The sequence below is a fragment of the Lolium perenne genome, chromosome 7, assembly GCF_019359855.2.
Source record: "Lolium perenne isolate Kyuss_39 chromosome 7, Kyuss_2.0, whole genome shotgun sequence".
Classification (NCBI taxonomy): Eukaryota; Viridiplantae; Streptophyta; class Magnoliopsida; order Poales; family Poaceae; genus Lolium; species Lolium perenne.
The window spans coordinates 186,417,711-186,488,780 of record NC_067250.2 but is presented as its reverse complement, the minus strand read 5'-3'; the positions used below and the strand labels follow the sequence as shown (position 1 = coordinate 186,488,780).

At 44.5% G+C, this 71,070-nt stretch overlaps 4 protein-coding genes and 1 long non-coding RNA gene across 5 annotated transcripts; 2 read left to right on the top strand and 3 right to left on the bottom strand.

Annotated features, from left to right (window-relative positions):
• The first annotated feature begins 28,923 nt into the window (after positions 1 to 28,923).
• On the top strand, positions 28,924 to 32,510 carry LOC127314692 (cullin-3A). Its single transcript, XM_051345209.2, has 2 exons — positions 28,924 to 29,205; positions 30,289 to 32,510. Exons 1-2 carry the CDS (start codon positions 29,045 to 29,047, stop codon positions 32,327 to 32,329), a joined length of 2,202 nt encoding a protein of 733 aa, XP_051201169.1. The 5' UTR covers positions 28,924 to 29,044; the 3' UTR covers positions 32,330 to 32,510.
• A 610-nt stretch (positions 32,511 to 33,120) lies between these two features.
• LOC127314694 (uncharacterized) lies at positions 33,121 to 35,013 on the bottom strand. The gene is made up of 8 exons (XM_051345211.2): positions 34,701 to 35,013; positions 34,508 to 34,590; positions 34,316 to 34,399; positions 34,137 to 34,212; positions 33,908 to 33,980; positions 33,705 to 33,778; positions 33,427 to 33,520; positions 33,121 to 33,321 (listed from the first exon to the last, which is right to left on the bottom strand). The coding sequence occupies exons 1-8, from the start codon at positions 34,924 to 34,926 to the stop codon at positions 33,258 to 33,260; spliced, it is 774 nt and encodes a 257-aa protein (XP_051201171.1). The 5' UTR covers positions 34,927 to 35,013; the 3' UTR covers positions 33,121 to 33,257.
• Positions 35,014 to 35,052: 39 nt separating this feature from the next.
• Positions 35,053 to 43,658, top strand: LOC127314693 (uncharacterized). Its single transcript, XM_051345210.1, has 5 exons — positions 35,053 to 35,192; positions 35,326 to 38,597; positions 38,948 to 39,183; positions 39,736 to 40,293; positions 41,034 to 43,658. Exons 2-5 carry the CDS (start codon positions 35,364 to 35,366, stop codon positions 43,459 to 43,461), a joined length of 6,456 nt encoding a protein of 2,151 aa, XP_051201170.1. The 5' UTR covers positions 35,053 to 35,192; positions 35,326 to 35,363; the 3' UTR covers positions 43,462 to 43,658.
• A 591-nt stretch (positions 43,659 to 44,249) lies between these two features.
• Positions 44,250 to 47,085, bottom strand: LOC127314695 (uncharacterized). Its single transcript, XM_051345213.2, has 8 exons — positions 46,936 to 47,085; positions 46,289 to 46,489; positions 46,078 to 46,212; positions 45,902 to 45,980; positions 45,096 to 45,164; positions 44,936 to 45,011; positions 44,808 to 44,852; positions 44,250 to 44,651 (listed from the first exon to the last, which is right to left on the bottom strand). The coding sequence occupies exons 2-8, from the start codon at positions 46,454 to 46,456 to the stop codon at positions 44,501 to 44,503; spliced, it is 723 nt and encodes a 240-aa protein (XP_051201173.1). The 5' UTR covers positions 46,457 to 46,489; positions 46,936 to 47,085; the 3' UTR covers positions 44,250 to 44,500.
• A 17,852-nt stretch (positions 47,086 to 64,937) lies between these two features.
• LOC127314696 (uncharacterized) lies at positions 64,938 to 66,583 on the bottom strand. Its single transcript, XR_011749471.1, has 2 exons — positions 66,385 to 66,583; positions 64,938 to 65,151 (listed from the first exon to the last, which is right to left on the bottom strand). It is a non-coding gene; the product is annotated as an uncharacterized lncRNA (long non-coding RNA).
• Positions 66,584 to 71,070: the final 4,487 nt, after the last annotated feature.

Here is a 71,070-nt window from a genome sequence, read left to right as displayed (position 1 = left end):
AAAACTATGCCAATTTACGTGACTGATCCTCAGATATGTACGCAACTTTCATTAAATTTGAGCATTTTCATTTGAGCAAGTCTGGTGCCTCTTAGAAATTCGTCTTTACGAACTGTTCTGTTTTGACAGATTCTGCCTTTTATTTCGCATTGCCTATTTTGCTATGCTTGATGGATTTTTCGATTCCATTAACTTTCAGTAGCTTTGTGCAATGTCCAGAAGTGTTAAGAATGATTATGTCACCTCTGAACATGTGAGTTTTTGATTGTGCACTAACCCTCTAATGAGTTGTTTTGAGTTTGGTGTGGAGGAAGTTTTCAAAGATCAAGAGAGGGAGATGATACAATATGATCAAGGAGAGTGAAAGCTCTAAGCTTGGGGATGCCCCGGTGGTTCACCCCTGCATATTTCAAGAATACTCAAGCGTCTAAGCTTGGGGATGCCCAAGCATCCCCTTCTTCATCGATAACATTATCAGGTTCCTCTAGTGAAACTATATTTTTATTCCATCACATCTTATGTACTTTGCTTGGAGCGTCTGTTTGTTTTTGTTTTTGTTTTGTTTGAATAAAGATGGATCCTAGCATTCATTGTGTGGGAGAGAGACACGCTCCGCTGTTGCATATGGACAAATATGTCCTTAGGCTTTACTCATAGTGTTCATGGCGAAGGTTGAATCTTCTTCGTTAATTTGTTATATGGTTGGAAACGGGAAATGCTACATGTAGTAATTGGTAAAATGTCTTGAATAATTTGATACTTGGAAATTGTTGTGCTGATGTTTAAGCTCTTGCATCATATACTTTGCACCTATTAATGAAGAAATACATAGAGCTTGCTAAAATTTGGTTTGCATAATTGGTCTCTCTAAGGTCTGGATAATTTCTAGTAAGGGTCGAACAACAAGGAAGACGGTATAGAGTCTTATAATGCTTACAATATGTCTTTTATGTGAGTTTTGCTGTACCGGTTCATACTTGTGTTTGTTTCAAATAACCTTGCTAGCCTAAGCCTTGTATCGAGAGGGAATACTTCTCATGCATCCAAAATCCTTGAGCCAAACACTATGCCACTTGTGTCCACCATACCTACCTACTACATGGTATTTCTCCGCCATTCCAAAGTAAATTGCTTGAGTGCTACCTTTAAATTTCTATCCTTTATCTTTGCAATATATAGCTCATGGGACAAATAGCCTAAAAACTATTGTGGTATTGAATATGTACTTATGCATTTTATTTCTTATAAGTTGCTTGTTGTGCGATAACCATGTTCCTAGGGACGCCATCAACTACTCTTTGTTGAATATAATGTGAGTTGCTATGCATGTCCGTCTTGTCTGAAGTAAGGGCGATTTACCATGAGTTGAATGGTTTGAGCATGCATACTGTTAGAGAAGAACATTGGGCCGCTAGCTAAAGCCATGATCCATGGTGGAAGTTTCAGTTTTGGACAAATATCCTCAATCTCATATGAGAAAATTAATTATTGTTGAATGCTTAAGCATTAAAGAGGAGTCCATTATCTGTTGTCTATGTTGTCCCGGTATGGATGTCTAAGTTGAGAATAATCAAAAGCGAGAAATCCAATGCGAGCTTTCTCCTTAGACCTTTGTACAAAGTGCATAGAGGTACCCCTTTGTGACACTTGGTTAAAACATATGTATTGCGGTGATAATCCAGGTAATCCGAGCTAATTAGGACAAGGTGCGGGCACTATTAGTATACTATGCATGAGGCTTGCAACTTGTAGGATATAATTTACATGATGCATATGCTTTATTACTACCGTTGATAAAATTGTTTCTTGTTTTCAAAATCAAAGCTCTAGCACAAATATAGCAATCGATGCTTCCCTCTGCGAAGGGCCTTTCTTCTACTTTTATATTGAGTCAGTTCACCTATTTCTCTCCATCTCAAGAAGCAAACACTTGTGTGAACTGTGCATTGATTCCTACATACTTGCATATTGCACTTGTTATATTACTTTATGTTGACAATATCCATGAGATATACATGCTACAAGTTGAAAGCAACCGCTGAAACTTAATCTTCCTTTGTGTTGCTTCAATATCTTTACTTTGAAATTATTGCTTTATGAGTTAACTCTTATGCAAGACTTATTGATGCTTGTCTTGAAAGTACTATTCATGAAAAGTCTTTGCTATATGATTCAGTTGTTTACTCATTGCATTACCATTGTCTTGGATCACTGCATTCATTACATGTGCTTTACAATAGTATGATCAAGATTATGATGGCATGTCACTCCAGAAATTATCTTTGTTATCGTTTACCTACTCGGGACGAGCAGGAACTAAGCTTGGGGATGCTGATACGTCTCCAACGTATCGATAATTTCTTATGTTCCATGCCACTTTATTGATGATACCTACATGTTTTATGCATACTTTATGTCATATTTATGCATTTTCCGGCACTAACCTATTAACAAGATGCCGAAGAGCCGATTCTTGCTTTTTCTGCTGTTTTTGGTTTCAGAAATCCTAGTAAGGAAATATTCTCGGAATTGGACGAAATCAACGCCCAGGGGCCTATTTTTCCACGAAGCTTCCAGAAGTCCGAAGAGGAGATGAAGTGGGGCCACGGGGCGCCGCCACAGTAGGGCGGCGCGGCCTACAGGGGGCCCACGCGGCCCTGTTGTGTGGGGCCCCCGTGACGCCTCTTGACCTGCCCTTCCGCCTACTTAAAGCCTTCGTCGCGAAACCCCCAGTACCGAGAGCCACGATACGGAAAACCTTCCAGAGACGCCGCCGCCGCCAATCCCATCTCGGGGGATTCAGGAGATCGCCTCCGGCACCCTGCCGGAGAGGGGAATCATCTCCCGGAGGACTCTTCACCGCCATGGTCGCCTCCGGAGTGATGAGTGAGTAGTTCACCCCTGGACTATGGGTCCATAGCAGTAGCTAGATGGTCGTCTTCTCCTAAATTGTGCTTCATTGTTGGATCTTGTGAGCTGCCTAACATGATCAAGATCATAAATCTGTAATGCTATATGTTGTGTTTGTTGGGATCCGATGAATAGAGAATACTATGCTATGTTGATTATCAATCTATTATCTATGTGTTGTTTATGATCTTGCATGCTCTCCGTTACTAGTAGAGGCTCTGGCCAAGTTTTTGCTTGTAACTCCAAGAGGGAGTATTTATACTCGATAGTGGGTTCATGCCTCCATTAAATCTGGGATAGTGACAGAAAGTTCTAAGGTTGTGGATGTGCTGTTGCCACTAGGGATAAAACATCGATGCTATGTCTAAGGATGTAGTTGTTGATTACATTACGCACCATACTTAATGGAATTGTCTGTTGTTTGCAACTTAATACTGGAAGGGGTTCGGATGATAACCTGAAGGTGGACTTTTTAGGCATAGATGCATGCTGGATAGCGGTCTATGTACTTTGTCGTAATGCCCAATTAAATCTCACAATACTCATCATACCATGTATGTGCATGGTCATGCCCTCTTTATTTGTCAATTGCCCAATTGTAATTTGTTCACCCAACATGCTTATTCTTATCAGAGAGACGCCTCTAGTGAACTGTGGACCCCAGTCCATTCTTTTAATCGAATACAATCTACTGCAATACTTGTTCTACTGTTTTCTGCAAACAATCATCATCCACACTATACATCTAATACTTTGTTACAGCAAGCCGGTGAGATTGACAACCTCACTGTCACGTTGGGGCAAAGTAATTTGGTTGTGTTGTGCAGGTTCCACGTTGGCGCCGGAATCCCTGGTGTTGCGCCGCACTACACTCCGCCGCCATCAACCTTCAACATGCTTCTTGGCTCCTACTGGTTCGATAAACCTTGGTTTCTTACTGAGGGAAAACTTGCCGCTGTACGCATCACACCTTCCTCTTGGGGTTCCCAACGAACGCGTGCTGTGCGCGTATCAGATGCAAGCAGAGTACATGGCGTCAAGGTTGACAACTGACTATGATGTGCTGCCAGATGTCGGGAGGCCACTCAAGGAGCCAACCTTTGACACTACCAAAAATTCTAAGGAGATATAGATTCACCCGACAGATCCCAAGAAAACGACATCCATCGCAGCAAACATGGACCTCGCATAGGAAAGCACGCTCGTCGAGTTCCTCCGTGAGCACTGGGAAATCTTTGCATGGTGTCCAGCTGACATGCCAGGAGTACCCAAGGAACTTGCCGAGCACCACCTCAACTTGGATCCAGTGGCAAAACGAATTAAACAACCTTTGCGATGTTTTTCGGAGCCAAATCGCAAAGCTATGCTATCATAAATTAATCGACTCAGAGAGGCTAGCTTCATCAAGGAGTTACATACAGAGGCCACGTGGGTAGCTAATCCAGTGTTGGTCCCGAAGAAAAACACGAAAGTCCTTCGCATGTGCGTTGACTTCACGTGTCTCAATAAACATTGTCCAAAGGATCACTTTCCCCTCCCAAGGATCGATCAGATTATCGACTCCACGGCAGGCTGCGAACGTCTTTCCTTCCTGGACGCATATTCTGGTTATAACCAGATTAGATTAAAAGAAGACGACGAGGTCAAAACAGCTTTCATAACACCTTATGGCATGTTCTGCTATAGAACAATGCCCTTTGGATTGAAAAACGCGGGAGCAACATACCAGCGGATGATGCAGAAGTGTCTCGCCACACAGATTGGTAAGAACGTACAAGTGTACATTGACGATGTCGTCATAACAACAAATAAGAGGTTAACATTGATCGAGGACCTGAAGGAAACTTTCGACAACCTCGACAAGTTCTGCCTCAAGTTGAACCTGACAAAGTGCTCTTTTGGCGTTCCTGTAGGAGAACTTCTCGGGTTCCTAGTTTCAGCAAGAGGAATCGAGGCCAATCCAGAGAAAATACAAGCCATCGTAACGATGCGGAAGCCAACAAAGTTGAAGGAAATACAACAGCTGACTGGGCAAGTCGCAGCTTTAAGCAGATTCGTCGCCATGCTAGGAGAAAAGGCGTTACCGTTCTACGCTTTGATCAAACAAGGGGACAAGTTCCAGTGGAACGAAGAAGCAAACAGAGCTTTCGAGAATCTTAAGCGCACAATCTCGACACCACCAATCCTGGTGGCGCCTAAGGAGAAGGAACCCCTCCTGTTATACATCGCAGCCTCGCCTCAGGTGGTCAGCACAGTCCTTGTGGTCGAAAGAGAAGAAGAAGGAAAACTCCACGGAGTGCAGCGGCCGGTATACTTCGTCAGCGAAGTTTTATCTCCTTCAAAACAGCGGTACCCGCAATATCACAAGTTAGCATATGGCGTGTTTACAACCGCCAGAAAATTGCGGCACTACTTTTCGGCACATCCGATAATAGTGGTCAATGAAGCGCCTCTATCCAACATATTAAACAATGCAGAAGCTACGGGTCGTGTCTCCCTTTGGGGAATAGAACTTTCCCCTCGGGACATCACATACGAGAAAAGAAAAGCAATAAAGTCACAGATCTTACCAGACTTCATCGCAGAGTGGATGGAGCTACAAAATACGGGACCTCCAGATTTGTCGAGGACTTGGACTATGAACTTTGATGGGTCCAAGAGATTAGAAGGAGCTGGAGCAGGCGTGATACTAGTATCACCTCAAGGCAACAAGTTGAAGTACGTGCTACGGATGACGTTTCCAAACGCATCTAATAACGAAGCAGAGTATGAAGCACTTATACACGGGATGAAGATGGCGAAAGCTTGTGGCGCAACTCGATTAAAAATCTTTGGCGACTCACAGTTGGTGGCTCAACAAGTGATGAATCAATGCGACGCGGTCAATGGTAGCATGGTAGCATACAAGGAAGTGTATAATGAGCTTGAGAAGCTATTCGACGGGTGTGAAGTAAACCATATCAGCAGGCTCAGCAATGACGAAGCCGATGTTCTCGCAAACATCGGGTCGCAATGTCTCGCAATTCCACCAGGCGTGTTTTGGGAGGAGATAGATGAAAGATCAACCAAGGCGAAGAAACAACAGAAGGAGAAGGTCGAGAAAGCCTCGGGGGCTAAAACAGCACCATCAGAAAAAGAGGAGGAACCAGACGTGATAATGATGGTACAAATTCCTTGGATGCAGGCATACATAGCATACATCTTACGGAAAGAACTACCCGACGATCCAGTTGAAGCAAGGCGAGTCATCAGACGTTCTAAAGCCTTTACTGTGGTCAAAGAAGAGCTATACAAATGAAGTATTTCGGGAGTACTACAGAGATGCGTCACACCCGAAGAAGGAATACTTATCCTGAAAGATGTACACGAAGGAGTGTGCGGACATCATGCAAGCAGTCGAGCTATAGCAGCCAAGGTTTTCAGAGCAGGGTTTTATTGGCTAACAACAATCGAGGATGCAAAAAACATAGTGCGTATTTGCGATGCGTGCCAAAGGTTTGCCGCCAAGCCTCATTCTCTGGCAGTAGAGTTAATGCCAATGCCGCTGTCATGGCCCTTCGCTCAATGGGGTCTTGATATGGTGGGAAAATTGCATAAGGCTTGGCCAGGAGGATACGAGTATATGCTCGTAGCTGTCGACAAGTTCACAACGTGGATAGAAGCGAAGCCGATAAATTCACCAGATGCAGCATCCGCAATCAAGTTTGTGAAGAGTATCGTTTTTTGATTCAGAGTCCCTCATAGCATCGTCACAGACAACGGCAACAATTTCACATCCAAGGAGTTCAAAGCTTATTGCGCAGAGGTAGGCATCAAACTACACTTCGCATCAGTTGCGCACTCGCAGACCAATGGTCAGGTCGAGAAAGCAAACGGCATCATCTGCAACGGAATCAAGAAACATCTGCTAACACCATTGGAAAAAGCTCGACACACATGGCCAGAGGAGTTGCCCAGTGTGTTATGGAGTATTCGAACAACACCAAATACAGCGACACAGGAAACTCCGTTTTTGCTGGTCCATGGAGCTGAGGCCGTGCTGCCGATAGAAATAGAACACAATTCTCCGAGAGTGGTGGAATTTGACGAAGAAACTTCAAGAAAGGCATTGGAGGACGATGTCGATGCACTCGACGAAGCTCGAGACGAAATACTGTCACGAGTCACCAAGTACCAGCAAGATCTGAAAAACTACCACAGTCGACGTCTGCGACCAAGATCTTTCCAAGTAGGCGACTTAGTTCTTCGGCTAACACAAAATAGCCATGAGAAACTTGAGTCGCCATGGATTGGCCCTTATATCATCACAGAAGTAATAGAAGGAGGAGCATACATAATAAAGGACAAGAAAACAGGAGTCGCCGAGCCAAATCCCTAGAACGTGGCGTAACTTAGGCGTTTTTACGCCTAAAGTCGAAATATAGTCCTCTCTGTAAACATACAATGTACTGAAACGCCCGCGAGTTTTCAGACGCACTCTTTTCCTTTCAGGGCACCGAGTGGGGCTGAAAGGTTTTTAATGAGGCGGGCTCGCGGTGCTGCAATATAATAAAGATATTGGTGGTATACATCTTTTTCGTCAACAGGCTCGGGGGCTCATAACCCGCGACAATAATATATATATAAACTTCCGCAAAATAGTTACTTACCCTGGCGCAAAAATAACTCGTAAACCAACAAAGATATGAACATTGGTCAACAAAAAGCTCGGGGGCTTGATGAAAGAAAAAATATATCAGCTGTTTTACAAATACAGACTGTGCTTACAATATACATATCCTCATTATCAAGGAAAGTTCGACAAGGAAAAAGAAACTTTCAGTTATCACCTAATATATCGTCTATGTCTATTCTTTCATTGTTTGCAGTACTAAGGCTATGTTCAACATAGCTACCCTTCACGAAGAATTCAGCATCCAGTCGAAGTAAATCATCCATCATTTCGCTCTCAGGGCGAGAAGTGCCCTGGTTCTCGTCGGTGACGACGGTTCGTTCTTCAACTTCCCCGCCCTCAGGAAGAGGAGGAAGAGAAGACAAAACTTGATGCTCCTACAAGGAAAAAACATATATCGACAGTAAGTTACACCAGGGAAGCTAGCAAAATAGCAGTCGACAAAATAGCAGTTGGCAAAATAGCAGCAAAGACAATGATAAATTACCTTGGGGAGGGCGTTGGTGCCGCTATACGGCTCCACGCGACAAGAGGATGGAATGGCATCCTTCTTACTCAACGACGAAATCTTGCGAACAAGCTTCTCCAAGTCTTTTACCGACAGATCTTTGGAGAAGCAGTCCAGGTCTTTGGCGCCAGCATACATCCAGAGAGGGTTTTTGCGAGCTTGAAGAGGTTGCACCCTAATTCTAAGGAAGTACGCGCTAATTTGGATACCCGACAGTTCTTTGTCGCGGGTATTCTGGAGTTCATGGATGCGCTTCATTAGAGCATCTGTCACCTTTTTCTCTTCATCAGAGGCTTCAGCGTCCCAAGAATGACGACGACAAATTTTCTCGCCACCATCAAAAGGAGCGACATTGTATTCCAGTGCGTCATTATGTTCTTCATGGATATAAAGCCATCTTTTGCGCCACCCCTGAACAGAGTCAGGGAACTTGACATCGAAGTATTCGACATCTGGGCGGACGCATATAACTACACCACCAACATTATAGGCGGTGGTGTGGGAGCTATTGCGGCGGACAAGGAATATGCGTTTCCACAGGCCCCAGTTGGGAGGGGTCCCGAGAAAGCATTCGCAGAGGGTGATAAAGATCGATATGTGAAGGATGGAATTGGGGGTGAGATGATGGAGTTGCAAGCCATAAACAAAGAGCAACCCACGAAGAAATTCGTGGATTGGAGTAGCTAAGCCGCGGATGAGGTGATCGACAAAGGTTACCCGATATCCAATGCGGCGTGTGGGGTAGCTCTCTTCGCCGGGGAAGATCAGCGTCTTTTCTTGCTTCATGAACCCGAGCTTCTTGAGCAGGTTCACGTCTTGATTGGGGATCCTAGATCTCTCCCACTCGGAAAGTTGCAGGTTTTCCGTCGCCATGGGGGAGTTGTGCTTGGTGAGCTTCGACCGCGGTGGCATCAACAGTGGCGTAGGCGTGAGTGGGAGTGTGATTGAGCTCAGGGGATTTTTGGTTGCAGTGGAGGATTTTTGGAGCGAGAGCAGAGATGCGACGCAGCGAAGGGGAGAACAGAGGAGGAAGACGATCCTTTATAAAAGCTTGCGAATCGACGCACCGTTGGATGCAGCCGTAATGAACTGGATGTTTTACACGTGGCTCACAAGGGTACAAACATATTTTCACTGGGATGGAACTGGACAGGCGCTACAGTGCGCGTGCCAGAAAAAGTGGAGGACGTGTGCCCCCCACTTGCATAACATGTCAAACTGCCGCAGATTTTGGACCCACCAGTCAGTGACAGGACATAACTCGTGTTTTCCCGATGCGGAGGTCGTGGCTAACGTCAGCACTGATGTTACTTTAACAAAGAAAATTCTCGACAGCGGTGATATGAAGAACGGTGACAAAATACAAGTAACGATAAATTCGAGAGCCTTTGGTCAAATACAAGTTTTTGATCAAATGCTCGGGGGATACTTTAGAGTGAAGGAAATCTCGAGTATGGCAAGAAAGAAAAGGTGAGAGCCTATGATCAAATGCAAGCATTTGTCCATAGCCTCGGGGGCTACTCCCATCGGGAGCGCTGGTCGCGCACCCGAGAAAGATAAAAGAACTCAAAAAAGATGACAATATAGCGACGAAAGGTGTGAAAATGTTGAGCCTACAACCAAGTACAAGTCCTTGGTTGTAGCCTCTGGGGCTACTCCCATCGGGAACGTTGTTCGCGTGCCCGATGAAATTATAAAGAGTATGATGAGCATATTTCGAGTTATACAAATAAATCTTCATATACTCCCATCGGGAGGGCAAGTCATCCGTTGACTCGAATAAATGTGCTATTCCAACAGCCGGAAAAGCACTCGACAATATATTCTCAGAGCGCCTCAGTTGCGGATAATCTCTGAATGCCGCAAAACTCTGCGAAGGTAAGTCCCTGGATCCGTTCTGAGCAGCGTGGCACCGTCTCTGACGATAGCTTGCTACTTTTTTCCGTATCAACAGATACGAAGAAAAATCCTAACGGACGCGTTAGGTACCCGATAAAACATGACTGAAACTTGGCATATGGTAAGACCTTAAGCGGCACATGTCGAGTTACGCCAGTATCCCGAGATCATGTCCAGGGATGTGATCTTGAAGTAGGTTTTTGCGGATTGCCACTAGAGCAGTTAACTAGTACCTGATCCGTAAGATGAACTAGCTCCAATTACCATTATCCCTGTACATTATATGACTGTTTTATTAAATATATGTGATAACTCGAAGAAGTTATGTGATGATTTTAAAGCTGGAGATTTTCCCTGATTCTTCGATTCAAGCAAAATCTCGGGGCTACTGACATAGGCATCCCCAATGGGCCTGCCGAAGATGGTACCCGGGGTTTACTGAAGGCCCACAGGTCAAAGATTATGAAGTTCGGAAGCCCAATTAGTTGTTAAGGAAAGATAGCGTTGTATTAGGAAATACAGAGATTTGTAACTTTACGGGTTGAACTCGGAGAGTCTCCCGGAATCTGTAAACTTGTGTGATACGATACCCTCGGCTCCACCTCCTATATAAGGGGGAGTCGAGGGACAAAGAGACAATCGATTTCATTGTCAACATAACCCTAGTTTCTTAATCGTCGAGTACTTTTCGGCTGAAACCCTCGAGATCTACTTGCCCTCTACTTCCAACTAAACCCTAGTCTACAATCTGTAGGCATTGATAAGTTAATCCCTTGTCACCAAGCTATAGACCATATCTATGGGGTGAACGTGGACTGGTTTTAGCTTCTATATTGGAGGCACCTAGCAGCATGTCCCGGCGACTAGCAATCCCCTGCTCAGTCCAAGGATTGGGGTGCTCGACATGTCCATGTAAGCCAGCAAAAACATATCTAGTGACTCTAATTCTACTCGAGCGTGGGTTAGGCATTTGTGTGAGGGTCCCCAAGTGACTGGCCTATCGACTCTATGTGGGAAATCTCGAATCTTTTTGTCATAGGGTTAGTATCGACGGAGAGCATCCTTAGACGCCACTCAACAACATTGTGCCTGCGTGGTTCCATCTACGTAGCTAGGTTCCACGAGGACGTGTGCGGACGTGCAATGATGGATCACATGCGGTGGCAACTCATACGTGTAAAATGTATCCATGAATTTTTGTATTTATTATATGATAATTTTTTATAACTGCACAATATGTGGAGTTCCAAACATGTTTTACATTGATTTTGATGATTTTCCACAAAGTTATCTTTCATTTGTTTCTAATGTTGCACAACAGGAAACCCTATTTTGCATATTTTTAAGTTTAAGGAACCTTTCGGATGTCAAATGGATCTCAATTTTTTGCCAATTTTTTCGGGACACGTGAGAAAAAAGTGGAGCTGGAGCACCATGGGCAAACCAGGAGGGCTCATGGACCACCTTGGGGTCGCGCCCCGTGGCTCCTTTTCCCCCGTTCTTCACGCCAACAAACTCATATTGACCTAAACTCATCTATGCATATATATATATGTCTGATGATATTACAAATTCGCAGGGGCAGCCATGAAACAGATAAACACGGAAACAAAGTCAAACCTTTGAAAATTGGAGAGGGGAACGCAGTTGAAGTCACCCCCGGTTGCTCCTCCGCCTCCATCAACATCATCACTATCACCACCATCATGATTAGGAGCAGTCTAACCATGGGTCATGGGTTTGTGGAAGTAACATGTATCATTTCTCTCTATTTACTTCACTAATTAATTAGATCCACATGAGCTACCTACATGATGGCGGTCATATATGTATTGCATTGATGCTGAATCTTTTGTTATAAGATGAGTTATGAGATGATTGGTATACATGTGCTTGATGTATTAACATATGCATATGTTACACGTTTATGTATGCTATCTCTAATCAAAGTTGTATGCAAGAACCCGTGAGAGGGACGTGTGTGTTAGTCAGAATAATTTGGTAGTAGCATGTGGATTGTGACACAAAATTTACTTACTGACCTTGTTTGCTCAAGGGAATATATTGTTAATCAACATCATGCCAATGTTCTTACTAACAACAGTGCTCTATTAATTCTTAAACTTGGTTGAAAGAGTTTTCTCAACTAAGGGAACATCAATGGGACGTGTGATACGGACTGAGCCCGTGTGGGTTGCCCGATCTCACGAATTGACCCGGGTGACTGTGATTGCGGAGAGAATTCATGGGGAAGTGGATGAACGCGAAGAACTCGATACAAACACACGCACACACACAAATAGGTTATCCTCGTTGGTCCGAACCGCCAACTCGATAGAGGTTGCGAGAAAATACCCTTCGGTAGAAGTCCCGCAAAGAGATCGACGAGTCGAACCCGAGAGATCTAAAAGGTTGAAAAGACTGAGGTTGATAGAAGTGCAAGCAAAAGACCGAACGGTAGAAGTGCAAGCAAAAGACCAACAATCGATAGAAGTCACCAAAGAGATCACAAGGATTCAACAAGGAGGGATACAATAGATGTGTAATCTAAGGTGGGGGTTTCCCAAATCCACAAAGGGATAATAGAGGCATAAGCCAGTTCATCTAAACATCATCTCTCCCTCATGAAGGTGGGGGTAGGTTCCTATTTATAGCTAAGGGGTCGAAGGGGTAAGTTACAAGCCAAAGGGGGCTGAGATCTGGCTGAGGTTCGATGGGGCGGAAGTTCCGGCCCCTGGGGGCGGAAGTTCCGGCCGGGCGGAAGTTCCGACCATCAGGGGCGGAAGTTCCAGCCGCAACTCTTCTGTGTGAGCACCTTTGGTCTTGACAGCATCTGGGCGAAAGTTCCGGCGAGGTTGGGCGGAAGTTCCGGCCTGGAGCGTCCATCGCTTCTTCGTCCTTCTCTTCCATGCTTCTGTGACATCGGCCTTGCGTCCTCGGGTATCCATGGCATCCTCTCTTCCCTCCGTACTTGTCATCGAGTTCCTATCATCAAGGTATGACGAAGTATGAAGTAGTATATCATCCCAAATAGGCGATTCGAGGCACGCGAAAGGAGAAGATTCACCTTGGCGTGCCGTCTTGGCGATGAAGCATATGATGCGGTGAAGACCGAAGGTCGCCCCGTATCATCTCCCCCCACTTGAAAAAGAGTCGTCCTCGACGATAGCTCTTCATGAACTTGTATAGGAGGTAGATGACAACCACGCTTGAATGTCGCTTCACTTGTCAAGAGCCCTATGAATAGCACAAGAAAAGCCAAGCAACACTCAAAGCATAGCCAATGTTCCACGGGTTTAGCAAGATAGCGTAAGTAGAAGGAGGTCACCTTAGCAAGGTCTCGGTGTGCTCTCATTGAGAGATCTTGTGTAGTAGATGTATGGGGTTGAACCCATTTGTTGACGCTCATCCATATGTCACTTGTACCTTCACACAACAAAGACCAAGAAAAGTATATGTGTGCGTGATAGAGGAGCATATCAACAACGACATGTCCATTCATGTTCACAACACCATTATCACAACACAAATTTATTAAAAATAATGCATGTGCAAGGTCAATGTGTAAGAACTCCGTGTGAACATCTTCCAAATGTGGAAACACAAAAACTCCAAATTGTGAGACGACCATGGTGTCCATCTCATGTAGAAACTCATGTGCCTTATTGCACTCAAGGCACCGGAAAGAGAAAATTTTCAACATCCTTGAAGCAATAAGTGGAGAGTTTGGAAAAAACACATACGGAAGAGTGTCCAAAATATCATCCACATGTGTGCACACAAACGATTGGAAAGAAAAATTTATCCTCATATTTGGTGCAACACACAACATATCTTCCAAAAAGTTCACCAAGTAGAAATTTGCACAACCGTGCGTGCCAACAAACCAAAGGAAAGAGAAATTGCTCAACTTGTTTGAGGCAACACCAACGGTAAAAACCAAATCATCATGCTTGCAAAAGAACCACAAGAAAGAGAAATTGTTCGGCATGTTCAATGCAAAGCATGGGAAAGCTATTAGATCCGGGTTCAATCTTGAACTCACTTGTATTATTCTCTCAAGAGCTCTCTTTGTCAACTCGTGCTCAATCGAGGTTGACATTGGCATTCTTGTACCTACACACACAATAGGCAAGGCAAAGAACGTGTGTGCATGGTATATGAACACATCATCCATCATGATGGTCCATTTCTTTTGCACATCACCATTAGCGTTAAGCAAAGAATCATAATAGATATGGTGAATATGCGGGGTAAACACATGAACATGCTCATCATGGATATACGCAAATTCTCCAAAATTTGAGAGAGCTATGGGGGCAATCTCATTTACAAGCATATTAACATCATTGCAAACCAAACATTGGAAAGAGCAAGTATTCAACATTTTGGTTGCATTAATGGGAGAGTATTGCAAGCATATAGCACAAAACATGTTCAACATTTTATCATGGTTGTCGACAAACCTAGGGAAAGAGCAATTGTTCATCAAGGTTGTCACAACACAAGCATTAGCATCATCATATTCATTGCAAGCAATACATGGTAAAGAGAAATTGTTTGACATATTGCAAGCAATAGGAGAGAAAGTGAAACTCTCATAGCATGGCATGGTGATATTATCATAAGCAACTAATTCCACATGATCAACAATAGTGGTATCACAAGTATCACAAGGGAATGTGAAAGAAGCATATGACATAGCAATAGGATCATCCAACGCATGCATGCACTCACAAATCATCATGTCCATTAGTGGGATCATGGCATCATCAACACCCATATAGGTACCTTTGTAGTCCGACTCATTTGAAGTGGGTGTTGTGGAAGAGGTAGGCTCCATGTGGCCTCCATGTTCATCTTTAATCAAGCATGGTGTGATATCATCATCTTCATGCACCATGTACATCTTCTCCATGATCGGAAACTCGTCCTCCATGGAACCTATTGCAACATGAGAAAACACACTAGAGGTAGAGGTTAAGTTGTTAGAATGTGAAATTGCCTCCATAGACCTATCAACTACCTCTCTCAACTCACTCGGTGTATGTCCTCCAAATGGAAGCACTCAAACTCACATATGGGGTGGGAGTCACTCAACTCACTATCACTCTCACTCAAGTGGGCTAAGTGGCTCTCATGCTCACATGGGATTGGTACCATCTCAACATTCAATCATATAGGAGTAGGCTCGATTTTCTCATCTCCATGCGCCTCCATTGGTGAAGGAATCATCCCATGCTCACCATTCGCAACTCCATTCGCTTCCTTGGTTGAAGGGAAAATCTCATGCTCAACCTTCTCAACTTCATCGCCTCCCATGTTGACACCATTTGATGGCGCTATGGTGTTGTTGAGAGCTAGGCTCGAATCAACGTCACTCTTGAATTGGCCTTGTCGTTCTCCATCTTCAAGTGTGGACTTCATAGTCGTCCTCTTGGCCATTTCTTTGCACCATTCTTTGAAGACAATGGTATCTTGAAGTGTCTTGTTGGCGAATTCGGCATCCAATTGGGCAAAGTAGAGCTTGTGGGCTTGTGGTGTGTTGCATTCCCATGTCATGTGCTTGTTGGATGCGCACACATCACAATGGAGATTGGGGCATTCCCAACGATGACCGTCTTGTTTGCAACGAAAGCATTGTGAGCTACTTGGTCTTGGTGGACAGATCATTGTCATGTTGGCATAAATTTGGGTCGACCGTCCTTCATCTTGAAGTGTAGACTCCATGGTCTTCATCTTGGGGCTTGAGATTCTTGTAGGCGCTCTTGTGGTGGTGGCGGTAGGAGAGGGAAGCACCATGAGATGTGGTTCCTCTTTCTTTGCACTTGGCACCATCTTGCTTGTTGGTGTAGCGCCTTGTCTCGCACTATTGGAGATCTTCTCATGTGTAGGCGGTCTTGGAGATGCCATTGTGGTGGTGGCACTAGGCTTTGTAGACACCATATGGTTGGTGTTGTTGATCTTTGTAGCCTTGGCCGCTTCATGTCGATGCTCTCGTCTTCTTGCTTCATCACCATGTCTTGGGGGGTGTCATCGAAGATCCTTGGGAGGTGTTGGTCGATGGTGAACATGAGGTGAATTGTGTCGGCGACGGTCATGTGGTGATGCATGTCGATGGTGGTCATGAGGTGGTGATGGTCGATGAAGATCATGAGGTGACGTGTGTCGATGATGATCCTCGACATGCCTAGATGATGGTTCATGTAGCTTGGCACTTTGGTTGTGGCGCCTTCTTGAGCTCGGAGGAGAGTGTCGATGGTGATCATGGTGGTGGCGCTCTTGGTGTTCCATAGGATGAGCTCGACGTAGATGATCATGTGCATAAGCACTCTCATGGTTGCACCGTCTTGAAGGTCCTCTATCTTCATATGTAGTTCCATTGGCCAAGATGAGGAACTTGTAGGCACCGGTCTTGTTCAAGGTGGGGTCGAAGCTAGGTTCCACCATGGTGTCGATGTCATGCTCGAGGTAGTGCTCGGTGCGGTGCTCCATCATGGTGTCGTAGTCGTAGTCGAGGTAGTGCTCCACCATGTCATCGATGTTGTAGTCGAGCTCGGAGTGGTGGTCCACCATGTTGTCCATGCTTGGCGAGCCATGGTCAGTGTAGAGATGATCGATGTCGGTCATGTCACCAATGCTTGCGGAGCCATAGTCGGTGTCGAGCTCCACATGGTCATCCATATCCGCGGTGCTTGCGGAGCTATCACCCTCATAGTACTCCATGTCGTCCTCCGTAGGCTCATCCTCATTATACATGTTAGTCTCTAGGATTGATGTATATATGGTGGAAAGAGAACTACCAAATGGTCAAAACTAGCAACAAAATCGAGAAAATGGTTCAAGTTAGAGAATAACCGATATGTACTCACACACACACTCAAAGCACACGCAAAAGGCTAAGAACTCTATATGGTGGTAGGTGAGGAAGTGGATAGCAAACGAAAAGAACCAAAGAAAATGTCTATTGTCAAATGCGGGTAAGATCCAAAGTCAAATGTCAAAAGCGGTGATCTATGTCAAGGAAACACGGAAACACACAAGGAAGAACAATGGGGTTAGCGCGACCAAGGAAGTGAGCAAGTAACAAAGATGGTCCTAACGAAAACTATAAGCTCGGTGTCGCGCCAACACAAGAGAGACTGTAGCTCGGTTGCATATGAGAGAAGCAACAAGATTTGCACAAATGCCACTCTTCTCTTTTCTCTCTTAGTGCTTACAAGCTTTGCACTCTTTTGTATCGGTGGACACACACTCTGTTTCTATTTCTATTTCTATTTCTTTTTCTCTTTTCCTTTTCACTTTTTTTTCTTCTATGCTTAGAAGCTTTATTTTTCTCTATGTATATGTCACACTTTTTCTTATTTTGTGTATCTTTCTCACCGAGCTTGCTTCGGAGCTTTGCTCAACACAACGCACACACACCCTCTCACGGTCGTGACACTTGTGCAATGCTTCGCAACACTCGAAAAGCCACTCTCAATGGGATAGGTACACAAAGAAAGAAACGGGGCTATAAGGGGTGGGGCAAGTTATACCTATTGATGTTAGGTGGTGTCAAGCACACAAACTTGCGATGATCGAAGTGATGTCGATGATGGTGTCAAAGTTGCGCTGGAATCCGGGGTGCCAAAGGTGTCGTCGCGGTGTTGGTGTAGGCACGGAAACGGATTAGACAACCAATGCACTCCACAAGGAAATCCGAACACAAAAGTCAATGCCCAAAAAGTTGGGTCAAAATGAGCGATCGAAGTTGTCAAAATTTTGGAGTCAAATGGGCTCGGGAAAAGTGTCAAAATTGGAGTCAATATGGATGGTCAAACTGGTCAAAATTTGAGGTCAAACGGGCTCCGGAAAGTTGTCAAAAGTTGGGTCAAAGTGGGGTGTCAAAAGTTGCTGAAATTGGGGTCAAAAACTGCGCCGGGCGGAAGTTCCGGCCTACTTCCGGCCAACTTCCGGAAATACGAGAAACCTGTCCAGGGGCTACTGCAAAGAAATTGTTGTTTTCGGAAGTTGGGCGGAACAAGGCCCGGAGTTCCGCTCGGCCGGAAGTTCAGCTGACTCTGGCCGGATGTTCCGGTCTGTAGATTTTGTTTGCAACGCCGGTGAATTTTTTCATGTGCCTAGGGAAAATCGGGGATTCAACAGAGGTGGCTTGGCGCAGGTAGGGCGGCGCGTGATCGGCGTGAGCGTGCGTGGCGGCTTGCGTGCGTGTTGGGGAGGCGGCTCGGTGGTGCGGCGTGGGTAGCGTGTGACGTGGGGTAGAGTGGTGGCAGCGGTTGCATGGAGTGCGCGGCGTGCAGTGGTAGCGATCGACGCGGCGCGGGTGGTGGCGTGGGTAGCGATCGGGTGCGCTGCCAGGCGGAGGCTTGCAGCGGTGGGGCCAGGCGGTTTGCAGCGGGCGGGGCTTGGGCATGGGTTCGTGCTGCGCAGAGAAGAAGAAGAAAACCAGGCGCGAGCGGAAGTTCCGGGCAGCAGGGCCGGAAGTTCCGAAAATAGCACTTTTCTGCCAGATCTGGATGTGCGCGAAGAACTGCACGAACTTGGGGCGGAAAGCTGAGCAAAAAATCGTCGATTTCGAGAGGAATAGGTGGAATTGGCCGGTGAAAATTGGAGGGATGATAGATCAACACCAAAGACAACAGATCTGTGGACCTAAACCATAAAAAACGCAACAAATCCTGAGATCCAAATTCAAGCTATTTTTTGGGGGCAAAATTTTTGGGGAAATTTTTGGGCGAAATTGGTGAAATTGGAGGGTCAAATCCGTGGTAACCTTTGCTCTGATACCATATGATACGGACTAAGCCCGTGTGGGTTGCTTGATCTCACGAATTGACCCGGGTGAGTGTGATTGCGGAGAGGAATTCGCGGGGAAGTGGATGAACGCGAAGAACTCGATACAAACACACACACACACACACAAATCGGTTATCCTCGTTGGCCCGAACCACCAACTCGATAGAGGTTGCGAGAAAAGACCCTTCAGTAGAAGTCCCGCAAAGAGATCGACGAGTCGAACCCAAGAGATCTAGAAGGGTGAAAATACCGAGGTTGATAGAAGTGCAAGCAAAAGACCAAATGGTTGAAGTGCAAGCAAAAGACCAACAATCGATAGAAGTCACCAAAGAGATCATAAGGATTCAACAAGGAGGGATACAATAGATGTGTAATCTAAGATGGGGGTTTCCCAAATCCCCAAAGGGATAATAGAGGCATAAGCCAATTCATCTAAACATCATCTCTTCCTCATGAAGGTGGGGGTAGGTTCCTATTTATGGGTAAGGGGTCGAAGGGGTAAGTTACAAGCTAAAGGGGGCTGAGATCTGGCTGAGGTTCGATGGGGCGGAAGTTCCGGCCCCTAGGGGCGGAAGTTCCGGCCATCAGGGGCGGAAGTTCCGGCCGCATCTCTTCTGTGTGAGCACCTTTTGTCTTGACAGCATCTGGGCGGAAGTTCCGGCGAGGTTGGGCGGAAGTTCTGGCCTGGAGCGTCCATCGCTTCTTCCTCCTTCTCTTCCATGCTTTTGTGACAACGGCCTTGCGTCCTCGGGTCTCCATGGAATCCTCTCTTTCCTCCGTACTTGTCGTCGAGTTCCTATCATCAAGGTATGACTGAGTATGAAGTAGTATATCGTCCCAAATAGGCGATTCGAGGCACGCGTAAAGGAGAAGATTCACCTTGGCATGTCTTGGCGATGAAGCACATGATGTGGTGAAGACCGAAGGTCGCCCCGTATCAACGTGTTTGTACCATCTCTATGCTATGACGTGATGCCCATATAAATTTGTACCAATCACTTTATTAAATTTTCTATCACTTGTAAATTGTTACTTGAAGCTATATTCATGCCACCATGTTAATGAGAAATAGGTTAGGTGAAACCATGAATCCTAGTCCATTTTAATTCATAAGAAACACCTTTTGAATTGCTTTGCATGCTATTTTACTTTTAATTCTAGCTACATCAAAAAATACAAAAATGCATTGCATTGCATTGCCATTTTATTGTATTTGCTTTTGTTTTGTATTGCTTACACACTACGTATCTGATAAACAACTTAGCGGAGTTGGAAACACAAAACTATTTTTTTTGCATTTGTAGATTTATTGTAGAGGACAAGAAGATAGAACCACATTTTCTCCTAGTGTTCCATTTAAACCCTCTAGTAACCATTGTGGAAAAAATTAATCTTGCTACATCACTTTGCGATTGGAGTCCGAACGAGTTGGTATTCACGAGTAGATTTGCTGCCATCAACAAACTCACAACGAACTGGGCCACTGGAGATCTTTGAGTGTATGGTATCGAGTTCCCGGGGGAAAATTCTAGGTTTGGTCTTCATTGGTTAACCTGGCAATGGTGGCGTTCATATGGTGTTCCCTTGTTGAAGGCATTATTTAGAATTTGGTCGCACCTCTCTTTGAGTGAAACCCCATGACGTGAGTGCGGTGGTTAGATCCAATGACGATGTTGCGCACGAGTGCATTGTTCCATTCCTACATGCCTTGTTATTGGAGCACATCTCTGGTTACCATAGGGTTGCCATCGTTGGTGGTTGATGCAGTTGTTTCATTGATCTTTTTTTGTAATAATTGGGTTTTATGCATCCTGAGTGTCTTGACTAATTCTTGATACCGTGTTAATTTAGAGGCCAAGTGTAATTACCATTTTCTTGATATTAATATGTTCCTATTATCGAAAAAGGAGTGACAAAAACATAGAGCAAGCCACTTAGCTTGTTCAACAAGTATCTCTTATTTATGAGTGTGGTAAAAAAATTAAAATGTGAAACCATAATTTTTGGAATCAACATGTCTCTCTTCTCAATATGTTAAGGAAACATAATGTAACAAAATGAGGAAGTACCGACCGAACCTTGGCGGTAGCGGCTTGATCAGAATACCTCTACAAATGGACAACACTCGGAGGTACATGGTAGGAGCGCTCGAAGGTTCTCGTTCAAAACAACTATTCATTTTATTGAGAAACTCGAAGGTTCCAAACCTCCAAAAATACGCTTTAAAAAAGAGTTGGAGTAATTGCTAGGTTCATGCTTAGAGGTTCCAAAGCAATTTCACTCGCACGTGACGGAAGTACAAAATAGACTTTCCAATCGAGGAAAACACTAGGTTCAAAGGTTCCAGGCAAGTACTAACTTAGCACCATCAACAAGAACATAAGCTATATGTAAATGGTTTTCCCACGAGTCTCTCAATCTAATTCGCTCAAAGGTACCGAGACCATTTGCACGATGGTCTCGGGAATCAAGTTTTCCGGAAATTGGAGATATTCATTTAGCTCCTTAGGAGGAAACTAGGAAAAATGCACGTGCGTTGCATCGGGACACCCGTTGTTAAAATGGTTCATGCGCTCAATCTTAACTACAATACCATATTTTAAAATATAAAACAGTCCATGTGAACGTGTGTCTCAAAATATAGCAACATCTGCATCACATGCGATCTACAATTTTGTTGCCACAAATATAAACTACTTGCTTCTCCTACATGGAGATCACCGCGGCTCCACCTTCTGCCAAATATGATTGTGAATCAAGTTAGTCATTATTTTGGTTCCCATGTTTCCTAGTTTAAAGTTTAAAAAATCTATTTATATTCTTGTGATGACCATACACGAATTCACTATATTTTTTAAAAGGATTATATACAATTGGGAGCAAAATTGAAGCATGTTGTTCTGCTGAGAGTACCATATTGTACCAAACGGTTTGAGTCAAAAGGTTCAGATCAATAACCCGAAATCTGGTCTGTTTATCTCAATAACCAAAACTTGGAGCTTGCTACTACAGAAAGACCCAGATACATAGGAACATGAGCAATGTGGATTATGTGTGTTTTCATGAAATAGTTTGCATATTTCACGAACCACATTACATGGTGTTCAGCTTATTTTCTGAAAAGAGTATGATTCGGCTTGTTTTGTACATTTATGTACTTAAACCATATGAATGAAAGCCCAACAGATTATGCAAGATGCTAATGATGTTTTTACATCATCAGCTAGTCTGAATGGTGATTAAGTAAATAAAAAAACACAGATCAGTTTTGGCTTTATTGGCGTGCGTTCATCTTGCGCTATCAATCAATCACCTAGATTTACAAAGAAGCTTATAAACCGATCATTCCCGGCGAGGAACTGCAGAAAATTGGTGGTGAAGCAGACTAAGATGAATTATATATTGAGTCAACATGCCAACTTGGTTGTACCTTACCTGTCTCTTCTGATGTTGAAAATGGAATAGGCATCTTTATCAATGTCCTATGATGCGCAAGCACCTCAGATGGCCAGAGGCAGCAGACATGACGGCTAGGCGCGGAAGACCTGGCATGGCGCGATCGGCGAGTATGTGGCGCACCTGCTTGCCGCCCTATTACTTCCTGGACCCATTGTGTCCTGTTGGCGGTGAATAGCTTGCAGGTAGCTGGCAGGTCCGCCGTACGGGGTGTCTAGGTGAACATGAGCTAGCGCAACAAGCTGGGGCAGCAGGTCGTTGGTGCCGACGTGGCTACAGCAGACGATCTTGTTGACTCATGCATGTTACGTACGCATTCTGGGCGGCAGCATCTTCCCGGCACTGTGGGCTGCACGTTGAGTAATTTTGTGCCTTCAGAGTTCAGACGCATAAATCATGGAGATCTTTAAATTAATCACGAGACATGGTCAGGTTTTAGTCGAGATTGATGCTGCGCTGAGGCCTAGGAGGAGCAGCCCCGCGTACAACATGATCTCATCGGTCATACCGTTCTAGGGCGCGTCTGACGTGGGCACTACCCTTCGGGTAACCCACATTACTCTATCCTGTGTTGACTAATTGGAGGCCCATGAAGACACTTGAAGGCGAGATGGGCCACTAGGACGGTGCACCAGAAGGTTCCTTGACGGGCAAGACAAGGAAGCGATCGAACAAGGAAAGATTGGATCTAAAACTACTGTAAACCTAGTCGTACTCGGTGAGACCTCTTGAGACCTGGCCTCCTATATAAAGGCCAGGAGAGGGGCTGCCGAGGGACACGAACAATCTTAGCAATCCTAGCTAGCAAAAGCTTAGAGCTAGGTAACCCTAGCAATAGCAATCTCGCCGAGATCTTAGCCGAACTATTCGGTACCCCATTGTAACCCATTGTCATCATAATCAAGAACAGACAGGCAGGACGTAAGGGTTTTTACCTCATCGAGGGCCCCGAACCTGGGTAAATCGCTCTCCCCGCTTGTCTGTGAACCGATGTCTCGTGTCAGCTTGCAGGATTCCATCAACCCTAAGCCCCTATCGGAGGGCATTGGCGAGGAGTACCCTCGACAATTGGCGCCGTCTGTGGGAACCCTGTCGGCACAAGATCGGACATCGGCTGAACCCGTCATGTCATCGGCAGCTTCATCAACACCGTCATCGCCTCGTCTGGGAAGCCCGATTCGTTTCGGCTCCTACGAATTCACCCCACATAGCGATTCATCTCGCTCGACTTTCTCCGGCCTACAAGGCAACATGGAGATGGCTTTCGGGAGCGTCCACTACAACGTCAACTCAGAAGGAATTCTTCGGCTGCTGGAATCTCCCACCTCCAGATCGACAAGTCCGAGCGCGTCATCGTCACTCGACCTTTCGGCTGGCCTGACAAGCCCGTCGAGTCCGTCTGCGCCTTCGACTCCCTGTTCGGCATCCTCTATGTCGGCCGGATCCGATGATCCCGCGTCCCCGGCAGCTCCTTGGTCATCCCTTCGATGTCACCCTTAAAGCCGTAACCCATCATAAGCTGGAAGGCAAGGACAGCACCATAAGTGCGCGATGTACGCTTGAATACCTCGATAACCTCCTTGGTGTCAACCGCGAAGGTATCGACCAGCTGCCCCAGGGTCTTCTCCTGCTTGATCTTGGGGAAAATCATCGAGTGCATCCGCGCCAGGGCACCCTTCCCCTTTACAAGAAGCTCCCGCATAAGCTAGTGAGAGGCAAGAATCATCGACACAGCGTTTGCTGGAGAGTTGTTTGGAACTCTGTCCAGGGCATCAACAGGGATATTCGCCGCTTCTGCAGGGAAAAGAAAGAAAAAAAAAGTACATTGGCAAAAGGATCGAATCCATAAGCACATCAATCGACAGAGGTGTATAAAAATTACCAAGTAAGGCCAAAGAAGACTGACGAAGGACTTCATCCTTTTCGGCTGCCCGAGCTTCAGCCATCAGCCTGGATGCTTCTTCCTCCTTCAACTTCTCTTTCAGCTTGCCCAGTTCCACCTTCAGAGAGTCAACCTCTTGGCGAGCCTCAGCAGCTATCTTGACTGCGCCATCCAATTTCAAGGAGGAAGATTTGACTTCCTCTTGCAGCCGAGCCTTGTCAGCTTCCAGAGAAGTGAATTGGGAGGCGAAGGCCTCCAAAGAGGAAATAACGCCTCGCAAGTCCTTAAGAAAGAAGGATATTTTACCAGAAATTGTCAAGCAAAGCACGCTCCAAGAGATTTGCATCGCAGTTAGGAAAAAACTTACTGAAGGAGGAGTCGCGGTGGCAGCAGTTGGAGAGACGTCTTTCCCTTTGGAAAGGGAAGAAGCAGTCGATGCTTGAGCCATAGGGGCAGCCTTAGGAGCCGAAGCTTTGGAAGCCACTACGACCGGCGAGGCAGCATCAGATCTGGCCTTTTTAGACGGAGGCTCGATAAAGCCTTCGTCGCTGCGAAGGTGAAAGGTCGACAATGGTTATAAAAAGAGTAAGAAAAATAAAAGGGCGAAGTATAACTACAGAAAAGAAACTACTTACATGTCGAAGAGATCATCTTCATCGGCAAAGCCGCCGGTTGATCTCTTCACAGGTGAAGCCCTGGCCTCCTCCGCAGCTGCATCAACAAAGGTATCATGATCACCGTCGTCATTACGCATTGATCCATCTACGACACCAGCGTCATCGGCTGAGGAGGGAAGGTTGGTGTGGGCAACTTCAAAATCTATCGGACCATTGTATTCATCCTCTAGGCCTGTATGCTCGACAGTGTGAAAATCTACGGGGATTGAGGAGCCTCTCCCTTCAGAAGTATCATCTGGTGAATCATGCATATTTCCAGAAACTATGGGGATCTGTCGAAGAAAATAACAAGTAAGAACAATGGTAATTATGTTGGTTAAGAAAAAACGGCATAGTAGGGACATGAAGAAAGAAAAATACCTTTGATGGTGGATGGTCAGCGTCAAGGGGAGCATAAGAAGAAATCAGCGGAATCGAATCTTCCTGGTTAAAGGAAGTAAGGCGACGAACTTCGTCAAGCAACTCCTTTTCCGACAGATCGGCAGCATTGATCCTGGTTTTATCCTTTGGGCCTGAATACAACCACATCGGGTGAGCTCTGGCCATGACTGGCTGGACCCGACGTTTCAATAATAACGCTGCCACCTCTGTGCCGATCATAGTTTGACCGTCAGCCTCTTTGATTTGAAGGAATTTGGCGAATAGTTCTTCGGCTGTTGCTCTTTCATCGGATGAGAGAATATTCTTCCAGGAATTCTTAGGCTTGGCTTCGGAGACATCAGCAAAGCAAGGAAGCCGGGACTCGGGTGACAAGGAGTCCTTGATATAAAACTATTTCAGCCTCCACCCTTGCACGGACTCTCTCATTGGAAAGTTGAAGTAATTGACCTCCGAACGAGCTACAAACCCCACTCCTCCAGTGACAAAGTATCCATTACTGCTGCTGTATCTCTTCACATAGAAGATCTTTTTCCACAGCCCGAAATGAGGTTCGATACCCAGAAACGCCTCACAAAGGGTGATGAACACAGCAACATGGAGGATTGAGTTGGGGGTAAGTTTCCATAGTTGAATTTTGTACGTTCGCAAGAGATGGAGGAGGAATCTATGAGTAGGAAGTGAAAGGCCTCGGTGAAGGAAAGATAAGAACATCACAGTAAAGCCAGCAGGGGGATCAGGCCGAGAAATCGCACCTGGAAGGATCACGTCTCCCACATCGGAAGATATCAATCCTAGGCTTCGGGATCTCTTCTCATCACGCTTGGTGACGGTTGATGCTACCCAGTCTCCGGGCTTGACCATTGAGCTCGACGGCGCCGGAGCTGGGGGAGGAGCGCTCGGAGCGCTCCCCTTCGGAAGAGAAGAGGAGGACTTGGCGGCGGCACCTCCGCTGGTGGAACTGGCGGCGGCGGCAGGATTCTTCTTCTTCACCATTGTGAGATCTGACGAAGATTGGAAAAGCTGCGGTGGCGGCGCAGCAACGGCAAAGGAAGGAAGAAGGGGGAGAATGAGGAGATGCTGCGGGAACCGTGGAGGAGATTAGGGATTTTTCGCCCTTTGGAGATTTTGAGGAGAAGTTAAGAGCTGAGTAAGCACATGGCGCTTGAAGGAGGGGAGGAACCGGCGGCCCACTATTTCCACGTTGTGCGAAAATTGAGGAGGCACCTCGGTCACCACGCGTGCAATGATCAAGCCCTAAAAACTGCCCGCGCAGAGCTAGGGTGGGCCCGTCAGGTCAAGTCCTGTCAATCAGCCCACAGCAGTTACACGTCAACAGTGACGTCATAAAAAAAACACCTTGAGGCATTCGAAGGAAAAAATGAAAAGTTATCGGATGAAGGACTTGAGTCTACGCCCGGCTGCAGACATCCGTACCTAGACTCGGGGGCTACTCCCATTGGGAGCGCTGACGCGCACCCGATAAAATGAAGACTCGACAGAATGAGCAGCCGAAGGAAGAAGGTTTGAGTCTGCACTCGGTTACAAGCGCTTGCACCAATACACTCGGGGGCTACACTCCCATCGGGAGCGCGTGATGCACACCCGATAGAAGTTTTTTGCACTCCAGGATCATGCCCGGGGACTTGATTATGTGTAGGGTAACGTTGTTTTGCCATCGGCAATTAACCAACAAAAGTTGGGCACGTTACTCATTATCCTTTGCACAAAGGAAATATATCGGATGACCTATGAAGAACCGTGGAAAACATCGGCAGCGGAGAATATTCGAGTGGTACAACTTGAGTCTACGCACGGATTGCAAGCATCCGTACCTAGACTCGGGGGCTACTCCCATCGGGAGCGCTGACGCGCACCCGATAAAATGAAGACGAAGCAGATTCAAGGTGAATAAGGGCAATAAAGGAGAAGAACATCAGGAAAAGACATGTTTTAGTCTCTACCCGAACTATCTTCGGCTAGACACTCGGGGGCTACTGACGTGGGCACTACCCTTCGGGTAACCCACATTACTCTATCCTGTGTTGACTAATTGGAGGCCCATGAAGACACTTGAAGGCGAGATGGGCCACTAGGACGGTGCACCAGAAGGTTCCTTGATGGGCAAGACAAGGAAGCGATCGAACAAGGAAAGATTGGATCTAAAACTACTGTAAACCTAGTCGTACTCGGTGAGACCTCTTGAGACCTGGCCTCCTATATAAAGGCCAGGAGAGGGGCTGCCGAGGGACACGAACAATCTTAGCAATCCTAGCTAGCAAAAGCTTAGAGCTAGGTAACCCTAGCAATAGCAATCTCGCCGAGATCTTAGCCGAACTATTCGGCACCCCATTGTAACCCATTGTCATCATAATCAAGAACAGACAGGCAGGACGTAAGGGTTTTTACCTCATCGAGGGCCCCGAACCTGGGTAAATCGCTCTCCCCGCTTGTCTGTGAACCGATGTCTCGTGTCAGCTTGCAGGATTCCATCAACCCTAAGCCCCTATCGGAGGGCATTGGCGAGGAGTACCCTCGACAGCGTCCTTGTACCAGCTCGCTCACGGAGAGCCAGACCGGCGACTGCCATGTCGAGTGTAGATTTCGTCCTCATGTGCTCCTGTCCGAGGAGCCCGACTATCTTGCCGCACTTGCTCGCCATGGCCAGAAGATCATCCGATTGAGGCCCAACTCAGCAGATCTGAGAGTTATCTATCTTCCAGACCCACCACGGATGCAAGCTTGGCCACTCCACCAGTCGATCCATCAGAGCTGAGCCTTCTTGGCTGCTGGCGGGGTGTCAGCCGGCGTCGCACTATCAACATCGCTGAACTCCGTCAGTAATGGCTCCATGGCGTATACCCACCTGCCGGCCTTCCTCCCCGGCCAGCGCGGCCACGCACGCCTTGAGCAGCGATATGAACACCCGTGAGGCCGTGACGCATCTGCCGAGGTCTCCCTGCCCGAGGATTCGTCGAGGTAGACTTCTTTTTAAAGGACCTTTTGGCTTGGGGAACATCAATAGAGTCCATGTCAGCCACCCATTGCCGCGTGATCGCGCAGAGTTCATGTCGAACAAGAGACTCCGGGCTAGCGGCATTCTCGTGCTGCTCTAGGATCCCTCCAGGGATTTGCGGAGCGAAGGGCCGGAAGCTAAATAACCTGGCACGTATGGATTGCTGGCCAGGAGAAAAAAGTTAACCATGGCATTGTGTGTTATATGTAATTTAGTGGGAGGGTGAACTTGTCCAAAAAAATGTTGGACCAAGGAAACAATCCTCCCTTTATTATTAGGTATAGATATAGATATAGATATAGATATAGATATTCTAGATTTTTTTAATGAGTCCTTTTTCTCGACTTCACCAAGTGCATGGTTGATAGTACTACATGTCTTTTTTTTTTTGACGTGTAGTACTACATGTCTATGTCTCAAGAAAATGTAAAATTACAACTCGTGGTAAAAAGCTTCACATCTTCTCCATTTGATCCACAATGATATACTCCGTATGTTATTTCAAAAAAAAAAATGATATACTCCGTATCAAACTAGCAATATTAACTCACGTGTCACGTTGTTTTTCCCTTTTCCAATAGTCAAGAATCATCTACAAATACGAGTTTTGATAAAACTTGAATCTGAACCGAAACAAGAATCCAAACCAGGAACGCCCAAAATAGGCCGCGGACTCCCTCATCCATCCGGACCGGACCCGCTTCATCTTCATCTTAAGAAGGAAACCAATTTTTTAAAATCTCGAAGCGATCAAAATTAATCCTCCGTCCTCTTTTCCTCCACGCCGCGAAACCCTAGCCCTCGCCGCCTTCCCGCTCGCCGGAGCGCCGCCGCGGCAAGGAGGAGGATGAGTTCCCAGAAGAAGCGCCCGGCGAGGATCGAGCCCTTCCGGCACAAGGTGGAGACCGACCCCAAGTTCTTCGAGAAGTCCTGGAAGAAGCTCCACGACGCCATCCGCGAGATCTACAACCACAACGCCAGCGGCCTCTCCTTCGAGGAGCTCTACAGGTTACATATATCATCCGCCAGCGGCCCCCCTGTTTTTTTTTATTCCCCCGTCGAATTGCTCATCTGAGGTTTCGTCCGTATGGGAAGATGTCTATCGAGGATAGATAGAGCCGCTAGAGATTTCGATTAGCTGGGGGTGTTTCTGACCTAGCGCTCCTCGAATCTGTGACCTGCTCTGCGCTCTAGGACTGCTCGTAGATTCATGATTCGTTGTGAGATTGCGATCATATCATATCACAAACTGCTTGCAATCATTATCATAATGAGATCGGTAGTTTACTGTAAACAGCCATGAACAAGCACCATTGAATACAAATTGTAATTATTGATTCTTATCCTTCTTCTTTATGGCGGTAGTGGGTAACATAAAAAGCGAGCTGTTCCTGTGTAACATAAACATGCGGATTTATTGACCTGCCGTGAACAGGCAGGGTTAAGTACATTATCGTATAGCATCAGACACTTGGGGCATTTAGCTTGGAAGATTTAATATACTTTTTCATTGGTCTCTTGGTTCAGTGCTCCCTATAATCAGCGAGATTTTTCTTTGTGCATCTGATATCACAGTTAATTTTACGAAACATTGTCTTGATTTTTAAGTTGTAAAATGTTTCCATTATCTGGCTCAGGGCAAGTTGGTAGCCAAGTTTGGAATCATAGTATTTACCTTGTGGCAGCCTTAAGATGTTGCAGAATGTGTAGTTCTAATTGCGTTGGTGAGAAAGCAACAAATATGCCATTGATTCTGTACACTAAAGATTCTGTAAATCTTAGTTACGGCAGACCCCTACTCACAAGTAATCATAATCTAAGCATATCTATGATTTTCTTCACCTGTCAACTTAGTGTGCTCTTTGGTATACATCTTCATGTGCATAAAAACAGGGGCGTCTGCCAATTTGTATGCTATGGAACACGTACCAAATAGAGTTTCTCGAAACCAATAACCAATAACCTCATCTGCTATTTGTCCTCAAATTATGCTTTTGTCTCATGAATGGATTTTGTATTTGATAGTCATGTTATTTTTTAGTACTAGCCTTCTGATGTTTCAGAACATGACATTCCCATGCATCCTGGCAGGACTGCCTATAACATGGTACTTTACAAGCATGGCCCAGCGCTCTATGAAAATCTCATACAAACCATGACGGAACACCTTCAAGAAATGCGCAGATCAATAGAGGCTGCTCAAGGTGGTTTGTTCCTGGAAGAGTTGCAGAGGAAGTGGGATGATCATAACAAGGCATTGCAAATGATCAGAGACGTTCTGATGTATATGGACAGAACATACATTCCCAGCAGTAAAAAGACAGCTGTCTTTGATCTTGGATTGGAACTGTGGAGAGATACCATCGTCCGGTCTGCCAAAATCCACGGGAGGTTGCTTGACACCCTTCTCGATCTCATACATAGTGAAAGGATGGGTGACGTGATAAATAGATCCTTGATGAGGAGCACAACTAAGATGTTGATGGATCTAGGATCTTCTGTTTATCAGGATGATTTTGAAAGGCCATTCCTTGAAGTGTCTGCTAGCTTCTACAGTGGTGAGTCACAGCAATTCATTGAGTGCTGTGCCTGTGGCGAGTATCTGAAGAAGGCTCAGAGGCGACTCGATGAAGAAGCAGAGCGTGTTTCACAGTACATGGATGCCAAAACTGACGAGAAAATAACAGCTGTTGTAGTGAAAGAGACACTTACGAATCACATGCAGAGGTTGTTCCTTATGGAGAACTCAGGTCTTGTGAGTATGCTTGTTGAAGACAAGTATGAAGACCTTACCATGATGTACAATTTGTTTCGACGGGTTCCAGATGGGCATTCAACAATCAAATCTATCATGACCTCTCATGTTAAGGAAACTGGGAAGAGTTTGGTAACAGATCCAGAGAGAATGAAGGACCCTGTTGATTTTGTCCAGCGGCTTCTTAATGAGAAGGATAAGTATGATAATATCATTAGCATCTCATTTGCCAATGACAAGGGCTTCCAAAATGCTCTGAATTCCTCTTTTGAGTACTTCATTAACTTGAACAATAGATCCCCTGAGTTCATATCATTGTATGTTGATGACAAACTACGGAAAGGGATGAAAGATGCCAATGAGGAGGATGTTGAGACTGTCTTGGATAAAGTGATGATGCTGTTCAGATACTTGCAAGAAAAAGATCTGTTTGAAAAGTATTACAAGCAACACTTGGCCAAGCGTCTTCTTTCTGGGAGAGCTGCTTCTGATGATTCTGAGAGGAGTATGCTTGTGAAGCTCAAGACTGAATGTGGGTATCAGTTCACTTCCAAGTTGGAAGGCATGTTCACTGATTTGAAGACCTCTCAGGATACCACGCAAGGGTTTTATGCTGCTAACCCTTCTGATACGGGAGATGCCCCCTTGATATCTGTCCAGATTCTCACCACTGGTTCTTGGCCAACGCAACCATGCAGTACCTGCAATCTTCCTCCTGAAGTACTCGCCGTATCCGAGAAGTTTCGGGCTTACTACCTTGGCACACACAATGGTAGGAGGCTGACATGGCAGACAAACATGGGATCTGCGGACATCAAAGTAACGTTTGGAAACGGCAGCAAGCATGAGCTTAATGTCTCAACCTACCAGATGTGTGTTCTGATGCTGTTTAATACGGCGGACTGCTTGACCTACCGTGATATAGAGCAGGCTACAGCCATACCACCTGTAGACCTCAAGCGTTGCCTTCAGTCTCTTGCCCTTGTGAAGGGCAAGAACGTCCTGCGGAAGGAGCCCATGAGCAGGGACATCTCTGCGGACGACAGTTTCTACGTGAACGACAAGTTCACGAGCAAGCTCTTCAAGGTGAAGATTGGCACCGTGGCGGTGCAGAAGGAGTCAGAGCCAGAGAAGATGGAGACCCGGCATAGAGTCGAGGAGGACAGGAAGCCCCAGATTGAGGCGGCCATCGTGCGGATCATGAAGGCGAGGAGGGTGCTGGACCACAACAGCATCGTGACAGAGGTGACGAAGCAGCTCCAGCCCAGGTTCCTGCCGAACCCTGTGGTGATCAAGAAGAGGATCGAGTCCCTCATTGAGCGTGAGTTCCTGGAGAGGGACAAGGTGGACAGGAAGATGTACCGATATCTTGCGTAGAAGTGTTTTTTTTCTTCTGTTTTTTTGATTTTTGATTTTGGGTTCTTCACCCTGTTCATACACATAAGCACATCGCGAATCATCGATCCTTGTACTTATGCAAGAAAGTATCTGCTGCCCTGTGACTTTCAGGTTAAGTTATATTTTGGCGCAGCTTCCAGTTAGCCTGCTCAAGTGAAAATCTCTTGTCCGTTTACATATGTACTCCCTCTGGTCTATTTTAATTGACTTGAATTTAGTACAACTTTGTATACTAAATTTAAGTCAACTAAAAATGACCGGAGGGAGATAGTTAATAATGAAATGTGGACTATGATTTCGTTATCTGTTTGTCTGATGATTGTTGCGGTCCTTAATGTGCTGATGCTCAACAAAATTTATACCCTGTTTTGGATCTTCCCAGATCCTGATCCGCCCAGAACTCTTCTCGTTCAAAAGAGAGCAGACTCTGGCGGGGCAGGGCAGGTTGTCAAACAGCGGTAGCTGTAGCGTCAGCATGAGGAGAAGGTTTTCCCTGGGCAGCCCTACGGCAAGTGCCAAGAGGCATCATCTTTTTACCCAGCTTCTCAAGTTACTGTACCATCTATGCATCTATATACATGTGATGGGTGTCGAAGTCCGGTCAGGAAAGCTATGTGCATATTCCATTCCGCTTCAAATTTGGCACACAATTTTTGCAGTCTATGCAGCCTTCACGTGATATCTACATGTATTTTTTTTTTTTTAAAAATTTGAACCTTGTCTCATGAGCTGATTGCATGACAAGTATTAGTAGAACGCAACAGTAACCATAGGAAAAAAAAACTGTTGCTGACAAGTACGTGTGGTACATTAGGCTCTTATTATTGTATGGAATTCCACAATCCATGTGGGGAAACCAGATATACAGCAAATTACAACTGTTCATGAAAAGGGAGCTTAGGGGTCCTCAGTCTCTCGCTAGAATTCGATCCTGTATCTCAGAAAATTTCTTCACATCTTCTCCCCACAGCCTAAACACGTGACATCAGTAACAATCAGTCAGTCAAGCCAGCCACATACTGAAACATGATGTCCGCACAGGGAAGGAACCAAAATGGACAAAACAAATTGCATACCAGCACTCAAGTCCTATGGCATTAGCACCCGCCTTGTCTGCAGTCTCATCATCCCCTACGTGTACTGCCTTGCTGGCTTCCACACCAATTTGATCTGCCAAACATGAACATAAAAATCACATAACTTGATTCGAAGCAGAACATGTGCTGAAGCTTCTCGTTTGTGCCTCTGACTGAAAGTATTTGCTTTGGCATTACAGGTGTATCCAGCAATCGGACGTATATATATAATACTTCAAATGTAAACTTAGCTTGAACAGGTTTAAACTGTACAATACCTAATGCTATTTTGAATATCTCAGGAGCAGGTTTCTCGTATCCGACCTCTGATGATACCACAATGGCATCGAACCTGGACAGCTCAAGATCTGTTAGCGCATATCCATTACTAACAGAATAATACAAAAAAACATATATACTGAAAATCAATCACATTGAAGCAATATGAGGCATTTGGATGACACATTTAGTAAGCACTTACACATCTGAGATATTAAGGTCCTTGAGCAATTTCCTTAGCCGTGTGTCAAAGTTTGATACGACAGCTAGCTTGACTGAAATTTACACATTATTAACATGGGACATGCGTACAGATAAATAGGCCACGCAATAGACTGAATGGGGAAAATTCAAAATCAAATTGAAGTATACAATACTGGAAAAATGAAAATCATAAACTGAAAAAAAAAAGGAGGATGAGAATGTACGACCTCCGGCATCTTTCAAATCATGCAGCGTTTTGTAAGCTCCGTCAGGCAGACACCATGCGTCTCCATGTGCATAGTGCTATCAGGCAAGAACAACTCATCCGTTAGCCACAGCACGCAAGCGCAAAAGGAAACGAAACGATGTCAGCCTGGAGATCGCGAGTCCAAGAACACGGCGGTACCTGATACACTTCTTCGAAGTAATCGTTGTCTGTGCAGTCGGTTGCTTCCGCCACGACAATCCTCCAGAATGGCCGCCCATCGCCCTGAAACCACAAATTCACAAACCAGTCCAGCTATATCATTCCCTCCATGACAATCACAACATTGCTATTTTCTGATGCAGTTCTTGTCTGTCTGTCCATGGCTGTTACCTGGTACCTGAGCGTCTTCGGCCATGGCGCCGAGAAGGCCCGCTTGAACCCCTCCTTGATGTATTTCACCGGCATCGTCACACCTGGACGACGGACGGCGGCGAATAGCGTAAGCCATGTGTTCGACGAAACGGCCTAGCGCGAGAGAGACATGTGAAAAAGAAAGCTGGTTGTGTTGGGAAGATGTCCGAACCGTATGGGCGGCCGAGGGCGGCGTAGGTCTTGGCGACCGGACGCGCCAGCTGCAGCAGCGTGCCACCGGCGTCGAGCAGCAGCCCGCCGTAGGCCGGTGAGCGCCCCTCGCTCCCGCCCCCGCCCCCCGCGGCTGCGCAGACACGCCGCGTACTGGAGGAGGTGAAGGACCGTCGGAGGGGATGCCGCCCGAGGAGGAGGGGGCAGCGCGCCGCCGCGGCGGGCATCTCGAGAAGCGGTCGCCGGCGGCGAGACAGAGACGGTTGAGGAGAGAGGGCCGTCGGCCGAAATGCGCGTCGCGAATCTCAAAGCACGGATCTTGTCGAACAAAGGTTGTGATCCAGATCCAGGGGTACTTTGGTCAGACCGAAAGATCGGAGCAGAGGTGAGGTGGGAGGGGAAAGAGACGGAGCAAAGAAACCAAACCCTAAACCCCTCCTCCTCGCCGCCGTTTCGCTCCGTGGAGGCGAGCTGCCGCGGCCGCTGCGTCAAGGTGAGTTCTTTGATCTCCGCCGCCTGGATTCCTATAAGTTTTCCGATTATTATCCTTTCTTGCTGCTGACCAGAGCGCAATGGATTTTCTGTGTGCTGGAACTGACGAAATATACATTCTTTTTCTCTGCCAGATTGATTGAAGCGGACGAGCTTCTACTATCGGCGCACAATGTCGTCGAACTGGCGGTCGCTGCAGCACCGGCACCGGTACACCTACACCTCCGTGGTGGTGCCCAAGCACTACCTGGAGGCGCTCGCCCTCGTGCCGGCCTCGGTCTCCTCCTCCAGCTTCTTCGCCCAGCTCACCAACCTGATATCCCTGACCTCCACCTACGCGCAAGTCGCCGCTGTCAAGGACCTCGCCGCGGCGTTCGTGCACTTCCTCTCCAGTCCAGCGGACGATGCTGCCGTGCTCGTTGCCGCCAAGCTTTACCTGGAGATCCTCTTCTTCGAGAACTCCCTGCCGCTCCACCGCACGCTGATATCCGTCCTCGCAAAGTGCAAGAAGTTCTCCGCGGCGATCAGCGGGTGCTTCGCTTTGCTCTGCGAGGAGTATGGCGGCGCCGGTGCCAAGGCGAAGAAGAGGTTCTTGGTGTCGCGAGCGGGGTTGTCGCTGATCGGGTACCCGAAGTTGGGGTTCCTGGATGAGGCCGTCGGGAAGGGCGTGGAGGTCATGGCGTCGGACGTGGTTGCCGGGCTGGAAGGGGTGATCAGAGACATAGGTGACGGGTCCCGGCCCTCTCCGGTTGTCATGGAGCAGTGCCAGGAGGCCATGTCCTGCATGTACTACTTGCTGCAGCGGTACCCTTCCAAGTTCACCGGGCTCCACGAGGCGTCGAGTGTCTTCAGGACCGCTGTCAGGACGATATTGACTGTTCTGAAGTCGTCTGCCTTTTCCAGGGACTGTCTGGTGGCCTCTGGAGTGGGCTTCTGTGCTGCGGTTCAGGTTTTCATGAGCCCCGAGGAGATTTCTCGGTTTATTTCTCAAGGCCTCTTTGGTATCTTTCCACCTGGTCATCATGAAGATACGAAAGATCTAGCTGCGGCGCATGACGCGCTTTCTGGTTTTGATCTGAATCGAGAAATCGGAGATCTCTCGGTTCTAAGTAGACTATGCTTGCTGAGGGGGATTTTGACGGCTATTCCAAGGAAAGCGCTCACCGTGCGCCAGCTTCGTCCGAATGGATCCTTATGGACTGTGTTGTATGATGGGATTTTACCTGAGCTTTGCGAGCACTGTGAGAACCCAGTTGACAGGCACTTCAATTTCCATGCTCTTACAGTGACTCAAATATGTCTGCAGCAGATAAAAACTGCTGTCACGGCTGATTTCGCTGACTTCTCTGGTGACTATAAGCCTTTCTCAAGGGATATTATCAACCGCATATTAAAAATCGTGTGGAGCAACCTGGAGGATCCTTTGAGTCAGACAGTAAAGCAGGTGCATCTCATATTTGATCTCCTGTTAGATATTGAATCATGTCTTTCATCAGAAGACCAAAACAATAGACTGGTTCTGTGCAACATTGCAAATGATTTACTCCGCCTAGGTCCGCGATGCAAAGGGAGATATATACCTTTAGCTTCTTTGACGAGGCGATTGGGTGCCAAATCTATTCTGAGCTTCAAGTCAAACCTTCTTTTGGAAACAGCTTATGCTTACATAGATGATGATGTTTGTTGTGCTACAACATCATTTTTAAAATGCTTCCTTGAGAATTTACGTGATGAATGCTGGAACAGTGACGGCGTTGAGCAAGGATATGATGCCTTTAGAGCTTTGTGCTTGCCTCCTCTGATGCGGGGATTAGTATCTGGAAGTTCAAAGCTACGATCTAATTTAAATACTTACGCTATACCTGTTGTCATCGAAGTTGATCCAGACAGTATATTCGCAATGCTTGGATTCATTTCTCTTGGCCCAAGCGCAAAGGCAACTAAACTGGATATTCCTTTGAAGAGTGACCAGTGTATAGCTGCACTGGTTTCGCTGCTGAAGGTCTCTCGAAATCTCGCACTTGTGGAAGGGGATATTCAGTTGGATTCTGGTGAATTGCCTCAGCAGGGGGATATTAAGGGGGCTGCAGTCATATCCGTTAAAGGGATTACCGTTACAGTGCCTGTCAATTGGTTTATTTTGGCACTGACACACGGTGACGAAACTCTCCGTATCGATGCTGCTGAATCTCTCTTCCTGAATCCTAAGACATCAAGTCTTCCATCCTCCTTGGAACTGAGCTTGCTGAAAGAGGCAGTCCCATTGAATATGCGTTGCAGCTCAACAGCATTTCAAATGAAATGGACAGGTTTATTTAGAAAGTTTTTTGCTCGGGTGCGGACAGCACTGGACAGACAGCTAAAGCAGGGGTCATGGCGTCCATCTCCAACCTCTATTGTAAAAGAAGCTAATCCTGTTGATACCGCTGTGGACGCTTGTGTACAGAGGGCAGAAGATCTCTTCCAATTCATGAAGTGGCTGGGCTCCTTTCTCTTTAATTCTTGCTACCCCTCTGGCCCTTATGAAAGGAAAACTATTGCAATGGAGCTTATTCTTATACTGTTGGATGTATGGCCTATTTGTCGCTCTGAAGGGAAGACAGATCTTTATCCTTATAATGATAGCATAACAATGCCAGATTCAACAATTTCATTTGTAGGGTCTATAATTGATAGCTGGGACAGGCTAAGGGAAAATTCTTTTCGCATTCTGTTGCAGTTTCCAACACCGCTTCCTGGAATTTCCCTGAGTACATCCATAAATGATATCATCAGATGGGCAAAAGAACTCGTGCTAAGCCCACGTGTCCGGGAAAGTGATGCTGGCGCATTAGCCTTCCGACTTATATTTCGGAAGTATGTTTTGGAGCTTGGATGTGTTCTTGTGTTTTCTGAAGAACATGATTGCCTTCAGTGTTACACGAAATCTACAGATGGAGCTGCACAAGTAATTACTAGTCAAAACCCAGTTGCGCAGTATCTTTCAGCACTCATTCAGTGGCTGTGTACTGTTGTAGAAGAGGGTGAGAAGGATCTCTCTGAAGCATGCAAGAAGAGCTTTGTTCATGGAGTTCTTCTTACCTTGCGCTACACATTCGATGAGCTGCATTGGAACTCTGAAGTAATCCAATCGCGTGTTTCTGAAATGAGGTGTTTGATAGGAAAGCTTCTTGAACTCATAATGCGTATAACATCGCTAGCCCTGTGGGTGGTTTCGTCTGATGCATGGTATATGCCATATGATATGGATGACATGATTGATGATGTTTCTTTCCTCTCGGATGTAATTGATGAGCACCAACCTGATACCGCTTCAGCAACGGCAGAGAAAAATGCCAAATCAGGGAATAATGGCAAACCGGCCGATAGTGTTATTATGGTTGGTTGCTGGCTTGCTATGAAGGAGGTAATGGATTAGTTCCTTATCAGATTCACCTTACTTTCAAAAGTTTGTTTTCCTGCTAAGCAATTGCCCAAAATGTATTGATCATATTGCACGAAATAACTTCCTGGTCAGTAGTTTTTTTCTTGAAAGTATGTGTTTGTGTGCTGAAGTGTTATGTTTATGTAAGGTTTATCTTCATGTTTAGAGCATAAATGTTGATAACTTTACTAGATTGAGAAAAATTTATTGTTTTGGGGAAACTGCATATTTTGTATCTCAGAGACTTACTCGTATCATCGTTCCAGAGTGATTATCTGTATATTATTTTTAAATGTTATTTTTGTGATTTAATCTTTCCATTTATATTTCAGGTTAGCCTTCTTTTTGGAACTATCGTCAGGAAAATTCCATTGCCCGTATGTTCTCATTCAAATTCGTCACAGACTGAGGATATCTCTGGGGAGATTCTTGATGTGGAACAGTTAGAGATGATGGGTGACCATTTTTTGCAAGTTCTTCTCAAAATGAAGCATAATGGTGCAATTGATAAGACAAGGGCTGGACTTACTGCTCTCTGCAACCGTCTTCTTTGCTCAAATGATCCAAGGTATGTTTCATTACTTACTCGTTTAGGTTACTGAACCTCTTCGAAACCAAGGGAAACATTTTTTATGCGCATACAACTTGTGTTTTAGTTGAAAATATGTATGAGTAATTGAGCAACGGGTGAAAATGTGAAATTTGGCTCCTTGAGTTTGTCAAATATCAGATCACACAACACCATCCTCCGACTTGTTAGTCAGTTTCATCCTTTTGGTACTACAAACATATCTCACAGGAATAAATCGAGTCGTACAGTGATCACATACATACTGTAACTGTGGACACCAGTAAATTTGTGACATTCTGAAGGGTGAAATTCAGAAGTGTGCAAGTTGTCCGTGTTAATAGATATATCTGTCTTGCCATCAAGGTCTGAACAGCATAACTAGTTTGTTGTGATTTTTTATGTTGAAACCTGATTCTGTATTTACTTGTATGTAGGGTTGAAACTTTCAGTTAAACCAGATTCTAATATCTACAGCTGTGTATCATGTGCAGTAGGAACTTTTGATATATCCTAGTTTTGATCATATTTAATTTGTTTCATGACTCATAGGCTATGCAAAATGACGGATTCGTGGATGGTGTTACTGATGGATAGGGCACTAGCTGAAGGGCAAACTGTGGATGATTTGCTTAGAAGGAGTGCAGGAATCCCTGCTTCTTTTATGGCCCTGTTCCTGGCAGAACCAGATGGAACACCAAAGAAGCTACTTCCAAGGGCATTAAAATGGCTGATTGAATTTGCTAAAACATCTTTAGCTAATTTTCAGAAAGATTGCAACCAGAAGTCTGAAGCAATGAAAGATGATACAAGTGTTCATTCAAATGGAAATTTGTCTAAAAGCCGAGATGAGGGTGTTGTTCCCACAGTGCATGTATTCAATGTGCTTAGAGCTGCCTTTAATGATGCGAATTTAGCTGCTGACACTTCTGGTTTCTGTGCTGAGGCAACAATAGTGGCAATACATGCATTTTCATCTCCTTACTGGGAAGTGCGTAATGCAGCTTGTCTCGCATATACTGCGCTAGTTCGCCGCATGGTTGGGTTTCTGAATGTGCAGAAACGTGAATCAGCACGTCGGTCGATAACTGGCCTTGAATTTTTCCACAGGCAAGTTCATCACATTTATTTATGAACATAGTTTGCATTCTGGCAATATTGGTCTTGTGATCTGGTATTGCCTTAGTGTTCTTACACATTAATATCATGAGGAAAATATCAGTTACTTTGTTCAGATATTCAAATCGACACCCAAGAGCATATGCTCCCGGGGTGAAACAAGTTCTTAATATCAAGATTATGTGAAAAAAATTGCGCATGTCCATGTTCTAGTGTAGATGTAAATATTAATGGAGAAAAGACTTTTTTGTAGCCTATACGAAAAATATAAATTTTTGTTTCCAAAATTTAAGTTCCAGAGCACTGATCTTTGTTTTTTCGCCGAGGGCACAATATATGTCCATGAAACTTTCCATGCAGATGAAAGACATGGACATATTTATTGTAAACAAGGTCTGATTATTTTGATTTTTTTAAAATATCTTAAACGATCTCACTGTTCATACAGGAGCTTGTGCTCCCGGATGTTGCCAGTGTAAAAATTAATAATATTTTTTTCTTTTCTCTTTCAGTTCAGCACTTCGGTGCTTTTTATATGATAATGGTCTGAACTGCTTTCGAAAATATTGTTTATTTATTGCATTTCTAAATTATGATTGTTATTACTTCTATGAACCTCTTATTTTCTGTTTGTTATGGTGAAACATTATATCTTTTTTTTACCAGACTGATTTTTAGTTGGTGGAATCAACTGTCTTACTGACTGAGTCATGCCTTGTTATATTATGTAGGTACCCAGCACTTCATCCTTTCCTTTGTAGTGAACTGAAAGTTGCAACGGAACTGCTAGCTGATGGGGTTTCCCGCAATTTAGAGTCACATATTGCAAAAGCCATACACCCCAGCTTGTGCCCTATTCTTATTGTTTTATCAAGGCTTAAGCCGTCACCTATAAGCTGTGGAACTGAGGATCCTTTAGATCCTTTTTTGCTTTTACCCTTTATCCAGAAATGTGCTACCCAGAGTAACTACCGGGTTCGTGTCCTTGCATCAAGGGCCTTGATTGGTTTGGTATCTAATGAGAGACTGCAGTATGTTGTTATTGATATATTGGATCATTTACCTTGCGGAAGTCATGAAATGGCAGCTCACAGTTCTCAGTGTTCTGATCCTCCTGTATCAGCTAATATGGGAAATGGAAATTTACCTTGGCCTGCGAAGTCTTCTTCATTCAATTCAATTCATGGCCTTCTGCTGCAGCTTTGTTCTCTTCTCGATAACAACTTTAGAGGTCTGACGGACAGTAATAAGAAGGATCAGATTCTTGGCCATCTAATTGAGGTTCTCTCAAAGTGCTCTTGGCTTGGTTGCCGTAAATTATGCAGATGCCCTGTTGTAAGTACATCATACTTGTTGGTTTTGGATCAGATGCTTGATGTTGCGAGAACAGGGGAAAGCAGGCATACAGATGTGATCCGGTCACTGCTGTTACAGTTGAGTTCCCAGTGCCTGAACAATGCAACATCAACCCACTATTCATTCCATGATCCTACCCAGATTGAACTTCAACAGCAAGCAGCTGCATCATATTTCAGCTGTGTTGGCATTCCCAAAGGGCATGATGAAACTGCTGAGGAAGATATTCGATCGCAAATACTTGATAAATCGACTTCAAGCATGTCAGAGACGCCCTGTGAGGTCTCCCTCCCTGAGCTGCACAAGGAGATTATGTCTTGCCTTGCTGATCCTATTTATGATGTCAGAATTACAGTGCTGAAGAGGATTCTTCAGCTTGTGAAGTCAATCAGATGTGGTGATAGTAAGAACATTTTGCACCAATGGGCAAGGGCTAATCTGCACCCCGTGATAATGGAACGGTTATTTTTGGAAGAACACCCCAAATGCCTTTATTATAGTCTAAAGATCATATTTTCATGGAACATGGAATGCCAGTTTAACAATGGAGAAGATTCGAATACATTTTTATCCATCTGGGAAAGATTAGTTCATTTGAACAGCACTGTGTCACATGCAAAAACCAGAGAAATAATTCTATGTTGCATGGGTATGTGCATGAAGCAGTTCGCTAAATTACTCAGGAATGGTGTGTTACAGGAAGGTCTTAAAACGAGTGAGCTCTCTACTTCCTCTGTCAGTATCAATGAAGGGAATAGATTACCCGCAGCCCTTATCAGCATAAACTATTTTGTCAGTCTTGTAAAGAACCAAAGTGATCCCTCTGAAACTGTGAATTCTCGAAGGGCTGCCGCTGAAGCAATAATTTCTTCGGGTCTTCTTGAGGAGGCAAATTTTGTCAAAGCATGTGTGTCCAACACATACCTTCCTTCAGAACACGATGAATGCCATCTAGAGGAGAAATGCTTGAAAGCTAGTGTGGGTGAATTCACGAGTCTTTATGCATGCAAGATACTGGACTTATGGTTCATATGCATCCAGTTACTGGAGGATGAGGATGTCCATCTTAGGCAGAAACTTGCCAAGAATGTTCAAAGGATAATCGCAAATGGATCGGCTAATAACTTATGTGATGATTCTGTGCCACTGCAAGTGGATAGAGTGATTGAGCTGAGCTTTGAATTTGTAACCAATTTGTTTGGCCATTGGCTGAAATACATTGAGTACTTATTAAGGATGGTTTTGGACACCGCTAACACTTTGGATTCAGATGGAGACTTGGTCCGTCAGATATTCGATAAAGAAATCGATAACCACCACGAGGAGAAGCTGCTGATATGTCAAATTTCCTGCTTAAAAATTCAGAAGCTTCTGCGATCTGAGTATGAGCTAGCAACAGAAGGGAGAACTGAACTGTTCCTGCAGAACTGGAGGGAGAGCTTCTTGCACCAGCTCACGTCATTGACCAGTGGCTATCTGGAAAAAGAAGGGAAAACCGATTGGATTGGTGGCATTGGCAACCACAAGGATGTGTTCACATCAGTATACGCAAATCTGCTCGGTCTGTATGCACTCACTCAATCAAGGTCACTAGAACAACTGGAGGACAGGCATAAACTGTATTTGCAAGAATTCTCAGATCTGGAGGGGTTCATCACACCGTTCCTGAAGAATCCCTTGATCTCTAACCTGTATTTGCTGGTGAAGCGATCGCATGGGGTGCTTGGATCCCCACTTAAGCCAGAGGACCAAGTGGGAGGTTCTGCCTCAGAAAATTTTGATTTGTATTTTCTCCTCAGATAATTTTTGTCATGTACAAGTAATTCTATACAAATAGCTATTACTCTGTTGTAGACCTAATTACCGATTGTTTTGGTACATCTGATTAGCATTTGTGGGCTGTATTTCTACAGCAAAGTTTTGTAGCCGCTGTTGTTTTACAAATGAATGGATCAGTTGTAGAGTTTTGTGGTTTTGAATGATATTATTAGACTCAACAATCCTACGCTATGTGTGCATCGAGGACGATGAGTTATGTGTTGAGATCCAACTTTTTTTTCTGCGCTCGTGATCAGTTCATGTCATACTATTTTGAGGATATGTTCCGCTTTGACAATTCTAAGTGCGCACTTGGTCTGGGTGGATCACTGCATATTTAGAGGAACTTGGATAATCCAGTGCTGACCTGTCAAGTTCAACCAATTCGACAAAGAGATAGGCTATTACCATCTAATCTTAATTTTTCTGTTTTCCCTTCCTGGTTACATTTTTCTACAATTGATAAGTATGTAAGGCGTAATTGTACTGTCCAAATCGATGCTTTGACCAATAAGTAGTTCAATATAGCTCCTAGTTTATGTTACACAAAATATACACCATTAGATCCATATTCCATAGCACTTTAGTATGATTGTGATTTTGTAACCACTGAATAAGAATTGACTTTCGGCAAAAACTTTTTAGACGTACTTCCGGCAAAACCTTGATTTAGATAGTCAAAATATGCTTTAGGACCACCAGGAGTAGCCTTCAGCTCGTTATAAGTGCCATTGTTGCAGTTGTCATCATAATCACATTTTCTGAGGCTCATATATTTCAATAAAACAATTGAATCATATTTAAAAAAATGTTTATTACAGATATTCGTTTATGATACACTCAGGTGCTCCCCTAGGATACAACTGCTCAGCTGGGGCAAGTGCACACAGGACACTTTCCTATGGCACATGAAATGGCAAGCAGCACCAACTTGCCCACAGGTAACATAATCTTCGCTCCATCATGGCTTCGCTCCATCGTGGAGCGCTTAGGGTTGAAAAGATGATGCCATGACAGCCCCCTTCTAGAATTTGGGCCTGGTGTTTTGCTTTTGCACCGGCCTGTTCAAACCACCAGTTGGTTTGGTGATGGTTATCGTTGAATTGGGTCGATGGATTGTCGTCGACCTCAATGGCTGTCCATTAGGAGAGGTCATCCTTGTTGGCTGGGATGACCTGTGAATGCAGAGATAAGGTTACTAATATAACATGAGAGGTGAAACTGCAAGGCATTCAAGGAACAAAATAAGTCTAGACAGGGTCAAAAAAAAAAAAGATTGGAATTTTCTGGCACAATTGTGTAACATGACAGCAAACTGCAGTGGAACAAACCTTGCAAAAGTATTCCTTTGGATAGTAGCTTGCATTTTCGCCCGACTGCACACAGGATCAGTGTATTAAGAAATAATATGAGAAGTAGAAATGTCATTTACAATCATCATTCCAGGAGTTGTACTTACCTGTCAACCTCCATCCTTGCCTTTTTCAAGATAGGGCTCTTGTAGCTGGAGTTAGATAGGCTGCTGGATCCACTTCCTGTCAAGATTTGGGTCTTATAAATACTGCGAATCATAACATACTGCTGGACAGAACAAACGAGAAACAGAGATGGGAAATCACCTCCAAACCAGCTTCTTTTGCTGCTCGGTGGCACCTTTGTACAAATTTTAATCTGTTTGCTTTCTCTCTCTGGATATGAAGGAGGAGAAAATTATATTAGCAGCGAGTCACATTTTCGCAGAAGAATTAGGTGTTACAATTTTCTCTTAATAATAAGCTAATCTAATCTCACATTTATTAGGAGTCGGAAGCACAGAAGTGTATAAGATGCATCTCAGGGTTAGTGTTCAAAAGGGTAAGAAATCAGCATTTTTCTCAAGTTTGAGCCTTGGTAAAGAAGTTGGCAACTTGAAATTCGGATGGTGGACTGCTCTACCATGAGATCCACATAAAGTATGTTTCGTTAACTCATAGTCCATGCCAATCACGTGCAATTTGAAAGGCACCAATGTGGTCATAAAGAAGAGGTGCAAGAGCATCACATAGGATTGCCCATATCAGCTAACAACTAACAAAATCAGCTAATTCTGAGGTACTGGTAGCAATCAGCAAGAGCTTGAAGGCCAGCCTTAGCACTAGAAATACTTGTAATCACAAAAATCCAGGAGATACACATGGTCAAGGAAACATGTCCGCAGAACTAGCTTACGTAAAATGCAGTTACAGAATTGGCAAGTTATTGGTGTGGCACTCAACCAGGAAATGCTTGGTAGCATTCGAGGAGTGTTAAATTTATACAGTTTGCAGGTAATACATCTATTAAGCCTAAAGGTCCTATGGTGTACTGACTGTTAAAATTTAAAAGGTTAGGTTGTCCCAAGCTTTGAAAACAAGCAATTTCGACTTGGAATGTTAAATCTACTTACCAGCCTTTTGTGCCTGATATTTCTTTCTGAGTCTTTCACCCATAACCTCTTCAACTTCTTTCTGCTTTTCTGTTTTTGCCTGCAAAAGTATAAGAACCAATCGTTCAAGAATGAAGGGTGATATGATTTAAATGAAATAGATCACAATAACAAGACAAGGTAGAGAATCAATTTACCTTGAAGAGATCCTTCCATTTGTAACGTGCTCCGCTCTGCTTCATTTTCTTGACGACGAGGTTCATATTATCCTCGCCAAATTGCTGCTGGTAGAACCTCTTCCACAGCACATCGGTAACAGGGCTAATGTCCATCTGCCAGGTCAAACAATAAGCATCACAACCACAACTAGGCGTCCGAGAGAAAACTGAGTTGCTCCGCCAAGGGTACCTCTGTACGGCTCTCGATGCGTGTCAGCTGCTCCAAGGTGCAGTGGGGCATGATCCTCTTGAGCAGCTGCATCTCCACGCCATCCATGTTGTCGACGTACCGGAGGTTGTCGATGACGTTCCGGACGCATAGCTCCAGCAGACTCGGAGGCTTCCTCTCAAACTCCATGTTTCTTCTAGCAGAAAGAACAACCGCTTCTCTCTATATAAAAAGGGCAGCTGCTTATTATATCACGTATAAAAGATAAAACGCACGGCGGCTTCACCAAATATACTCCAACAGGTTGCACATCAGAATCCCCTTTTGACAGGATAACAATTTATGTTTATGTCTCTAGAAGCCGTACTTGATACGAGCTTTCCAGCGAAACTCCTCCCGTTAATCCTTGAATTTCGATGAGGGGACACCTAGTCACTCTCCACTAAATTACAGATTTACGAATCGCTCAAGCAGATGGCGAATTTGTCCTAGGACTGGAAGATAGGATCACCAACACCTACGGCTGGAAGGGAGAACGAAACAGGAAACTCGTTCTGACGCCGAAGGAGGGAAATCTAAAGAAAGATTCGCCACATCAGGGGGCGACTACAACTTTCTGTTGGAAGAATTGCCCATGTGCACTATTCAGTGAGGGAAGATTAGCTCACCAGGGGAAGAAGGGCTCCGGCCGCCGGCGAATTGGGGGTGCCCCCGCCCGGTCGCCCCTGTTCAGGCGCCGCTGCTCGCGCTGGTGGCTTGGATGGAGGCAATAGGGGAAAGAATACCGGATCCAACTTTTGGGGGAAGAAATAAATAAGGAAACAAAAGAGCGTCCGTTGTGGAGTTGGAGACAGACAGGGTTTGCCGCCGGATATAGGATCTGAAACCGTTGGTCGGAAGCCACGTGTCCTGCCTCGCCACCGTCCGTTCTGCCAGCTCGTGCTGGCGTGCCCAAAGGAGCTAAGCTCGTGGCAAAACAGTTTTTACAAACCTAGTTAGACGTCGTGAACTATCTTGGCCATCCATTTTGCATCCAACGATGGATGGAAAATATCATCATCCAATTTCCCCCTCATAGATGGTGTTAGCTTTTCAATCTGTTCCTTTGTTCATACTAACTCCGTTTCAAGGAATAAGGTGCACGCGTATTTTAAGACGAACTTTGACCATAAAAATTGAGCAACAAAATCTTGATTATATTATATGTAATTAGTATCGTTAGATTCGTATTGAAAAGAACTTTTCAATGATACTAATTTCATACAAATAATGTTTATCTATTTGAAGTAATTCTTGGTCAAACAAAAAATACGTAAAACGAGGACGCCTTATTCCTTGAAACGGAGGTAGTACATGGTACTGTTGAATGTAGATGGGCTGCAACCCAGTTAGGCAGCCCATGTAGTCTATAATTCCTGAAATCTCAAGGACCATCACGTTGGCAGCTTGGGACAGCCTTGGGGGACAAAATTTAGTCTCACATTGCTAGTCGAGAGAGAGTTGGAGTGGTATATAAGGGATGTTGTTCTACTCCTTTCAAGTGAGTGAGAATAGAAGGATCCCTCGCGCACTCCTCCTCCTCCGCCTGCCCCGGCTCGGCACGTCACGCACGTCGCGTTTCGTGACTCGAGTTCGAGTTCGAGACACACTCAAGGAAGCCTAAATTTTTGCTTGGTGCACCAACTGAGTTGGGTACGTGTCGACCTGCATGTGCATGCTCACCACGTGTCCCTGCCTTCCTATGCGTGGCAACGCGATCGCGTCGGCTCTCCTCCTAGGCTATACAAGGAGACATATCAGATCTAGAGAATACAGCTCTCAGAACTCTCTAGTCTGTCTCTCTCACGAAGTTTATTTTGCTGCGCTACTCTCTAGTCTTCCCCATCCCGGCGACTGCGTGCACAGCCGTCCCGGAGAGCAGGCCTCCGAAACCCCGTCCGTTGAGATCCTGCACCGGGAGACGCGCGATAAGGTTTTTGGGGAGCGTCTCGGCGCGACTGCTCGCTGCTGTTCGTGCTCTTCTTCGCCCGTTCGACTGCTTCATCGACAGATCCGACTACACCATGGGCAACATCAACAGTACCCATCACTACAAGAAAAGTTGCCATGGCCGACGAAGTTGAAGTCGCGCCGTGGTTGCTGGTGTACCATGGCCGACGATTTTTGGTCTCTCCGTTGTGCATGTCAAAACGTTTTTTTCTCGTTTTTGAGGCCACCTAGCCCGACGAAAACGGCCAAAACGTGGCGTATGGTGTCCCGGGACGTGGTGCATCTCGAATTCTCGGGTTCGCCGGCCGAGTCAACGCAAATCCGCACCGCCGAGGGATGTAGGGCCCAGATGGCAGCCTCTCTGGCATTGTTTTTTTCTCGATCGCGCCATCTCGTTCAACGCTCTCCGATCGAGCCGTTTACGATGCAGGATCATGGGTCCCGCATGTCATCCTCTATGAACCAAAATTCTTTCTATTCTTGGATTTTTTGACCCCACGATTTACGGCTACTTCCTTTTTCTTTTGATCCCTTGCCGCCTTGGAAACGTTGAGACCGCTTTGCTAACAGGGACCCGCATGTCATCCTCTATGTGCAATCAACTTTCTTTTCTTGGAGTTTTTTTTGGCACCTCATATTTGGTCACTTGCCTTTTTCTTTCGATCCCGTCCCGCCTCTCAAACGGTGATACCGCTGCTGCTAAATGGGACCCGCATGTCATCCTCTATGTACTATAAAACTTTCTATTCTTGGATTTTTTTTGACCCCCTGATTTCTGGCTACTTCCTTTTTCTTTTGATCCCTTGCCGCCTTGGAAACGTTGAGACCGCTGCTGCTAAATGGGACCCGCATGTCATCCTCTATGTACTATAAAACTTTCTTTTCTTGAATTATTTTTGGCTCCTCATATTTGGTCACTTGCCTTTTTCTTTCGATCCCCTGCCGCCTCTCAAACGGTGATACCGCTGCTGCTAAATGGGACCCGCATGTCATCCTCTATGTACAATCAAGTTTCTTTTCTTGAATAATTTTTGGCTCCTGATATTTGCTCACTTGCCTTTTTCTTTCGATCTCATGCCACGTTTGAAACGTTGAGGAACCTGTAGGGTCATGGGACCCGCATGTCATCCTCTATGTACTGGTTTTTTTTCACCCTCTGATTTTTGGCTATTTCTTTTTTCTTTTGATCCCCTGCCGCCTTTGAAACGTTGAGGACTCTGCTGGCTCATAGGTCCCACATGTCAGCCTCTATGTACAATCAAGTTTCTTTTCTTGAATTATTTTTGGATCCTGATATTTGGTCACTTGCCTTTTTCTTTCGATCTCATGCCACGTTTGAAACGTTGAGGAACCTGCTGGCTCATGGGACCTGCATGTCATCCTCTATGTACAATAAAACTTTCTTTTCTTGGATTTTTTTGGCACCTGATATTTGGTCACTTCCTTTTTCTTTCGATCTCATGCCGCCTTTGAAATGTTGACTAAGCTGCTGGCTCATGGGCCCCGCATGTCATCCTCTACGACAATAAAAGTTTTCTTTCTTGGAGTTATTTTTGACCCCTAATTTCTGGCTATTTGCCTTTTTCTTTTGATCTCCTGCCCCCTCTGAAACGATGAGGACGCTGTTGGCAGGTCGGTCCCACATGTCATCCTCTATGAACAATAAAAGTTTCCTTTGATGGATTTATTTTGAACCCCTAATCAATTTCTGGATTTTTCTTTTTTTCTTTTGATCCCCTGCCGCCTTGAAATCGCTGAGGATGCTGCTGCCTCATGGGTCCCGCATGTCATCCTCTCAGAACGGTAAATGTTTCTTTTCTTGGATTTTGTTGACCAAACGATTTTTGGCTTATATTTTATTTCGATCTCCTGCCGCCTTTAAAACGTTGAGGACGCTGCTGGCTCACGGGTCCCACATGTCAGCCTCTATGAACAATAAACGCTGAGGATGCTGTTGCCTCATGGGTCCCGCATGTCATCCTCTTAGAACGAAATGTTTCTTTTCTTGGATTTTTTACCAACATATTTTTGGTTTATTTTTTCTTTCCATCCCCTGCCGCCTTTAAAACGTTGACGACGCTGCTGGCTCATGGGTCCCCGATGTCAGCCTCCCCGTACAAGAAACATGTGATATCTTGATTATTTTGCAGACAATAAACAGTGTATTGCGCTCTGAGCTATTTCAAACGGATAAATTAAATCTTTATTTTTACATAAACAAACTTATATGTTGAATCTCCTTGTTTTTTTTGTTTTTGCGAAGCATAGGACTTTCCTGTTTTTTTAGAAAATTCCGAACTTTCCTGTTTTGGAGTCGGCTGAAATTGTACGAGTCAAAAGGCCAAGCAGGATAGTTCGAAGGCCCAGATGTCCAGATGCAGCCCAATTGAAATCTTTCTTCTTTGATTTTTTTTCACCCCCTGATTTCTGGCTACTTCATTTTCCTTTTTCTTTTGGTCCTGTGCCGCCTTGGAAACGTTGAGACCGCTGCTGCAAAATGGGACCCGCATGTCATCCTCTATGTACAATAAAATTTCTTTTCTTGGATTATTTTTGGCTCCTGATATTTGGTCACTTGCCTTTTTCTTTCGATCCCGTGCAGCCTCTCAAACGGTGATACCGCTGCTGCTAAATGGGACCCGCATGTCATCCTCTATGTACAATCAAGTTTCTTTTCTTGAAATATTTTTGGATCCTGATATTTGGTCACTTGCCTTTTTCTTTCGATCTCATGCCACGTTTGAAACGTTGAGGAACCTGCTGGCTCACGGGACCCGCATGTTATCCTCTATGTACTATAAAAGTTCATTTTCTTGGTTTTTTTTCACCCTCCGATTTTTGGTTATTTCCTTTTTCTTTTGATCCCCTGCCGCCTTTGAAACGTTGAGGACTCTGCTGGCTCATAGGTTCCACATGTCAGCCTGTATGAACGATAAAGCTTTCCTTTCTTGGAGTTTTTTTACCCCTAATTTCTAGCTACTTTCTTTTTCTTTTGAGAGCTGCTGCAAAATGGGACCCGCATGTCATCCTCTATGTACAATAAATCTTGGATTGTTTTTGGCACCTCATATTTGGTCACTTGCCTTTTTCTTTCGATCTCATGCCGCCTTTGAAACGTTGAGTAAGCTGCTGGCTCATGGGTCCCGCATGTCATCCTCTACGAACAATAAAAGTTTCCTTTCTTGGAGTTATTTTTTACCCCTAATTTCTGGCTACTTCCTTTTTCTTTTGATCCCCTGCCGCCTTTGAAACGTTGAGGATTCTGCTCGCTCATGGGTCCCACATGTCAGCCTATATGAACAATTAACCTTTCCTTTCTTGGAGTTTTTTACCCCCTAATTTCTAGCTACTTTCTTTTTTCTTTTGATCTCAAGCCGCATTTGAAACATTGGGACCGCTACTGCAAAATGGGACCCGCATGTCATCCTCTATGTACAATAAAGTTTCTTTTCTTGGATTATTTTTGGCTCCTGATATTTGGTCACTTGCCTTTTTCTTTCGATCTCATGCCACGTTTGAAACGTTGAGGAACCTGCTGGCTCATAGGACCCGCATGTCATCCTCTATGTACTATAAAAGTTTCTTTTCTTGGATTTTTTTCACCCTCTGATTTTTGGCTATTTCCTTTTTCTTTTAATCCCCTGCCGCCTTGGAAACGTCGAGACCGCTGCTGCTAAATGGGACCCACATGTCATCCTCTATGTACAATAAAGTTTCTTTTTTCTTGGATTATCTTTGGCTCCTGAAATTTTGTCACTTGCCTTTTTCTTTCGATCTTATGCCGCCTTTGAAACGTTGAGTAAGCTGCTGGCTCATGGGTCCCGCATGTCATCCTCTACGAACAATAAAAGTTTCCTTTCTTGGAGTTATTTTTACCCCTAATTTCTGGCTACTTCCTTTTTCTTTTGATCCCCTGCCGCCTTTGAAATGTTGAGGATTCTGCTGGCTCATGGGTCCCACATGTCAGCCTATATGAACAATAAACCTTTCCTTTCTTGGAGTTATTTTGACCTCTAATTTCTGGCTATTTTGCCTTTTTTAAAATCCTGTGTCGCCTTGGAAACGTTGAGGATGCTGCTGCCTCATGGGTCCCGCATGTCATCCTCTCAGAACGAATTTTTTTTATTTTTTTGGATTTTTTACCAACTGATTTTTGGTTTATTTTTTCTTTCGATCCTCTGCCGTCTTTAAAACGTTGACGACCCTGCTGGCTCATGGGTCCCCGATGTCAGCCTACCCGTACAAGAAACATGTGATATCTTGATTATTTTGCCGACAATAAAAGTGTATTTCGCTCTGAGCTGTTGCAAACGGAAAAAATAAATCTTTATTATTAAATAAACAAACTTATATGTTGAATCTCCTTGTTTTTGTTTTTGCGAAGCATAGGACTTTCCTATTTTGGAGTGGGCTGAAATTGTACGAGTCCAAAGGCGTCCAGCAAGATAGTTCGAAGGCCCAGACGGCCAGATGCAGCCCAATTGAAATCTTTCTTTTCTTGAATTTTATTGACCCCCCTGATTTCTGGCTACTTCCTCTTTTTTTGTTGGTCCTGTGCTGCAGCATATGCATGCTGGGGCTATCGCGGCACACAACGGTGCGTCTCCGGGGATGCAAACACCCGTTCCATAGGAAGTGCATCTTCTCCTGGTTTGTAACGAACGCCAGCTGCCCTATCTGTCGCGATAAAGTGCTGACCCATCTTATTTTCGATTTGTAGCATAGTATGAATAAAAACCCTGTATGATAGGGATGCCATGCCAACTTGAATCCTATGTCAAGAGAAATTCTATTTTATTGTGGTTATAAGATATTTTGCATTAGTTTGATCTATTATCATTCTATTTTCCTATGGGATATGACCCTATGAATCAAACAGCCTGGGATTACTTCCACACAATTAAGTTTGACCAACTTTTAGTAGGACAACAAACATAAATAATTAGTCATCATGGGATTACAATCCAACAGATAATTGTCTTCAGGACTCATACATTTTCCAAATAGAAAAATCAAAACAAATCATTGTTCTTCATCTCACAGCATGATACAGAGACAAGAGTCTAATCATCATCATCATCATCATCATCACCTCCGTCTTCATTCTGATATTCGTGCATGGTCTCATCCTGCTCGTCGTGTCCATTCTCCTCCTGAGATTCACCAGGTAGCTTCAGTTTATCCATCTCTTTGTCGACTATACTAACCTCAACAGTGAAATCTACTTCTCCATCATGTGCAGGGATACCTGTATCCAACGAGGTTTCATCAATGTCAGCAACTTTAGTTTGCCTAGAACCAGCGAAATCATCTTGCTGGGCACCAATTATTGGATCCACATTCTCATCCAAATCATATATGTTCCTTGCCACAAACTTTTGCACATAGTGCCATCCTTTTCTAGATCTGTCTTCCAAGAAAAGTACCTTGGCCGCTTGAGGTACCAAAATATAAGGATCATCCTTGTACCACTGAGTAGTAGTATTGACTGATATGAAATACCCATCATTTCTGGCACCTTTGCCCTTGTTTGGATCTTGGTTGTACCAGTAACACTTAAATAGAACCACAGATCAGACAGTAATCTTATCACTATATAACAACTGAATAACCTCTTCTATGTGACCATAATGGTCAAATGACTCTGATCTCTTCTTTCTGGTTGTCAAGTGATCTCCACTGGTTGTGATGCCACTATTTCGTGTCTTCAAATGTTGTTCACGCTCATAGGAGCTGTAATGGACACCATTGGCATTGCAAGCTGCAGCTACAAACACCCTCTTATCTGGACCACGTGATAGGACAAGGAGATCAGCACTAACATCGCCTGGATTCTCCGCATGGAGTTTCGAGATCTACGATTACAAAATAGACAAGAGGTCATCTCATGTGAAAACACATAGAAAAGTCAGAGTGCAATTGAACATCTTACATGTTCTCAAACCAGTCCTGAAACCCACTCCCACGTGCCGATAGCTTTCCATTCGTTTCCATGTACAACCTGCAAAACATAGCCAAGTCAGCTGAATATATTTCATTTTGATACAAGTTCATAGTATATGCGAGGAACTAAGGATTTCGTGTGCATAGTACTCACTTAACATATTCATCAGCCTCTGCAGCATTATTCAGCACATACCAAGACAGTTGTTCAAATTCAGACTGCTCTAATGTTTTTTCGGTCCTCTTTCCTATTAGCTCAACACCATGATTAAAAACAGATCCTCCAACTTCCAAAATTCTGCGACCCCGGTTGAATCTGGTCTCAATATCAGGAATATATCTTGATGCAAATGTATATGCTTCAGCAGCAATATACGCCACTGCAATGCAAGCCTCCGGTCTAGCTTTGTTCCTAACTGTATTCTTGAAAGTGCACAGTCGACGTTCTATAGGGTACATCCATCCATACTGTACCGGACCTCTTAAAAGTGCCTCATCAGGTAGATGAACAGCCAAATGCACAATCACATGAAAGAACGCTGGAGGATATACCAGCTCCAGCTTGCACAGGATTACTGCTATGTCCACCTTAAGACGTTTTACAACAGCTCTGCTTAGAGTTTTACTACATATTTCCCTAAAGAACCTTCCCAACTCTGCAATCACGTTGTACATATTTGGCTTTACTAAATCTTTAATGCCAATAGCTAAAAGCCTTTGCAGCAGGATGTGACAATCGTGAGTTTTCAACCCTTGGAGCTTGTTTCCTTTAGCATTGAGACAATTTGCAATGTTGGAAGCAAATCCGAACGGGAACATCACACCTCGGAGGTACTCACAAAATAATCTCCTTTTAGGCATTGGCAATGTGAATTCCGCGCCTCGAAATTTATAATGTTTTCCTTGCCTTTGTTCACTTTGTCATTACGATCCAGTTGCAAGTGCCTGTTAACATTCAATGTTGCACAATCAATCCTAGCATTTGAGCTATCTTTTGTCTTGGATGGAATGTTGAGTAATGTGCCGACAATGCTGTCACATATATTTTTCTCCATGTGCATGATATCAATATTATGCCGAAGCTTCTTACCAGCCCAATACGGCAAGTCCCAAAGAGTGGCCATGCGCTTATAAAATATTCTCGGTCTATCATTTTCCATTTCCTTCCTCTTGGTACATGCTGCTATTTCACCTCCCATCTTCCTTTCGGTAGCTGCTAGACTCAGCTCATCTCCTCTCTTCTTCCTTTTTCTACCTGCTACTACTGCTGCTGCATCTTTTGTATTCTTCTCTGCTGTACCTGCTGTGGCGGCTGGTGGTTTTCCTGGTTTAACATTTCTGACCGCTTCTAGGTGAGCCTCCAACTCGTGACTCGTAAAGTGCTGCGGTTCAGTCTTTGCACAGGTCTGATCACCAATAAATTGCAATTTTTTATTATTTTTTCAGAAACTGTGACCTATTGGAAGGAAACGGCGATGGCCCATATAGCATATCTTGTTTATTATCCTCACTTGCCCGGCTGATACGTATCCACGGTGAACACATGCATTATAACCTGATGTTACTCGCCCGACATAGTGCCCAAAGCTGGATAATCATGGGTGCAATACAAGACAAGAAAGACGTAATAGAAAATTTTGTTCTTTAGGTTGACACACATCCCGTGTAGGGACACCCTTCCATAATGTTTGCAAGTCTCTAATAAGAGGCTGCATGAACACATCAAAATCCTTCCCGGGAGATTTGGGACTGGGATGAGTAAGGCCATCATACGATTCGACTGATCGGTGCATGTCCAGGGAGCCTGGTCGTATGGTGTAACTAGTACCGGCCACATGCTATACGAGTTGCTCATGTTGCCAAATGGGTTGAATCCATACGTAGCAAGGCCAAGTCTCGGGTTCCTTGGATCTACGACAAAATCTGGATGATCCGGGTCGAATTGCTTCCATTCATCGCCATCGCCAGGATGCCTCGAAGAAATCAGGGTCGGGCGTGAGAATCTCTTTGTGCCATCTTGTTTCCCGAGATGTTTGTTCTGAAGCAAACAACCTCTGCAATCTTTGTACAAGTGGAAAGTATCTCAGAACCTTCCAAGGAATCTTTTTCTTACCACCAGCTCCATCATGTTTCCATCTTGATTCCTTACATCTTTGGACATTCATCGAGGTCATTATACTCCATCCAAAAAAGGTGCACGATTATTTTTGCAAAAATCAATCTTCTCATATCCAAGTCCCAGTACCTTGATGTACTGCTTCACCTCATAAAAGGATTTTGGCAGTCCAGCCCCAGGGAGTGCATCGCTGTATGTCTTCGCAAATGCATTGAAGGCTTTATTGGTTATCCCCTGGTATGACTTATCATGAAGTAATTTCACAATTAATTCGAATCTTGACACAACAGAACCAGGGGCCACTAAGCGCTTAGCATCTTCTATCAGGTCATGGAAAAGAGGCTTTTTGTGATAACCATGGGGCTGTTGGCTTGCATATGGATACAGATCCCGTAACAAATTAGCAGTAGCCTCATCCTGGACGAGATCTTCAGGCTGATAACCATCAGAATAAAGAGGATCAATAATCTCAGGCTGATCATAGTGTTCACCATGGTTAATCCACCTAATATATGTCTGGTCCATCCCATAAACGAATAAATGATCTGAGACTACATGCTGAGGCTTGGACCCAATATTCAAACATACGCGGCATGGACAAATCACTTCCTTTGTTGTGTCGCCGTCAGTAAAATCACTAACTTGCTTCATGAAGTCTTCAATACCACTCAAATATGTTGGTGTGTTTAATGAGTGAAATAATATCCAAGTTCTGTCCATCTGTTGAGGGAATAGATGGTCAAAGAAGCGATAAGCTATTTCAACAAACATGTCACCTACGAATGTAAGCAAACATACCTGAGCAAACAGGTCGAATATAAAACTATAAATGCTACATTATTTCAGCCGATTTCAGCAAACGAACTGAGTGCAAAACTACGGCTACCTAGCAAACAGATTTTTGTTAGGCTGACCACTGGGTTTCCCCACTTTGTATTTTTTTCTTTTTATTAATAAAAAGAGGGAAATATGTACAAAAGTTGCTGCTAGGATCATAGATCCCAAACAGCAAAATATATATAAAATGTTCTACCCATGATATGATTTCCTCTTTGCCTTATGAACAAGGAGAGCAATTTCATCCTTGAATCTCTTGTGCCATCTGTAAATGCTTGGGGGGGGGGGCGAACAGATATATCGAAAGCAATACAATACCAACACATTCTTTCTTCTTTTTTGCCGTAATTCCGCCGATCTATTAGCAGTGCAAAGAAGTCAAAAGTAATAAGATTACTAACAGGTCCATAGACCACCAGGGCCGTACCTGAGAATACGGAGGGCCTGAGCAAAACAAGAAATAGAGGACCTCAACATGATCATTGGCAACTAAAATGATTTTATATATACTACTCACTCCATTTCAATAAACAATGCACCCTTGTTTTTCGTTTTTTATCTTCGAAAAAATATTAATCTATATCTCTCTATTTAAAAATGATGTTTCAATTTTATGTAGATATACATGTATTTAGATGAGTTTAGTTTGCAGATACATGCAAGTTTTGATGAAGTTGAAACATATTTTTCAGGATGAAGTATATAAAAAAAATTGATATAAAACTGGTATCATTAGAAAGTATTTTCCATCACGGTTCTAACAATGCTGCTTATGTATTATATGATCGTGATATTGTTGTCCTATTTATTTGGTCAAGGTTCACATTGAAATGTGGTAAAATAAATTAAAAGAAGTGCATCGTGTGAAAAAGCAATCTAAGAATTCAAAAGTGCTAATTGTTAGTCGAAACATGACATCTTTCAAAAATGAATCTTCAATTAGTACTTCATAAAAATCACTGAGACAAAATATTAATATTCATTGGAAGACTAACTGAATTAGCTGCACTCGCGATGAAAGAGAAAGAGAAGATACGGGTAAGAGCAAGTACAATAAGGTACAGTCTTTTGTTTGTTTGTTTGGGTTGCTCATCAAGCTTATCGCTCGATACAATAAGTTACAGTCAGCGGGAGTGGTGTTTTGGAACATGGGTGCATAGTGGGTGGTATCATGGAGTACTATCATAGGTATGCTATATCTATACTTACTCCTATATAGTGTAGCAATTTTGATAGTTTGAATCCAAGCATCATAATGCAATCTCTACTGTTGATTGTGCACCATCGGACGGTCTAAAACATTGGGATTCACAGCTACAGTAGCACCCATCATTCTCTACGTCATTCTAGAAACATCTATATATTTGTTCTAACCAATTCACGCTCCCTCCATACGCGACGCTGCTGGTCACGGCCCGACAACAAAACTCACGGACGCCTATGCTCTCCATAGATCAGTCAGAGTTGAATGCGATGCATGCGAATGGTAGTCACGCTCAAACTTCAGTCAGAACCGAAAGTGTGGCGAGTAGGTCGATAGCACTGCACGGACATGCAGTTGCATAAGTGCTGGTACGTTCCCTATAGGTGGCACTGGGCATGGATGGGAGGATAAATTATTGAAGATCTGAGTTTTGGCAGCTAAAAAGAAATAAGTACAAAACCTAAGACGTGCAAAATTCAATAGTATATTCAAGAGCACATACATGGCAGAAAATTGCAATTCTGTATGAGAAATACAATTCAATGTTAGTAATACATAGTTTTCCCACATTTTACGCTATGCAAGCTATTTTGAGTTGAAATTGTAACGACTGATTTTTAACGTGCAAAGCACATGAAGCTGACTAGTTTATTATAGTGGAGTATTGAAAATGGCATAGAAGGGGATATTGCGAATTGAGAGTGGCATAAACACAACTTGTGAATTGAGGAGTGGCATAGAACCAATTAACCGTTGTTTCAATAACAACCATCAAAAGCCGATCGAACGCACGAGGATGGATCCAAAATTTACCCATTTTTAGTTTCACGAGAAAATTTTAAACTTAAAATTCGTACTGCCTAGAAGTATTTGAAACAAAAATCCAGTAAATTTTATATGTTGGGTTATGCATTCTGGGGGAGTTTCATCAGATTCAGCCATATTGTTTATCAATAAACCTCATTTTATGTTTTACAACCAACTTTAAACTTAAAATTCAAACTGGCCAGAAAAAAGAACAACATTCCAGTAAATCTTATACTATATTTCATCTGCATTCTGGGAAAGATTGGTCGGATTCAAAAAAATAGTTTGGGAATAAACATTGTTTTAGTCTGGACACAACTTATTGTAGAGTGATTTTTGGTTGGATACATTCATGTGCGTTCGATTGACTTTGGATGGTTATAATTGAACCAAAGTCAACGCTGGACTTCTGACCTGAACGTCACTGGAGCTGCGTCAAAAGTCCAGCCATGACTTTGTCTCAATAACAACCATCAAAAGCCGATCGAACGCACAGGAATGGATCCAACCAAAAATCACTCAACCGCTGGAATTTTGATCTGAAAGTCACTGAAGCTGTGTCCATACTTGCCCAACAGGTTGCGTATGAATGTAAACCAACATATCTGAGCAAACAGGTCGAATATAAAACTATATAACTAAATGCCACGTTATTTGAGCCGATTTCAGCAAACCAACTGAGGTCTATTTTTTTAGGCTGGACAGTGGTTTCCTCGCTGTGTATTTTTCACTGTAATAAAAAAGAGGGAAAAGGTTACTGGAGAGCAGCAACTATAGATGGGACTTGGTTCCCGTTTAACCAATGGTTAGGTTAACCTAACCTAAAATAGAGCCCAATGGGCCAAACGGTTAACTCCCAAACCCATTTAGGTCCTTTAGGTTCATTCCAAATAATCCAAAGGTTACCCTCACCTCCACACATACACCTCCCGACGCCAAGCGCCGCTGCCTCCCGAGCGCCGCCTTCGCTAGTCGCCACCGACGAGCTGCCCGCCCTCGTGCCTCCTGGGCGCTGCCGTCACCATCCGCCCTCCCTTACATATCCTCTACATCTCCCGAGCCCCAGGCGGAGGCCACCATGCCTGGAACCTGTGCCGCCGGTAGGTGAAGCAGCAGCTCATCCTTGTTCGCCTATGAGACCACGTTGTTGGCTGGGATTAAGTAGGGTAACCTCCCCTCCATCGAATCGGGCCATCATCAACGCCTCCACGGCTCCAGCTTGCAAGATCTGATTTGCATCCAGCTGCGGCTCCACTCTTAAGATTCATCTCTGCGATGCAGCAAACAACGAGCTGTACTAGATAGCTGAACGACTTCTGAATGAATACTGAATTACTGGGCAGCTTCAGTTCCGAAGGTCAATTGTGGTTTCTAACGAAATTTAGAAATCGCAGATCCCGTCATGTGCATGTACGATTGTTGACGTGGAATCTGTTATTCTGAAAATACTTGAAACTTGTCTGTCATTTTGAATATGCTTGTGAATTGTTAGTTTTTTTTAGCAATGGTCATGTTGATTTCCGAGCTGACAAATCAAGCTTTGCAAAAGCTTAGCAAATTGCCATCGTTACATAAAATAAAAATGGTTAAAACCTAAATAACCAATGGTTAACCATTTAAACCATATTAACCTAATGGTTAACCTTATTAACCTTTTAAACAAAATGGTCAAATAGGTTCGAATCCGAAAAATAAATGGTTAACCAAGTCCCATCTTGAGCAGCAACTAAAAGGATCATAGATCCCAAACAGAAAAATCTAGCTAAAAAAGTTCTACTCATGATGATAAGCCATGATATGATTTCCTCTTTGCCTTACAAACAAGGAGAGCCATTTCATCCTTGAATCTCTTGCGTCTTCTGTAAATGCTTGGGGGCGAACAAATCAATCCAAAGCAATATAATACCAACAATTTTTTTCTTCTTTTTGGCCGTAAATCCACCGATGTATTAGCAGTGCAAAGAACCCATAAGTAATAAGATTACAAATAGGTCCATAGAGGACTGGCACCAAGCGACGACTACAGACATTGGGCAATGGTGAGAAGTACAAGGTACGCATTTAATGAATTCGAGCAAATAGGTAAAGCGGAAAACAATGTCAAACAAACACATCGAGAGGAAAACAATATCAACCGATCGATTCGAACGAACTAACGAACTTATAAGGGCTGGGCGACAGCGACTGACTTCGATTGAGCTATAATGAATCGTACTTGCCCAGGCCTGAAGATAGCATGCATACCGTGAGGATCTACCAGCTGACCGCGCCTGCCGGTGCGGCTGGAGAAGAACGGTGCCACCAGCAGTCGCCGGCTGACGCGGCTGATAGACAGTGTGGGGAAGTTTTGGTGCGCGGCCTGGTTCACCGAGGGTGTGTCTAGAGAAGAACAGGGCGCCGAAGGAGGTGTCTAGAGAAGAACAAGGTGGACTGGGTGCTGGGTTAAAGGCGAGCGTTCGAAATATTGGGCGCGCGTTCGAAAGTTTAGGTGCGCGAGGGAGGTGTCTGCTGGTGAAAATTTCCCCGCCCTCTACTTCTTTTTTTTTTCTTTTGAGAATACAGTACAACGCAGATGCTCACAAACACGCACGTACAAACACCCCTATGAACGCACGCACGCACACCCTACCCCTATGAGCACCTCCGAGGGACTGAGCCGGCATATCTTGAGGTTGACGAAGTCACCACTGGCGCCTCCTCTTCTTTTTTGGGCTAATCTATTTATCTATAATATCTATCTATACCTCTATCTATCTTTGGGTGTAATTGGTATCGTTTTGATATTAATATATTCCCTTTATCGAAAAAAACTCTATCTATCTACATGTTTTTTAATTTTTTCTATTCTATACATGAGTTTTTGAATTTGAATTTTTTCACTCTGTCAGCCTTCCCGGACAATGCTCATTTGAAGTAATTGAAGCCGTTGATTTGTAGCTTAAAGGTGCTATCTACCGCTCATCATACAAGGACTCTTCAGATCTAACGACTGTGAATGCACAGATTCGTCACCCATGCTTCCCCTTGGACTGGCGATGCTGAAAGAAAGCCTGAAACACTGGAACCCTCTAGATACTTCGGGGTACCTCACTGCTCCACATTATTAAACAGGCCTTTTCCGACATGGGAAGTGAAAAGTTGGGGGCTCCATCCAGTACATATGAATGCTCGCTAGCTGCATGGTCTAGAAGCAGACTAGAGTAAATCATCAATTCATCAAATCAATTGGTGTATAATTTTTTTAGGAGCTAAGACGCCGGCATGAACCATTTTCAAGCGTTTAAATTACTCCTACCTGAAATGATTCTTTAGATTGACATCAACAAGAGAACTCTTTTAGAAAGAGTGAGAGAAAGGGAGATATGATTGCATACACTATTCTTAGAAGGGAAATCATGTACTATATTGACTATCTACACTACAATTTTGAAATAAAAGAAACAAAATTGCAAATGTCTATTCTAACTAGATATGTTGATATTTCTAAATAGTACCAAAGCAATACTTATTCTAAGCTGGGCACTCAACTTCTGAAATGCGCGAGTATTCGTAGGTCGATTTTCTTACGCTATTATTATTATTACTAGGCAGCACATGTGTTTGCCCGTCCAGTGAAACTCTTTCATTTAATTTTTCTTTTCCGCAAGGTCGGGAGTCGGAGGAAGAGGGATCACACGGGAGGAGACGAAGGGAGAGCAGTCACGGGGCCCCACTTATTTATGGTGTCTATCCTTTTTCTGGTGATGTTGACTGTTGTGCAGGGTTGTCAGTGCGCAGGGGGGTGCGAGCGAGCGAGAAAGGCCGAGAATGACATAGATTTTTTTTAGAGGGACAACCGAACGATCCTGAAGGACCCAGATTTCCAATACGCATCAGAGCACAGTTTACAGCAGGACACAAAATAAACAGGAAATTACGTCTAAATCCCTAAGATTTACATGGTAGACCCCAGGCTGAAAGCAAGAAATGCGATCGGGTCCTTAACAGCCACCGTCCGGATTGATCCTTGTCGCAGCCGGGGACGAACCACTTGGCACGACCAAATCGCCATGGCTACAGAGCCTGCACACCATGGCCTACGAGCTGAGCTAGAAACGACCTGCCAAAACCGGCAGCCAACAGAGGTGGATAATTGGAGAGATGGAGAGAGAGAGAGAGAGTCTTGATGCCTCTCTCTTGACAAAGAAGATGGCTGGGAGTTTGCCTACCTAGCGTATGTGACTTGTGCTCACTGAAGTGTGGGACCTCACGCATGGGAACCACACGTAAGTGACAGACTTGTTGCTCTAATAACTCGGGTGATTATTATACTGTATTAGTACATAGTTTCCTATGGATCCTTCTTAGTCACTCCTAAATGAAGCTCTTGAGAGGGTTTTTGAAATTTCCATGTTTGAAACCAAAAACCACTTCTCTTCATGCTTGACTTCATAAGACAGAGTTTAGGGTTATGGGGTAGATACATGATTTTTCTGGTTTGAGTATGTCGAGATCGACCTTGTTTATCAACTTGAATGCTTACTAGGAGTATATGACATACGCAGACTATGTGCTTTGGTTTTTCATTTTTTGATTTTTTTTGATTTTTTTTTGATTTTTTATACCCATTTGAATCTTGGTCAAATCATAGGTTTGACCAAGATTTAAACAATTTAAAAACATGAGTATGTAAAACTAAGCCTCTATCCATTTTAGTCACTCCAAAATGAAGCTCTTGGGAGGGTTTTTGAAATTTCCATGTTTGAAACCAAAAACCACTTCTCTTCATGCTTGACTTCATAAGACAGAGTTTAGGGTTAGGGGGTAGATACATGATTTTTCTGGTTTGAATATGTCTAGACCTTTTTTATCAACTTAATTGAATGCTTACTATATGACATAATTAAGAAGACTATGTGCCTTGGTTTTTCATGTATTTTGATTTATTTTGAATTTTTATGCCCATTTGAATCTTGGTTAAATCCTAGGTTCGACCATGATTTAAACAAGTTTAAAACATGAATGTGAAAAATTAAGCATCTATACTTCTTAGTCACTCCAAAATGTAGCTCTTGGGAGGGTTTTTGAAATTTTCATGCTTGAAAACCAAAAACCACTTCTCTTCATGCTTAACTTTATAAGACAAAGTTTAGGGTTAGGGGTAGATACATGATTTTTCTGGTTTGAGTATGTCTAGACCTTGTTTATCTACTTAATTGAATGCTTACTGTATGACATGAGAAGACTATGTGCATTGGTTTTTCATTTTACTGTTTTTTTTTTGAATTTTATGCCCATTTGAATCTTGGTCAAATCCTAGGTTTGACCATGATTTAAACAAGTTTAAAACATGAATATGAAAAATTAAGCATATATCCTTCTTAGTCACTCCAAAATGAAGCTCTTGGGAGGGTTTTTGAAATTTCCATGTTTGAAACCAAAAACCACTTCTCTTCATGCATATGCTTGACTTCATAAGACATAGTTTAGGGTTAGGAGTAGATATATACATGATTTTCTAGTTTGAATATGTCTAGACCTTGTTTATCAACTTGAATGCTCTTACTATATATATGACATAAGAATACTATGTCCTTTGTTTTTTCATTCTTTTATTTTTTTCTGAAATTTTATGCTGTGACGCCCCGGAACCGGTACCATGAGGATCCCAACGAACCCGCCGAAATCCGCATGATATCGATTCAGAGACGCCCTCCGACACGACGTGCGCGACGAGTCACACACGTGATGCCAGAGGAATTAACACGAGCGGTAACATTACAACGGGATTACAATAGAGCCCACAAGAAACATATATTACAACAACGACTCCAACGAGTCAAGATACAAATATACAATACAAAGATCCAAATCATACAGAAGATCGAATACGTCCGAGTACGGACAAGATACAAATTGGACTAAGAGTCCTGAAGATAACCAGTGGCATCCATAACCCTGCCCAGGCCAAGCCGGAAGGGTAACCTTGCTAACGTCGTCATCTCGTACCTGTCAAAGTCGGGCCATCGGTTGCCGACAAAAGGGGGAGGAGACAAAAAAGAAAGGAAGGCGAGGGTAAGTACCATTGGCACATACTTGCGAGACAAGACCAGCTATGCTCGCTGGTGGGCGGTATAAACTTCACCCGGCTATATGTGGAGTTTAGCGGCAGCAAAGCTACTATCCAATAGAGACACGCTACAACATCCGTCTACTCAGAGAAGATATGAGAGCGCACAAGGTAACAGATAAATACTACACAAACATAACCCAGCCAATGCGATCCCCCTTCGCCAAGAGGTATTGCAAAGGCACATACACTTTTGAAAGAGTTTTATTAGCAAATTATTAACAACAGGAAATAAGGTGTAAGTTGTTCTATGATCGAGCTATACAATTCCAAGTCGTCCATAACCGCGGACACGGCTTATCGATAAGATGTACACCCTGTAGGGGTTGCCCAAATGTAACCATATGCATGCTCGACCCACTTACGACAGGTGGATGTCTCACAACAAGACCGTTCCCAGTTCAACAAGAAAGTCTAGGGGGGCCACCGGACTAAGCTACCCGTAACGAATTCTGGCCGTACTCCGAAGTGGACTCAGGGTTTGCGTTAACGGCTAGGCGTGCAAACCACACGCTTCGCTAAACGTTTCGCGGGGTACAGTACAGAATATAAACGCCCGAAGGCAACAGGAAGTAAACACCCGAAGGCAACAGTAAGTAAAGCATGGCATACATGGCATAGGTAAATAAAACCAAGGTTGTGGCCCCCTTTTCAACTGACTTGAGAAAAGGTAATGGGTGAGGGGGGTCCTGATAATCGTCCCCACGCATGGGTAGAGCGCTCAATCTCGGAACAGATAACAAGAACTCGGGTCCTAGGGGACATTAGCGAGTCAAAGTTCCGATGCTTTCGCAAAGGGGCTCACAGATGCCTCTACTTACAATTTTAGTTGTTAACAATTAAGTAAAGCATGTGTATCTCCAACAATTGATATAGCATGTGAAAACCTCCCAACAAGATATCTCGAACATTTTGAGATATCAACAAAACCCTAAACTCACCTACGACTCGCAAAGCTGGCAAACAACAAACAATAGGTAGGGCGAGGAGGTGTATCTCGGACATATAGGTAACAGGTGGATAGGACACGTGACACAACAGAATTAAAACATAAGGATAGCAATAGATCAAAAAAGCATGTAAAAGTAAAATAGGTGAAGGGGTGGGCTCGCCTGTGAAAAGCTGCAGAAGAACTTGTCGGAGAACTCGACGTATCTCACATCACCACTTCGTGATCCTATCCGGGAAGAAGCAAATGCTGGAACACACAACGCATGCAAGTCTTACTACTACGGATAAAGAAGATCCAGCATGATCAAGATGATATGCATGACATGGCAATTATGATGCGATGCAACTTATCCAATTTAAGCGGAGTCGGAACCCGGACAAACAAATTATTAGGTTCGAGTTGCATTTCCTACCGACAAAGTTAAGGGTGGATTAGCATAGTAAACATGGCAGGGGTGAGCTACATCAAAGTTAAATGAAACCGGGACAACATTTATATAATATCCCACATATTCCATATGTTCCATATTAGGAGATAATGCAAACTATCACGAATTTTTATGATGCATGGTGCAACAGCAAGCATGGATGGCATATTCATGTTCCTTATATTTTTTTGATCAATTTTCATATAGAAAACATTTTCATTTGAGTTACCGATTAAAAGTTATTAGCAGATTAGTTTTTATTGTATAAAATAGATAAACAGATTTTGTTTTTAAATAGAAAAGGAATTGAACGAAAATACAGACAGGTATAAGGACTGCGGGTTAGTTCCCAGGAGATCTAGGGGGTTTTGTTGAAAACTATCACACGCAAGGACTGCGGGTTGATAGAAAAAGAAGTGCAGGGGCCTATCTGAAAAACGGATAGATCTGGATCTGGCGGGGGGGGGGGTTTCTCACCGGGATGGATCTGAGCCAGAGAGGCTGACGAGCGGGACCCGCGCGTTGATATGGCTGCCAGCATGGCGCTGAGCTGGCGAACCGTCCGTGCGCGCCCACAGGGTGTTCGATGCGGGGACGATGCCGCGCGCGTTCCCATCGGCGTGGTCACCGCGGCTGGCGAGGAAGAGAGCGGGCGACGCGGGGCTTCCCTGGATGCGTGCGTTAGCGCGTTCGACGCGCCTCGTCGGCGCGTACGAAGAGAAGGCGGCGCCGGTAGCGGGGGACCACCGGAGCATGGCCGGCAGCGGAGATCTGCGGTGGAGACGGGCGGTCAACAACGACAACAAGAGCGAGGACGAGAACGAGACGAGGAGGAGGTTCAGGAGGTGCGCCTGCTTACCAGGAACACGCACGCAGGCTCGGTTTGGACGGAGGAGGTCGAGGTCGGCCGGAATCGACGATTTGGCCGCCGGTGCTGAGGAAGAACGGCGATGATGGCGGCGGTTTGAGGCGTCCCCGGCTCGAATTGAGGACACCAGGAGAACCAGGACGCCGAGGCGCATCCGGAGCTGGTCACAGAACAGACCGGGGTGGTCGGAGGAGGCCGGACGGCAGCGAGGTGGCGCGGGAGAGCTCGATGGTTTTGCAGGGAAGAAAAGGGGAGGCTTGGCTGCGCGAGGGAGGGAGAAGAGGAGGCGAGCTAGGGTTTGGAGGAGGGCAGGAGAGGGGTTAAAAGGGAGAGGGAGCAGGTGGCGCGGTGGTGGGGAGGACCACGACAACCTCCTCACGCATCTGCGTGACTGCTTTTGGAGAAGACGACAACGAGAAGGACGGTGGCGTACCGGTTCGGTGGGGATGGGTTGGGCTCAGCGGGCTGGGCTGACTTGGGCCGCCGGGGAGAAGGGAAAAGGCCAGGAGGAGAGAGGGGAAGGAAGTGGCCCAGAGAGGGAGAAAGAGGACGGGCCAGAAAGAAAAGAGAGGCCTAGGGAGGTTAGGGGTTTTCCTTTTTCTGTTTTTGTTTAAAATCATTTTGATTTCAAATTCTTTTTCTGTTTTGAATTTGAAACAAAGTGGAGAAGGAGATTTTAAAAATAGTTAGAGAATAGTTATTTTATTGTAACCAAAACAAAGCACATTATCTTCAAAAACTTCTTTGTTGGAAAATATTAATTATAAAATAAGTAATAAGACAAAGAGAGAGATTAGAGTTTTATTTGAAAGAAGAGGCAAGGGGGTTTATAAAAATAGTTTTATTTAATAAAATCATGAATGATATGATGCATATGTTATGATGAACTTGGAACGACACGGAAAAACAAGCAGCGAAGAAAAATCTATTATTGGGTTTTTCCGGGTCGTTACAAACGACACCACTAACAAGGAATCTCGCCCCGAGATTCCACGCCATGGTACGGGGGAAGAGAGATGAACTATCGGATCTTCGGGCGTCGTGTCGATCTCCTCGACACCACTAACAAGAGTTCTTGCTCCATGTTGATCGGCGACACCACTAACAAGAAGTCGTTGTTCTGCTGTTGATGACGCGCTTTCTTCGGGACCTCCGAAGATCGGACCTATTAGGATAAGGGCACAGATCGTCCAACCCGCGTAGAGACCTAAGACTCGGAAAAACGCAGATAAGAGAGAAGGCTCAAAACTCGCAAAGATAAGAGGAGAAAGAATATAGGTAAGGAGAAAAATCAGAGCTAATCAGATCTATCCAACGAATTTTAAGAAAATAGTTTTGACACTAGACACAACAACGTCCGATGGCAAGGTTATCCTACAGGCTGGACTAGTGGGGTACCGTCAACCTGAGCTCTGATACCAACTTGTGACGCCCCGGAACCGGTACCATGAGGATCCCAGCGAACCCACCGAAATCCGCATGATATCGATTCAGAGACGCCCTCCGACACGACGTGCGCGACGAGTCACGCACGTGATGCCAGAGGAATTAACACGAGCGGTAACATTACAACGGGATGACAATAGAGCCCACAAGAAACATATATTACAACAACGACTCCAACGAGTCAAGATACAAATATACAATACAAAGATCCAAATCATACAGAAGATCGAATACGTCCGAGTACGGACAAGATACAAATTGGACTAAGAGTCCTGAAGATAAACAGTGGCATCCATAACCCTGCCCAGGCCAAGCCGGAAGGGTAACCTTGCTAACGTCGCCATCTCGTACCTGTCAAAGTCGGGCCATCGGTTGCTGACAAAAGGGGGAGGAGACAAAAAAGAAAGGAAGGCGAGGGTAAGTACCATTAGCACGTACTTGCGAGACAAGACCAGCTATGCTCGCTGGTGGGCGGTATAAACTTCACCCGGCTATATGTGGAGTTTAGCGGCAGCAAAGCTACTATCCAATAGAGACACGCTACAACATCCGTCTACTCAGAGAAGATATGAGAGCGCACAAGGTAACAGATAAATACTACACAAACATAACCCAGCCAATGCGATCCCCCTTCGCCAAGAGGTATTGCAAAGGCACACACACTTTTGAAAGAGTTTTATTAGCAAATTATTAACAACAGGAAATAAGGTGTAAGTTGTTCTATGATCGAGCTATACAATTCCAAGTCATCCATAACCGCGGACACGGCTTATCGATAAGATGTACACCCTGCAGGGGTTGCCCAAATGTAACCATACGCATGCTCGACCCACTTACGACAGGTGGATGTCTCACAACAAGACCGTTCCCAGTTCAACAAGAAAGTCTAGGGGGGCCACCCGACTAAGCTACCCGTAACGAAGTCCGGCCGTACTCCGAAGCGGACTCAGGGTTTGCGTTAACGGCTAGGCGTGCAAACCACACGCTTCGCTAAATGTTCCGCGGGGTACAGTACAGAATATAAACACCCGAAGGCAACAGGAAGTAAACACCCGAAGGCAACAGTAAGTAAAGCATGGCATACATGGCATAGGCAAATAAAACCAAGGTTGTGGCCCCCTTTTCAACTGACTTGAGAAAAGGTAATGGGTGAGGGGGGGTCCCGATAATCGTCCCCACGCATGGGTAGAGCGCTCAATCTCGGAACAGATAACAAGAACTCGGGTCCTAGGGGACATTAGCGAGTCAAAGTTCCGATGCTTTCGCAAAGGGGCTCACAGATGCCTCTGCTTACAATTTTAGTTGTTAACAATTAAGTAAAGCATGTGTATCTCCAACAATTGATATAGCATGTGAAAACCTCCCAACAAGATATCCTGAACATTTCGAGATATCAACAAAACCCTAAACTCGCCTACGACTCGCAAAGCTGGCAAACAACAAACAATAGGTAGGGCGAGGAGGTGTATCTCGGACATATAGGTAACAGGTGGATAGGACACGTGACACAACAGAATCGCAACATAAGGATAGCAATAGATCAAAAGAGCATGTAAAAGTAAAATAGGTGAAGGGGTGGGCTCGCCTGTGAAAAGCTGCAGAAGAACTTGTCGGAGAACTCGACGTATCTCACATCACCACTTCGTGATCCTATCCGGGAAGAAGCAAATGCTGGAACACACAACGCATGCAAGTCTTACTACTACGGATAAAGAAGATCCAGCATGATCAAGATGATATGCATGACATGGCAATTATGATGCGATGCAACTTATCCAATTTAAGCGGAGTCGGAACCCGGACAAACAAATTATTAGGTTCGAGTTGCATTTCCTACCGACAAAGTTAAGGGTGGATTAGCATAGTAAACATGGCAGGGGTGAGCTACATCAAAGTTAAATGAAACCGGGACAACATTTATATAATATCCCACATATTCCATATGTTCCATATTAGGAGATAATGCAAACTATCACGAATTTTTATGATGCATGGTGCAACAACAAGCATGGATGGCATATTCATGTTCCTCATATTTTTCTGATCAATTTTCATATAGAAAACATTTTCATTTGAGTTACCGATTAAAAGTTATTAGCAGATTA

What these genes read in the sequence shown, in the direction of transcription:
- LOC127314695 (XM_051345213.2), bottom strand. Translation starts at nt 46,456, where the DNA reads ATGGAGTTTGAGAGGAAGCCTCCGAGTCTGCTGGAGCTATGCGTCCGG. An exon ending in ATATCAGGCACAAAAGGCTG is followed by an intron (nt 45,165 to 45,901) that starts GTAAGTAGATTT and finishes CTTCATATCCAG; the next exon opens with AGAGAGAAAGCAAACAGATT. An exon ending in GCAAGGATGGAGGTTGACAG is followed by an intron (nt 44,853 to 44,935) that starts GTAAGTACAACT and finishes TCCTGTGTGCAG; the next exon opens with TCGGGCGAAAATGCAAGCTA.
- LOC127314692 (XM_051345209.2), top strand. Translation starts at nt 29,045, where the DNA reads ATGAGTTCCCAGAAGAAGCGCCCGGCGAGGATCGAGCCCTTCCGGCAC. An exon ending in TCCTTCGAGGAGCTCTACAG is followed by an intron (nt 29,206 to 30,288) that starts GTTACATATATC and finishes GCATCCTGGCAG; the next exon opens with GACTGCCTATAACATGGTAC.
- LOC127314693 (XM_051345210.1), top strand. Translation starts at nt 35,364, where the DNA reads ATGTCGTCGAACTGGCGGTCGCTGCAGCACCGGCACCGGTACACCTAC. An exon ending in GCTGGCTTGCTATGAAGGAG is followed by an intron (nt 38,598 to 38,947) that starts GTAATGGATTAG and finishes TTTATATTTCAG; the next exon opens with GTTAGCCTTCTTTTTGGAAC. An exon ending in CTTTGCTCAAATGATCCAAG is followed by an intron (nt 39,184 to 39,735) that starts GTATGTTTCATT and finishes CATGACTCATAG; the next exon opens with GCTATGCAAAATGACGGATT.
- LOC127314694 (XM_051345211.2), bottom strand. Translation starts at nt 34,926, where the DNA reads ATGCCCGCCGCGGCGGCGCGCTGCCCCCTCCTCCTCGGGCGGCATCCC. An exon ending in CGAAGACGCTCAGGTACCAG is followed by an intron (nt 34,400 to 34,507) that starts GTAACAGCCATG and finishes TTGTGGTTTCAG; the next exon opens with GGCGATGGGCGGCCATTCTG. An exon ending in GATATTCAAAATAGCATTAG is followed by an intron (nt 33,521 to 33,704) that starts GTATTGTACAGT and finishes CATGTTTGGCAG; the next exon opens with ATCAAATTGGTGTGGAAGCC.